This window comes from Peromyscus californicus, unplaced genomic scaffold (assembly GCF_007827085.1).
Source record: "Peromyscus californicus insignis strain IS unplaced genomic scaffold, ASM782708v3 Scaffold_7__1_contigs__length_154581171, whole genome shotgun sequence".
NCBI classification, from domain to species: domain Eukaryota; kingdom Metazoa; phylum Chordata; class Mammalia; order Rodentia; family Cricetidae; genus Peromyscus; species Peromyscus californicus.
The window spans coordinates 130,099,422-130,170,108 of record NW_026294595.1 but is presented as its reverse complement, the minus strand read 5'-3'; the positions used below and the strand labels follow the sequence as shown (position 1 = coordinate 130,170,108).

The following is a 70,687-nucleotide window of genomic DNA, read 5'->3' as shown; positions in this document are numbered from 1 at the left end:
CTTTCCTCTCCAAGTTTCTTAAAGTCATGGTGCTCTATCAGGAATAAAGAGCAAACTCTAACAGCAGTCCAGGATGGATTTGAATACTTTATCCTCCCGCCTCAGCCTCCTGGGTGCAGGCAGTATTGGCCTCAACTGCTGCTTATGGCTCCCGAAGTGTGATACTGAGTGGAGGAAAACCAGAGTGCAGAGTCCGAGGTGTATCACACCGCAGTGCGCGCTAGCAGGAGGATGCAGTGGTGCCTGTGCCTGTTCGCGTGTGAACCGTGGAAAGGCACTCCTGGAACAGATGAGTGGCATGGCTTCCTGCCAGGGAGCCACACAGCTGGAGCGCAGGGTGAGAGGGACAACTTTCACTGTCAGCTTAACAAAAAGACGGGTTTATTTTTATTTTATGTGCCTTCATTTTATGTATGTGCACCACATGTGTGCAGTGCTTGAAGGGGCCGGAAGAGGGCATCAACTCGTCTAGAAGTAGAGTTAAAGGTGGCTATGAGCCACCATGTGGGTACTGGGACTCAAACTCAGGACCTCTGGAAGAGCTGCCAGTGCTCTTAACCACCGAGCCATCTCTCCAGCCCCACTGTCAACTGTTGTGTGTCCTTAGTTTGTGAATTCCTTCCTTCCTTCCTTCCTTCCTTCCTTCCTTCCTTCCTCCTTCCCTCCCTCCCTCCCTCCCTCCCTCCCTCCCTCCCTCCCTCCCTCCCTTCTTCCTTCTTTTTGAAATAAGGTCTCAACTAGCTAGTCTTTGACTATCTCACTAGACATATATTCTCAATTAATTAAAAAAAAATACAAATAGAACATGTTTTGTTTTTTTCGAGACAGGGTTTCTCTGTGTAGCTTTGGAGCCTTTCCTGGAACTCACTCTGTAGACCAGGCTGGCCTCGAACTCACAAAGATCTGCCTGGCTCTGCATTCTGAGTACTGGGATTAAAGGTGCATGCCACCACCACCCAGCTTTGTTTTTGTTTTTATTTCTTGAGACAGAATCTCAAACTTGCAATCCTCCATTACAGACAAGTGCCATCATGCCTGAGTCTCTGCCTGGCATTTGCCTCCTTTCAGGGCCTGGTACATTACAAGGCCCACTGCAAATGAGAACTCAGAGCCCCTTGTTAAAACATACCCCTGGAATGTAATCCCAGCATTTTGGGGCGGGGGAGGCAGGAGGATCAGGAGGGTGGTCATTGTTGGCTACCAAATGAGTTCAAATGCTAAGAATTTCAGGACAGTCAAAGCAGAGCGCTTAACCAGCGCGGGGCCCCATGTGAATGCAGAGCCCACACGCTCCTGGGGCTGGCCCAGGCCCTTAAGCGACACTCCAAAATCATCATCTTTCTCCACACGGCATATTGCATGCCCGTGAAGAAAGAACTGCAGTGTGACTTGCTTTGCTAAGCTGTCCTTAAACTTTGTCACCCAAGTTGTCTCTTCTATACTTTAAAAATTTAATTATTTAATTACGCATGTGAACGTAATAACGTGAGTGTGGAGGTCACAAGACACTTTGTGGAAGTCAGTTCTCTCCTTCTGCCCTGTGGGTTGAACTCGGGTCCTCAGGTTTGGCAGCAAGCACCTTCAGCTGCTGAGCCATCTTGCCTGCCCCACACTGCTTTATTAAGTGGTTTGTCACGTGTTCCTCCTTAGCTCTCTGGACCCTCCCTCTCTCTGGCTCTCCTTCACTGGTTCTGTCTCTTCCATGTAAGTGCAGAGGTTTCTCAGAGTGCTTAGAAGCCCCCTTCCTATTCTGTGTGTCCATCCATCTGCTCTCTCTCTGCACACCCAACAGCTCCCGGGTTCTGCTCCCGCTGGTTCTAGTGTGGATCTCGATCTACAGCATTGATCTAGCTACTCAACCCAGCCGCTCACTCTCCACTGCTATGCTTTCCTTTCTCATGGAATTTCCAAATTGCAACAAAGCCAAGCTCCTGTTCCTGTCGTTCAAAATCTCATCTCCTTCCAAGCACTCTCAACTTAGTGACCATGTTCCATTTTCCTGTTCATCCCTGAGCCCTGTGCAGCATGCTGGACAACTCCTTAGCCTCCCCCCCACCCCACCCCCTCACCCCTGCTTGCCAGCCAATAATTTATTCTGTGGAGTCGACTTCATGCAAGATTCCCTGGACTTCTTTACTAGGCTACACACCCTATTCTATGCCCTACACCTTGTACTTCACAGAGCTCATCTAATAGTACCTAATTAATCATTTGTGTGATCCCATCTTCACCACGGGTGCAGACCGTTTCTGAACTGTTTCTAGCACACAGTAGGTTATCAATGAATATTTGTTACACGAATAAATAAAAGCCCGCTGCAGAACTGTTGTTTGTAATTTGATGTCTATGCAATAATTCCAGTAGGGGACAGCAGAGCATAAGCAATGGAAGGTGTCCAGGCCGGAGTCTTCAATCGGGTGACTTTAGACAAATCATGTAACCATCCTGGGCCTCTTTACTCCTCTGGAGAAGGGGGATAATTCTCATTCACTTGGATCAAACAAGATACACCGCTATAAAGTGGATGCCGGGCTGCATGAGCAGGGGACAGTGCCAGTTAGGAGAGGATGTGGGCTATATGACTGTGAGCCTGGTGTGAGCAGAGACTGGACAGATTAGCAAGAGTGGAAAATTAATGCTCAGAAGGAGACTGGCCTACGCCCAGAGCAGCACCGAAGCCAAGCTGTGAGGTCAATCCAGTGTGTTCTTGTCACAAGTCGCTCCCTGTCGAACATCGCCCACTTCTGCCACAGCCTCCAGCCCCCTTTCCTGTCCTGTGCTACTCTGTAGGTGGCCTTTTCCGTTTCTCCCATCACACTTCTCCTGTGCTGGGTCCTGGTCCCTCAGAGGCTGGCTCACCACCACCCTGTGATTCCCAGTTCGCCTGACATCCTGAGTGAAGGGCTATTGGCAAAGTATGTTTTCTTATCATCCGCAATGGAGCAGAAGCTGGACCGTCCCCAGAGGGAAGGGGTAGCCAGAGCAGACGGAAAGAATGCCAACAGATGAGAGTTCAGGTCCTGTGGGAGGTGAGGAAAGATCTAGCTAACACTGATGAGGGCAGTCCTAAAATTACACTAAAAAATAATTCTCCGCCCGCAGCCCCGGAGAGGTTGCTTCCTTGTGACACAGGGGGACAGCTTGTTAATTTATATCAAGTGGAAGTCTCTGGGGAATACACTGGAATACTGACAAAAAGCGTTAGGACCATGTAACCACCACAGGAAAAATGTAGAAAAGATCACTCTCTACAAACATCCCCTAGCCTTTAAGTCCACATTCCCTTTCCCTTATGCCCTGGGCCACACCCTGGCCTTCCCAGCTCTACCTTCCCCAGCGTGTCATGGAATGACTCAGTGTGGCACTTGGGGACTTGGCTTCTTTCACTTGACATAATGGAGGCTTTGGCCCTTTTTAAAAAAACAACTTTTAGCCGGGCGGTGGTGGCGCACGCCTTTAATCCCAGCACTCGGGAGGCAGAGGCAGGCGGATCTCTGTGAGTTCGAGGCCAGCCTGGACTACCAAGTGAGTTCCAGGAAAGGCGCAAAGCTACACAGCGAAACCCTGCCTCGAAAAAACCAAAAAAAAAAAGAAAAAAAAAAAAAAACTTTTGAAGTTGGTACACCAAGTATGGCGTTTCCCATACTCTGTGTGTCATTATACTTTGTTCTGGTTTGTTGCTCTTCCCTGCTGCCTTTCCTCTTCACTCTAGCTGGTCTCCTTCCTCCCTCCAATTGTCCCCTCCTTCCACTTCCAAGCCACATGCATCATCACCCTCTCATTCCGCCTCCCTTCTTTTAAAACATTTATTTATCTTTATTTTATGTGCACGGGTGTTTTGTGTGTACTGTGTGTGCAGTGCCAGTGGAGGCCAGAAGAGGGCATCTGGTCCTCTGGAACTGGAGTTCTAGCCAGTTGTCAGCCACGGTGTGTGTGCTGGGAACCAACCCAGGCTCTCAGTGAGGACAAATGCTCTTAACCACTGAGCCATCTCTCCAGTCTCCTCATTCTCTCATGGTCCCCTTTTTAGTCTCTCTCTCTGTCTCTCTCTCTCTGTCTCTGTCTCTCTGTCTCTCTCCCTCTCTCTGTCTGTCTGTCTGTCTGTCTCTCTTTGTCTGTCTCTCTGTCTCTGTCTCTGTCTCTGTCTCTGTCTCTCTCTCTCTCTCTCTCACACACACACACACACACACACACACACACACACACACACACTTAAATCTAGGTTCTGTGTATAGGAGAACCATGAAGTGTTTGTATCTTTGAATCTGGTTTATTTCACTTAACATAATGATTTACATTTTTATTTTCTTGCAAATGTCCTGATTTCATTTTCTTTGCTCGATTAATTCTAAGATTGTTCTTTTATTCTCATATTTAATAAATTTCTCCCTAATCCTTACTATTTCTTGCTATCTATTGCTCTTGGGTTTGACTTGTTCTTATTATTTGGAGACCTTCAGGATCATCGTATAATTTACTTGCGATTTCTTCAGGTGTCGGATGTGAACACCCGCTCAGTGTTAGGTGTTCCTCTTCGGACCGTCTCAGCTGCTCCCCAAAGGTTCTGCTAAGTTGTTCTTTCCTTTTCACTTGACTCTAGGAATTTTTAAATTTCCTCCTTGATTCTTTTCATTTTTGTTCTTTAAAAAAAAAGTATTGAATGGGCGGTGGAGGCGCACGCCTTTAATCCCAGCACCCGAGAGGCAGAGGCAGGTGGATCTCTGTGAGTTCGAGGCCAGCGTGGCCTACAGATCAAGTTCCAGGACAGCCAGAGCTACACAGAGAAACCCTGTCTCAAAAAAGTATTGATTATTAATAGAAAAAAAACATACCTTTTTTTTTTTTTGGTTTTTCGAGACAGGGTTTCTCTGTGTAGCTTTGCGCCTTTTCCTGGATCTCACTCTGTAGCCCAGGCTGGCCTCGAACTCACAGAGATCCACCTGGCTCTGCCTCCCGAGTACTGGGATTAAAGGCGTGCGCCACCACCGCCCGACTAAAACATACCTTTTTTAAAAGACATGCTTATCTTTTTTTTCAGAATCAAAAGATACCAAGTAAAATATGACATGCTTGAAGTGAAAAGGATATTTCTCTTTCTTTCTCTTTTGAGACAGGGTCTCATTGTATAGCCCTGCTGGCCTGGAACTTGCTAGGTAGACCAAGCTGTCCTTGAACTCACAGAGATCTTCGAGCCTTTGCCTTCTGAGTGAGTGCCGGGATTAAAGGTGCGTACCACCACAGCCGGCCTCCATAAATAGTTTTTAAATGATAAGGTGATGAATTTTGAAGGTTACTGAAGCGCTACAGCAGTAAAGAGCCCTTGAAAGCGCCGAAGGATGTTAGTCTGCAGCAGATTTGGAAACCGGATGACTGTCTCTAGAAATACGCGAGATGCGTTTCCAGAGGTCAGAACTTGAAGTATTTGCCTCCGTTTAAGCACATGAAGCAGTCAGTTCCATTAAATTAACAGAAAGTGACATTAAATTAACTTTGAATTCTTTTTGCCCCACCCCCACCCCCCCCCCCCCGTTCTCTGGTGTGCTACCGGCCGTGCGAAATCCCCAAACTGACTCACTTGAAGTGCACAACGTAAGACCCCAAGAGGCAGATTTAAGGAAATTAAGAAACAAAAAAATGTAGAGCTTTTGCTTTGCAGAGAGGAACATCCATATTGAAAAATGAGAGATGAGGAAATAAAGGGTTTTGTGTTTCTGGGAAAGAGTTGCAAAGTTGTGAAAGGAAAAATAAAAGCCGGCAGCTGTGGAGAAGAGAACTGTAGAGAAGAGCAGAAGTGTCCCAGCACTCAGGAGGCAGAAGCAGGTGGATTTCTGTGAGTTCAAGTTTGAGTCCAGCCTGGTCTACACACCAAGTTCTAGGCTAGCCAACGTTACAAAGTGAGACCTTGTCAAACAAAACAACAGCAACAAAACCAGAAGCTTTATACAAATTTGATAAGAATCTGTGCTACGTGGAATGTGAGGACCCTCTTCTCGGGTTTCCCAGGAGGTAAAATGCTCCCACATCTGCAAATTTCATCTGTTTGGAGACCTGTAGAAATCCTGGGTACAGTGAAAGCAGAGAAAAGTGAAGCTGCTCCTGGGAGGCCTGGTGTCAGTGCGTAGACTCAACAGTGGGTCAGTCACGCTAGGGGAGCCTAAAGGAAGTGGAGTTTTGATTACTTGACACTGAATATAAGGACAATAACACCTGCTGGGAGCCAAGAGTAACAGTAACTTCAGGAAATAAGGATAAGACTGGTCCTTCAGTGCTCACAAACTTGTGGGCTATATCAATAAAATGTTAAGTGAGATACTGAAAGAAAAGTATTTCTGTGACTGTAAAATTATATATACAAGTGAGGATTTAACCAGGTATGGTGGCACATGCCTTTAATCTCAGTGCTCAGGAGGCAAAGGCAGGTGTATCTCTATGAGTTCAGGCCAGCTTGAGCTACATAGCGATTTTCAAGACAGCCAGGGATACATAGTAAGATGCTGTCTCAAATGAAATAAAATAGTGAAGAATAGTATTGATTGTGAGGAATAATTCTTTCTCAAAAGTTTTCAGTTCATTTGCTCCTCCAGGGTTTATTGTTTAACTTCTAAATCTCTGGCACTATCCCAGGTATGACGGCTGCAAAGATGAATGAAGATATTCTTGCCTAGAGGAGGAAGTCATTAACTGTCACCTGTGGAATTCAGTGTAACCCCTTAGTGTTCTTAATCTCATTTACTTCCCACTCCACTCTGTACCACAATCTGTACTCATTGCAGCCTACTAGACATTGCCACTGCAGGGGGAACTGTCCTCCCCCTCCTCCTCCCCTTCTCCCCTCCTCCTCCCCTCCCTCCTCCTATGTGTATGATGTGTGTATGTCTGTGAATACTGGTGTGCATGTGCCATGGTGCTAGAGTGGAGGTCAGAGACTATCCCTGGTGTTGGTTCTTGTCTTTCATCATGTGTGAGACATTGCCTGTTTGTTTTGTTTTGTTTTGTTTTTGCTATTATTGTTGTTATTTTTGCTGCTGTGTACACCAGTGCTGTGGGATGTCTTTCTGTACTCTGTGAATATGCGTTGCTCTGATTGGTTGATAAATAAAGCTGTATTGGCCTATGGCAAGGCAGCTTAGAGGCAGGCAGGAAATCTAAGCAGAAATACTGAGAGAAGAAAGGAGAAGAGGGCGAGACACCAGCCGCCACCTAAGGAGAAGCAAGATGCCAGCAGACCGGTAATGCCATGGCCACATGGCAACTTATAGATTAATAGAAATGAGTTAAGTTATAAGAGCTAGCTAGTGAGAAGCCTGCCATAGGCCATGTAATTGATATTTAATATAAGCCTGTGAGTGATTATTTTATAAATGCCTGCAGGACTGTGGGTGAGAGAGATTTGTCTGGACCATGCAGGCTGGGCGGGGCCAGAGAAACCTTCTGGCTACACACCAGGCTAGCTGGCCCACAAGTTTCTGAAGACTCTCCTTTCTCCACACCCCCATCTCCCTGTAGGGGCACTGGAATTCCAGGTGCATGCTGTTGTGCCTAGCATTACATGGATCCTGAGGATTCGAACTCAGGCCCTTACTCTTGCACAGCAGGTACGTTACTCACTGAGCCATCTCCCTAGCCCTCCTGTTCTCTCTACCTTGGTGCTGCCACATCAGTTCAGAATCTACTCATTGTCCATACATCCAACAAGCCTGTACTGAACTCTTTTCTTGTACTAGATGGAGATGAACAAAGATCTTAGCCCAAGAGCAGAGTGATGGCTTCCCCTTCTTTCCTTGGGAAATTGTTTTTCTTCGAGCCCAGATGAGGTCTATGGCCTGTGTGGCTTCCTGGGATTCTTCTCCTGGGAAGGCAGCTAAAACCACTCCGCACCTTTGTTGTTGTTTTGTGGACTTCTCCCTCTAGAGCCCTTCTGAGAGTGCCTCCATGGGGATCCTGTTTCCCCCATTTCTATCTGCACCACTAGCAGTTAGCAGCATTCTTAGCATAAAATAGACCCAGCCAATAGCGCAATAAACTGGAAACATGGGCTGTATGCTGGGTGTGGTGCACACCTTTAATCCCAGCACCCAGGAGGCAGAGGCAGGTGGATCTCTGAGTTTGAGGCCAGCCTGGTCTACAGGGCAAGTGACAGGCCAGTCAGAGCTACATAGTGAAACCCTGTTGTGGCAGTTTGAATGTAGTTGGCCCCCATAAGTTCATAGGGAGTGGCACCATTGGGAGGTGTGGCTTTGTTGGAGGAAGTACGTCACTGTGGAGGCAGGCTTTGAGGTCTCATATATGTTCAAGCCACACTCAGTGTCTCAAACTACTTCCTTTTGCCTGTGATTCAAGACACGGGCTCTCAGCTCCTTCTCCAGCACCATGTCTACCTGCACACCACCATGCCACACCATGATGATAATGGACTGAACTTCTGAAAATGTAAGCCACCCCAACTAAATGTTTTTCCTGTATAAGAGTTGGGGTGGTCATAGTGTCTCTTCACAGTAATAGAAACCCTAACTAAGACACCTGTCTTTAAAAAAAATGATAAAGAAATAAAAGAATGGGATACAGATGCCTAGACCGTAGGCTAGCGGCAGGATGTATAACGAAGACACTTGTTTCATGTGAAGTGGGGACTATGGACCAGGCCACCCGGAAGAAGGCCTTTAGAGGGTTCTTGGGAGTCACTTGTTTAAAGATGTTCCAGATTTGTTTACTTCTCATGTAAACTCCAACTGGGCCTCCAGTAGTTTGGCTGCCAGGGCTCAGACCTAAGGCAAACATCCTGAGGTCATTCTCTGAAGATGGAGGAACATCAAGGACACTTACATTTTTGCCCAAAGGTCAGCTGTCTGGAGTGAGGAGCTAGAATCCTCTCAGAGCTGGCCTATGTCTTAGAAACCACAGGCTCCTTCCCACAGAGCAGTAGTGACTGTGCCACGGCCACACAGCCACGAGAGCTGCTCGGGAGAGTCAGCTGAGTTTCCAGTCACCCTTGTCAAGGAAGTGAGGGACCAAGCCTTCTTCCTGAGCCGCCGAAGTGACTCATCCAGGTTTCTGATCCTTTACCTCCTGCTTCTGGATATGGACACAAAAGCTCTGAGAGCCCTTTTGCAATTATTTGCTGATATTCATGTTAAAACTTAGTTTCTACCTCCATGGTATTCAAAGATAACGGAACCTTTAAAAGGTGGGGCCGTGGTGAGAGGGAGGTGACCTGGCTATGACGTCAATGGGAAGGGATTCATGCCAGTATCATGGAGTGAATTAGGCTGTACAGGCCTGGGTTAGTTCCTGTGAGAGCAGCAGTTATGAAAGAGAGTCCTTTCCAATCTCTCTCTCTCTCTCTCTCTCTCTCTCTCTCTCTCTCTCTCTCTCTCTCTCTCTCTCTCTCTCTCTGTGAGATCTCTTTGGTACACACTCCTGCCAAGTAATGGCATCTACCATGTCATGACACAGTCAGAAGGACCTTCCTTACCTGAGAATGCATACATAGATGAGGCTACTGGATTTGGGACTTCCAACCCCCAAAACTGTGAGCTAAGTAAACCTCTTTTTCTTGTAAATTACCCAGCCTCAGAGATTTTGTTATAGCATCAGAAAATGAATCAAGACACACTCAAAATAATCTTATTACATCTCCAACCTATGACTCTTGGCACATCTCATAGCAAGATAAAGCAGCAATAGTCTATATTGTTTTTATCTTATAGCAAATATGAACAATGGTACTATGACATTTATTTATAACTATTCATGCAATCATATTTTTTCAATTCTTTGGGGTAGATATGAAGAGTGAAGTTGCTGAGTCATATAATAAGTATATATTTAACTTTTTTTTTCTGAGACAGGGTCATACTATACAGCCCGGTCATATATGTTTTTGAAGAACTGTCTATGTAATCCTGACTGTCCCGGATCTCGCTGTGTTGATCAGACTGGCCTCAAACTCACAGGGATCCTCCTGCCTCTGCTGGGATCAAAAGTGTGCACACCCTTGTCTGGCCCCCAAACAAAATTTTAAAGTTGGTTGTAATATTTTCTGTTATTACCAGGAAGGTTCATGGTCTCCAATCTTTCCACATTCTTACCAACACATCTACTTTAAAACTGTAGCAAGTTACATTACATAGATTTGATTACCCTTTCCTTAAAAACTCACGATGCCAAGTGTTTTTTCATGAGCTTATTAGCCACTAGGGTGTGGGTGTGTGCACATTTTTTTGAGAAGTGACTGCTCACATCCTTTGCTCCACTTTTTCCTCCTGGAGACAGGGTGTCACTATGCAGCTGTGGCTGGCCTGGGACTTGCTATGTAGAGCAGGTTGGACTTGAACTAAGAGAGAGCCTGCTAGTGCCTCCTGAATGCTGGGGTTAAAGGTGTGAGTGTCCACTCCGAGCAAAGTCCTTTGGCCATTCTTCTTTTTAAGGGTTTATTTTAAATTCTCTGTGTATATCCTGTGGATATGAATGCACTCACAAGTCCTTCCCTCCCCTAGAAATTGCCCTGGTTCCCTCGGTTTTAGGAGATGAAAGAAAGCATAAACGTCAGAACTCAAGGGCATGGCTTTAAACCCTGTCTGGCACTCTGTTTATTGTTGGTAGTATGTTTCTGAAGGAGAGTAATATGTATCTTTTTGAATTTTTAAAAAAGTTATTATTATTGTGTATGGACAATGTATGTGTGAGAGTGTGTGGGCCACGGCACACACGTGGAGGCCACGGGTCAACTTGGTGGAGCCTTAGGTCGGGCTTATTCGTATGTCTTTTCTTCAGTGAGAAGGACCATGCCTTAATCATTTCGTATCTTCCAACGCACAGAGCATCAAATCTGTGTATGGGCATTTATTGGGTGAGTAAATAAATTGATAATGATGATAGTGAATCAAGCTCAGAAAATAGAACCAGCAACGACTGGCACAGTCACAGAGAGTGGTCTAGTTAAGGGTGCCACAGATGGAGGAGTCAGGACCATCCTCACCAATGCCTGCTAGACAGTAGTGAGCACTTGGGCAGCGTCTGTGTGTGTGTGTGTGTGTGTGTGTGTGTGTGTGTGTGTGCGCGTGTGCGTGTGCGTGTGTGTGTGTGTGTGTGCGTGTGTCTGTGTGTGTCCTATTCAAGAAGAATAGGAAATAAAAAACAAAAACAGAAATGACACAGACTTTTCAAATCTATGCTTTTTCTTATTGCCGTGTATAAGATGAATTAGAACAAAGAAAAAATTACAGACCAAGGAGCACTTAGGAGGAAGCTATTGCATGGTCTAGTCAAAGAAGACTGTGGACATTTCTCAATTTGGGAAGAGCAGGGGGGGTAGGGTGGCAGGGTGGTGGGGTGGCGGGGGCGGGACATACGATGGGGGAGGGGCACACATGCCTGCGTGTTGAGTTTTGAGTTTTCTGGAAGCAGATGCTGAGAGAGAGTTGGAGATGCAGGATGTTTACTGGGGGAGTGAGGAGGACCGAGTTGAGGAACAAGTGAAACTGCTTTGTAGATCCCACACAGGCCCAGCCAACCTGGAAGGAACTCTGGAGTAATTGGGCACAGCTGGCTGTTGATGTCTCTGCTGTGACCAGTCATTGGAGGAGGGCAGTCACAGGACAGGCATGCTCTTGTGCTGGACTGTTCTCTGCAGCTGAGGTGGGCACCTGGGAACTGAGGTAGCTGAGGACCCCTGCTGGCTGTACTCCCTGAAGATGAGCAGCAAGCCCCTCCCTGAGGTTGAACTCAGTGGCACACCTCTGCGCTTCCCACAGAGAAAGAGGAAGGATGGGAAGGAGAGAATGGATCCTACAGATTTTGTATTTTATAGGTGGGAATAAAGAAAAGTTAAGTAAATAAAGCTTGCCACTGAGGTCTCTACACTGATACTATGTATTTCTTTTACCTATTAACACATATTAAGTAACAGGAGAGAGAATGGAGGGAAAAAAAGGTAATAAAAATGATTTCTCATATGTTGACTTTGAATATCCTTAAGATATTAAGGTAGAGATCACGTTCAAAGGAAACTGGGTGCAGTAGGCATGCTTGTAATCTACAACTTGGGGGGCTGAGGGAGGAAGATCACAGGTTCAAGGCCAGCCTGGCCTACATAGTGTGACCCTGTCTAAAAGAGAACATAAAAGAAGCCACTGCAGGGGTGGGATTGCTGCTCAGTGTCAGGAGCCTGCCCAGCCTTTGTAAAGCCTTGGAGCTGGTCCTCTGGGGAAAAATTAGTGCAAATACGGGGTTTGGAGCAGCAGCCATTGCTGTACTCATGAGCCATACATGTGTTAGCTGACTTGTGTTAGTTTACCTGATGCCCAGAATGTCTGCTTGAGGTAGATGTTTTGTTACATCCTTTTTGTGTGTTTTATTATCCCGTTAAGGAAGGAAGATCTGGAGAAGTTAAATGCCTGACTCCAAGATGTAAAACTGAAATCTGGTTTTAAAATGTTCTTAAAGTCGAGTGGTGGTGGCCACACGCCTTTAATCCCAGCACTCGGGAGGCAGAGGCAAATGGATCTCTGTGAGTTTGAGGCTAGCCTGGTCTACAGAGTAAGTTCCAGGACAGCCAGGGCTACACAGAGAAACCCTGTCTCAGAAAAACAACAACAACAAAAATAATTATCTTTAATATGTATATGGCTATGTCTCTGTCTGGGTATGTGTGAGTTATATTACAGAAGGCTGTGAGCCACCATGTGGGTGCTGGGAACCGAACACAAGTCCTCTCTCTACAAGAGAGTCAGTGCTCTTAGCCACAGAGCCAGATGAAGCACACATTATGGAGGTGATGATGACAGGTTATGGTGACTTTTGACTGCTTTATAGAGAGGCCACACCACTGGTTACTGAGTGATTGACAGATGAGGAAATAGAACAAGGGGTAGAGGTCATTTTTTTTTCAGAAGTTTTAATAAAATAGAGGAAATAATTACACCTTTTACATAAATAAGAAATTTAATATTTAATTATTAACTTACTCTCCCATATTGTTTGATCTTATAATTCTCCAGGTTTGTCAAACCAGTATCCCTTCCCAAGTTGGACACACCCGGGCACATTAAATGTTGTTTATTTTGGTTACAGACAACTCATTTTATTTAGTTAGATGTTTGGGATGCCTCCAGTGAATCGGCCTTTCCAGGGAGGTCACAGATACCCCAAGTCTATCTACCAACTGTTTTCCACAGATAAGCAAGTACCACCTCTCAGACCAGTTAAACAAAGCATGCACGTCCTCAAGTCCCTCACAAACCAGTTACTTTGTCTACATACCCTCCTCACATCCCTTCCTCAGACTCCTGGTTGGCAGATGCAGGAGCAAAGGGGAATGTTGCTCTAAATCTCCTGACATACTGTGGCCTGCTGGGGGAGTCTGTCTGGCTTCATATGAGCTGTGACCTCCCCTTACCAGCCCCGATCAGTCCAGTCCTTTCTCCAAGGGGACTGGAGGGTAATTAGCAACGCCGTCCACCTGTGCACAGGAAGATGCCCACGGCCACACCAGCAATTATGAAACTGCCAACCAGGATGCCCAGGACAAGCGAAGTGTAAGAGCGGCCTGTTTGGCTCCCTGTAGAACAGGCAGAGAGTGAGTTTAAGAGCATACTCCCAAGGAGTCCAAAGTTTGGGTGGAATCCCAAGGCATCTATACTTCAAAAGGAAGTCGCCCAGTGACTTAAGCTATGTGTGTGTACCCTCTCCCAGTCTCCAGCCCCCTCCTTTTGTTGCACAAGGGACCCCTCAAGTCCATCCACTTGCCTGGAAGGTGCTCCCTCCCCCAACACACAGGCAGGGCCACAACCTCCTCATACCTTTCGTGTTTTGTGTGGTGATATGGTTCTCCAAGTACTGCACACAGGTACCCTGAAGAAATTCCTGCACTTCATATCGAGTCCGATTGTAGGCATTAAGCTGCTTCAGGGTGAAGCTGATTGCTTCGGAGGGCTCCTGGGAGCCGGTCACCCACAGGGCAGTCTTTGGCTGAAAACTTACAAAGGAGCTCCCATTCACGGCCACGTCGAAGTAGACACGGGCTTCAGAGCTCTCATCAGGCAGCTGGCAGCCCAGGGAGCAACTGACTGTGAGAGGAACTATGGAGAGGGGGAGGGTCAGTTCTGTGCTCGCTTGAGGAGAGGCCGGGCATGGGGGATGTTCATCGGGGCAAAGGGAACATGGAAGGAAGAGAGGATTGTGGGCTTGAGGACACAAGAGAAGAGTCTGACTGACAAGTGCTGGGGTTGACTGTTGGAGCCTGTCTAAAGAGGAGCCAGGAACCGTGAGGAAAAAGTGAGACCATGAGAGAAAGGGACAGAGAAGGGATGTGAAAGGGAGTGGTGGCTTCCCAGACAAGAAATTGAGTCTTTGAGAGGAGTTGGGGCTGTGAGGAAGCTGTGGGTGGGACCATCAAACGCAGATGAGAAGAGGTGGCTGGAGGCTGAGGGCAAAGCACTTCAGACTGTATGAAGGGAAGTGTAGCAGACTATGAGGGAAAGGAGTTGGCCAAGTCTTCATTGAAACTTTGGGGGTCAGAGAGGATCAGGGACAGGGTCTCCCAAGAAGGTCTGCTCTGAGAGGTCACACCGGCCTGAGGAGAACCTGATAGTCAGTCATTCTCTCTCTCTCTCTCTCTCTCTCTCTCTCTCTCTCTCTCTCTCTCTCTCTCTCTCGTCTGTCTATCATCTATCTGTCTATCTATCTATCTATCTATCTATCTATCTATCTATCTATCTATCTATCTGATAGAAGTTTCTTACAGTTAGGACCTCTGCTCTTCTCTAAGCCCCACAAAACAATATCCAAGGGTCAGGGCTCTTCAGAGAAGCCTCACCCCAAAGACCACGCTCACCCTCCCCTCCCACTCGCAAAGATCCTGCTGTCTAGAGCCTTAGCCTTAGCACCCAAGCTCCGCCACAAGCCCCCTCAGACCCTCTCATCCTCCAGGGCTCCCACCAGCCCTGATCCAGAACCTGTACTCACAGACTACGCTGTTCTTTCGCTCGCGATAGATCAGCTGCACCAGGCTGCTGAATTGGGACAGGTAGAGCTTCAGGCCACTCTCTGTGCGCTCCCAGCTCTCGGGATCCTGCCAGGGTTGCAGCTGGAGGATGGTGACGTTGTTGTTCCGGCCTTCCAGTGTGTGCGTCAGGAGTTTCCCCAGCGAGGCGTTGCCGTGATGTCTCACCTGATAGGGGTCTTGGAAGTAGGAGATCTGGAGCATATGCAGGCTTTGGGAGCCTGGGGGAAGAATCAGCACAGTGTCAGGACAGTCCAGAGAGGGAAGGGGTGGCTGACAGCCAGAGATAATAACCCCTTACCCAGAGGCCGGCCGCCAATTTCTCAATCCTATAAAGCGCTCTCCCACCTGCCCTCCTATTTGATGCTCACAATAACCCTGCCAGGAGAGGACGGGGATTATTATCTTCGCTTTACAGATGAGGAACTGAAGCCTACAGTTGGAAAAGGCATCCCTCTGTTCCTTTGCCTCCTCCTTCACATGTCCAGCCTGTCACACTTCCGCCTACGATAAAATCCCAATTCCAGCCCAGTTCCCTCTCTTCTGGTCTACTGTCATCTAGGCTGGGGTACCTCGGAGACTCATTTCTCAGTTTCATCCTTTTGTTTTGTTTTTCTGAGACAGGATTTCTCTGAGTAGCCCGGGGCTGTCCTGGGGCTTGTTTTGTAGACCAGGCTGGCCTCCAACACAGGGATCCACCAGTCTCTGCCTCCCTGTACTGGGATTAAAGGCTTGCATGTGCCACCACACTGGGCTCAGTTTCATCACTCCTTACTGGCTCTCCACCTGATCCAAAGCCCTTAAAGCTCTCCAGTGTCACACCCTACCTCTCCCAAATATTAATAATAGCTAATATCCATTAAGTGCTTGTTATGCCCTGGGTGCTGTTTTACACACATTATTAACTTATGTATGCTTTCCTCCTCATGCCTTAACATGGTAGCTACTATTATTAACCTCATGTGTATGGGAATCTGAGGCTAATGGTGAAGCAAGCCAGGATTGGAATACTGGTAGCTGAAGCCTACCCGCCTCAGTCTATAGTCATTGCTTCCCCCAGAGAACACATGGCCACAGGACAGATCTCAGAGTCTGACCCCAGGTTAGGCTCCACAGCAAAGGATCTGGCCCCAGCTGCATCTTCTGGCCAATCTCAATGTTCAGTTTTATCAAATGGCGTGAAGTTCTTCATGCTGACTTCTCCACTGTGTGCAGGCTCGTCAGGGTTGCTCTGCTACCCTTGTTCTGCCTGGCAAATTTCTGTCTATTTCAAGCCCCAGCTCCAACACGGTATTGGAGCACTTTCCTGATGCTGCCTGTCCTCCCCTCCTTTTCACTTGGGTCTGGGCAGAGCGTGTTGCATCAGCACAGATTTCATGGGATTCCTAGTGTTAGTGCCCAAATACACTGGACTCCTCCCGGCTGTTAAACTGGGTTTGGTTCATCTCTACCTTCAAAAGCCGGAAAGGGGCCTTGGCAGTATTGGTGCCCGGAGAATGGCTGAATAAGTATGGCATTGTAGATCACACCCGGCCCCCCATCCCCGTGTTGCATTTCAGAAGTTGCTTTCTGTGTTTGCAAGAGTGGATGTGCTGGTGTGAGTAACCTTAGCAGCGATCCTGAACTGTTCTGTTTCCCCGACCGTCTGTTGGACCAGTGTGATAACATTGCCCACCACGGTGGATAAACGAGTCAATGTGTGTATTAAATACAGTAAGCATTCTGAATACTGCTAGTTAGTAGCTCCTGCGAGGGGGAGACTGAAGCTATAGGACTAGGGGAGGGGGCCGGCGATGGTACTGTCTGGCCCTACCTCCCCTTTTCTGTTGAAGAGCTTCCAGCAGCCAGATCCTTCTGGCTCTGGGCTCTTCTCCCTCCCCTGTCCCACCTCACCAGCTACACCCCGAGTTTTTCTCCTCCTTCCTTACCTCCCCATATAACCCCCCCCCCCAACTTGTCTCGGTTCTAGTGTTTTCCCATTCTCTCCAGCTCAGCTGTAGCTAACTCTCTCCTGGTCCTCCCTCTCCGCATCCTCACTCTCTCTACTCTTCCACCAGCCTCCCAAAGTCCTTTCCAGAGAGTTAACTGGACTTCCTCGCCTTGTCTTTGGAACGTAAACCAATGCCCAGGACCCAGCGTGCACGGTAGAGAGATCCTAGCAGCCGTAGACATCCATGCGGCGGCGGGCTTAGCTGTCCTACAATCTTGTCAAAGTTCCCAAATACACCAAGGAGACCAAATAGACCAGGAGCCCCCGTCCCTAACTCACCATCTTCCTGGTCACAAAAGGCGCAGCCAGGCAGCAGCAGCAGTAGCAGCGACAGCAACTTCGTCAACATCCTGGAGCAGAAGTTCTGGGTCCCACCTGGGCCGGGGCAGGCTCGGGCTCGGCTGGCTGCAGATTAGGAAAGAGAAGGAGGCTGTCCGGGAGGGGCAGGAGCTGAGCCACCGATCGAAAGAGACCAGGGAATGCATGGAGGAAGAGCGAGTCAAGCTTTTAAAGCGTTACTTCTATCTACCTCATTTCCTACTAGGGGGCCGGCTCGCCACGGCCCCTCCCAGCCTCAGGCCCTCCTGCCTGGACCTGCTTGTTCCCTTCTCCTCCCGCTGCTCGCTTCCGAGGCTAGAGGAGGAGCGGAAAAGGGGGAGAAGGGCTTGCTGAGAAGTCCGTCGGTCGCTGAGTCAGGGGGTGGGGCGTCTGCTTTCGATGTTGCCCGACTCCAAGAATGTAGAGATCATTAGGCTACAGATGGGGAAACTGAGGTCCGAAGAGATGTTGGGACTTGTCCAAAGTTTGTACGTCGTGATGACGGCAGATTCAAGATTGGAATTTAGCTTTCCAGGATAACTGCCTATATTTATCAGAAGTTTAAGTATAGGAATTACACAATCGGGGGCTTGGCTCTCAGAAATAGTCACAGAAACGAGTGAGTATACGGGAGCTCATAGTTTGTGACAGTGATTTACGAACGATCCAGATAAATCTCAGCATCAAACAGGTCATAGTCACTTAGTGGACAATGACATCACAGTTGGCATTTTTTTTTTTAAAAAAATGACAGAACAGAATAAGAAATTTGGTGCATCATTCTTAGTAAGCAATATTTCCTGAAATATGTGTTCACTTGTATAAGGGTGTTTTCGTTTGTGGATTTTCTTCTTATTTTCTTTTTAAACAGAGTCTCAGTATCAGGCTGGCTTTGAACTCACAGAGATCCAGCTGCCCCTACCTCCTGGGTACTGGGATTGAAGACACGAGCCACTCTGCCTGCTCTTATGCATTTTTTAAGTTAGCATGCACAGCAATGGGTTTCATCATGGCATTTTCATACATATGTGCCGTTACCCTTTCTCCTTAGCCGCCCCCCTCCTCGTCTGTGCTCCCTCATCTCCTTTCCCATCTCTCTCTGGTCCCCATCCATTGCTTGTCTCTTTCATCCCCTTTATAACACACACGTACACACACACACACACACGTACACACACACACACACACACACGTACACACACACACACACAGAGTCCACACATGAGAGAAAACGTGCAGTATTTGTCTTTCCAAATCTAGTTATTCCACTTAACAGGATGACCTGCAGTTCTGTCTGTTTTCTTATAAATATTACAATTTAATTTCCTTCTTTGGCTAAATAGAATTCCATCTTGCTTATAAGCCACATTCATGTGTCGATGGTGTGCAGGTGTATTTCTATAATGGGTTTTGGACAGCAGTATGAAATGCAGACCTTATTTTGTGAAGCAAGTCGACTGGTTTAAAGTCAGTGCCCCCAAATTAGGAAAGTCCCTATGGTGAAATATGACTCAGAAGTAAAAACAAAAATAAAAGACTTCCCTTTAACATCCTCACTTAATTTTCATATTGCTTAAAATCACTTGAAGTTGTGTTACTTATTTATATATTTGTTATCTGAATTTCCCACCCAAATGCAAGCTCCATGGGAATAGAGGCTGCCCATCTTGCCCCATGCTGGTCCAGTGATGCGTATCACACACTAACATCCGCTAAATGAATGACAGAATGAGGTTGTCATGATTTGTACACATCTCTAGGAGTGTACACAGACCTCTATATGCTTATCTGTCAGCCACACAACAACCAAGCACACCTGTTTCTGTACAGGAGCAAATGAATCTGGAGAGAGATGTATTAGGTAGAGCAACAGTGTATTTCCAGGGAGGGGAGGGGAGGAGAGGAGAGGTGAGGGAAGAAGAGGGAGGGAGGGAGGGAGGGGGAGAGAGAGAGAGAGAGAGAGAGAGAGTCCCAGACTGCAATAGGAGTGGGAAATCTTATGGAAAAAAAAATACCACTATTTTGCAAAGAGTTTTTCCCATAATAAATATAATTGTTTTAAATGGTTAATTTTACATCTAGAATATGGTCATGTATTTCCCGTTTAATTAAGAACAAGAATTTTAAGTAACAGGTTATGGTACTTCCCTATACTAGACTAATCCATAGTGTGAGAAAGTGTGGCAGAACAGGGTGGCATGGAGCAATCGGTGAGCACTGATGGTGCAGTAGGAATGGTGGACCAAATATAGATAGCGGATAGTGTATCCCATGTCGTATTTATTTTAAAATGCACTGCTGTCCAAGTGATGCATTTATAATCCCACCCTCATCTCTCCTAACGATGCATCTGTCTATATGTTCGAATGCAAAGGAGAATGTCTGGAGACTGACTGTGGCTCAGAGCTGCCTCTGGGGAACAGGATTGGGTCAAGTGCCAATTTGGAATTTTAACTTTTTATTTTATATCCTTCTTGGTGTCACAGTGGAATCTGGGACAAACCCTGGTTATGTGCAGGCTCCCGTTTTCTGAACTCAGTATTTGTAGGCACTTCCATGCTTACCTCTCTGTTGTTGCAGATTTTACAGCTCATTGTCTTGCTCTGGATGGAAGAATGGGGGCTTCGAAGTGGAATGATTTAAATCGTGACCAATTACATTGTCTTGAATTTTAAAAAATGATCATGAACTGTCTTGTAGTTGAAGAATTATTACTTCATGTTCGTAGAATTATATTCTAAGCACAGCTATCCCTATCCCTAGAAGAGCTATAGCATCACAAACGTCCCTGAAATGACATCCACCCACCCTCACTTGTAGCCTCTCTTCCCTGCGTTGGTCCCTGAGTTAATAACCTCAAATAAAAATGAAAACTGAGTGGGACCAGATCTTGTGCTCATTGCATGAGTTGGCTGTTTGAAACCTGGGGCCTATGCAGGATTGTTTGGCTTGGCCTGGGAGGAGGGGACTAGACCTACCTGGACTGAGTCTACCAGGTTGACCTCAGTCTGTGATGAAGGCTTTGCCCTGGAGGAGATGGGAATGGGGGGGGGGGGCGTTGGGGGGAAGGTGAGGGGGACGGGAGGGGGGAGAACAAGGGAATCCGTGACCGATATGTAGAACTGAATTGTATTGCAAAATAAATTAAAATAAATTAAAAAAAAAATGAAAACTGACTCTTTTTCCATTTCTTTGCATTTCTGTACACTTACGCCATATACGCAGGCATCTTAAATGATACAGTGGTATCTTCTACTTTGTGGAAATGACACTAACATGCATTAATCCTCTGTCTGCTCTTCCATATGACCCAGGCCTGATTCCCAGCACCCCACATAGCAGCTCACAGATGTAATTGTGCTCACAGTCTGTAACCCCAGTCCCAGGGTATCCAACACCCTCTTCTGACCTCCGGGGGCACCAGACCTGCACATGGTGCAAAGACACACAAGCAGGCAAATATTCATACACGTAAAGTCAAACGAATAAACATAAAAAGAATGTATCACTATTTATTCATATCTGGTATTAGACATTACATTTTCTTGTTTGTGTGTGTATGTTTCTGTGTGCACACATGCACATATGTGCGGAGGCCAGAGGTAGAAGGTTGGGTGTCTTCCTCAATTGCTCTCTATCTCATTCTTTTTCCTTCTTCTTATGATGTGTGTGTGTATGTGTGCATATGTGCATTCGTGTTCACATGTATGTAGGCACATATGAGTGTGAAAGGGAGCATGTGTGTACCCATGTATGCAGAAGCCCAAGGCTCATGTCACGGATCTTCTTTGGTCACTCTTCCACCTTATTCTTCGAGTCAGGGTCACTCAGTCACTGAGAACTTTAGGCCAGTGAGCTGGTTCAGCAGGTTAACACACTTGAGCCTGCCCACCTGAGTTTGTGCCCCAGGACCCACGTGGTGGAAGGAGAGACCTGACCCTGGTATGCACAAGCCTTCTCTCCACTAAATGTAATTATTCTTTCAGACCTAGAGCGTGAAGAAAGCTAGTCTCACTAGCCAGCTTCTCTGGGGATCTCTGTCTACACCTTCAGAGGCTAGAATTACAGGTGGGCCACTATGCCACCTTCGTTTAGCTGGGTCCTGGAGTTCTGCATTTTAGCTGCTGAGCTGTTTCCCCAGGCTTTCGTCTTATTTTTTTGAGACAGGGTCTCTCACTGAACCTGGAGCTTACTGACTGGCTGGCCAGCAAGCCCATGCCCTGTCCTGTGTCTTCATCTCCAGTGGTGAGATTACAGGCACGCCATGCCAGGATGGGCTTTTTATACGGGTGCTGGAGACCCGAACTCAGGTCCCCACGCTTGAAAGGCAAGCAGGTTTTTGACTGAGCCATCTCCCCCATCCTGACATTTATGTTTATTTGTTTATTGCATGTAATGAGCAGTGCTGGCATGTGCATTCATGTTCAGGATCCTTTGTGTCTAGATGGGAGAGTTTGTGTAACTGCACACCCGGGCGTGGACTTGCTGAGTCACAGGGTATATGGCTTTCAGTTTGGGTAGATACTGCCAAAATCTGTTACAAAGAGGTGTGCTAATTTGCATTCCCAGCAGTGTGTAGTTCCCTGCTCCACGTCCTTGCCAGCCCTTGGCAGCACCAAGTGGGTGGTGGAAAATGGCATTTCAGTTTGGTTTGACTTTACATTTCTCTGATTCCTAATGAGCTTGTGTGTCTCTTTGCTTTGGCTTTTCGTCCTTTGAGGACCGGAAAAGTGTTTGGGGATGGAAGGAAATGAATGTCTCACCTCAGCCATTAGTCACATGCAGGAGCCAATGAAGCTCTGGCATCAGTGGTGAGGGGATGGAGGCCCAGTTCCACACTGTCACCCTCAGCAGCCTGGGTTTCCCTAGGTTTTTAGAGATCTTGACTTGGGCTAAACCAGGCTTCATGCCTTTGGCACTGAAAAGAATTTCAGGCCAGGCAGGTATGTGATGAAGTGGAGATTTTTATGTAAGAGTTCTTAATGTAGGCTTAAGTGCAAGGATTAGAAAAAAGAGGGACACTCAGAAGGAAGTAAGACACAGCCCAGAGCACAGACATGGGCTTCCCCAAGAGAGAGAAGCAGAAAGTAACATATAAGAGAGTGGTTCTGGCCTCCTCAAAGGAGACTCACAATTCAACCGTTTGGCGGCTCTCAAGTTCCGTCTCAAAAGGTTGACAAGTGAGATGCTCAGCTCGTAGAGATCCTTTCACACAGGCCTGCTGGCCTGAGTTAGAACACACAGCCACAGCCACAGCCACACACACACACACACACACACACACACACACACACACACACACACAATAAAGTTGCTGAAGGCTCTTCCTTCCTTTTCTCTCTCTCTCGCGTTTAAACATTGTATTTGTTATTTTAGGTGTGTGCATGTTTTGCCTGCATGTGTATATACACAGGGTGCTTGCCCAGTGCCCATGGAGGCCAGAAGAGGGTACTGGGTCCCCTGGGACTGAAGTTAAGAAAGGTTGTAAGCCACCATGTAGGCTCTGGGAATCAAACCAAAGGTCCTTTTTAAGGACAGTAACTAACCACAGAGCATCTCTCCTTCCCACCCCCTCCTTCTTCCATAAGTGAGATTATAGACTGGCTTTGGAGGTACTTCTGACAGCATTAGAATCTGATAAGGTAAAGCCAGGAGCCGCTAGTGTTGCACAAAGTGTTTAGTGTATGTCTCTTCCCTGTGACTAGAGTTTCTGGTGAGATTCCTAGAAAACTGCAGGTTTGTTGCTGGGAAGGGAGAAAGGCCCTGAGCAGCTATGGACTGCACTGCCACTCTTGCTCTGCTGTGGCTAAGACGCTTCAACCATGACTGATTGAGGGGTTCCTCTCCCCTCTCATGTCCCCAAGATTTCTCCTGGCGTTGATGTAAGCAACTGGGGTTCAGCTGGAGGCATGTCTTCCACAGTACTAATTACACAGAGGACTGTCCCACCAAGCTAAGACCTGTCAGAGACACAGGTGGTTAACAGCAACAGCTATTTTCCAAGCACCAGCCTTACACACCAGAGCCCTGGAAACAGAACAGTGAGGCTACGCTAATAATTTTGATTGCTAACATTCATTTATTGTTAGCCAGATGCAGTGCCCAGTCTTTACGTAAATAATCCTATCTAAATGCCAGTTCTTCTATGAGGTAGGTTTCATCAACACTAGCATTTTCCTAAAAGAATCAGATTCAGAGAAGTTAAAGACTTACCTCAGTTACACGGCAAAAATTATCATCGGAACTACTTTCTTTATGATGCCAAAGTTTATTAATTTAATCTCCATAGCATAATCTGAAAGGTTTTTTTTAATGCATGTATATGTGTTTGCATGTGTGTGTGTGTGTGTGGGGGGTGTGCTTGTGTATGTGTGTGCATACACACATGTGTATATGTGCATGAATGTCAAAGGACACCCTCAGGAGTCATCCTCAGGAATACTGTCTACCTCTGTGGTAGAAAGAAAATGGCCCCCATAGGGAGTGGCACTATGAGGAGGTGTGGCTTTCCTGGAGGAAGTGTGTCACTGTGGGGGCGGGCTTTGAGGACTCTTATGCACAGGCTATGTCCAGTGTAGAACACAGTTGCTTCTGCTGCCTGTGGACCAAGATGTAGAACTCTCAGCTCCTTCTCCAGCACCATGTCTGTCTGCATGCCACCTGCCATGACAATAATGGACTAAACAACTTCTGAAACTGTAAGCCAGCCCCAATTAAATGTTTTTCTTTATGAGAGCTGCAGTGGTCATGGTGTCTCTTCACAGCAACAGAAACCCTAACTAAGACGACCTCCTTTATTTTTTACTTTTTTTGGAGATTATTTATTTTTAATGTGTGTGTGTGAGTGTGTGAGTGTGTGTGTGTGTGTGTGTGTGTGTGTGAGTGTGTGTGTGTGAGTGTGTGTGTGTGTGTGAGTGTGTGTGTGTGCGTGTGCGTGTGCGTGTGCGTGTGTGTGTGTGTGTGTGTGTGTGTGTGTGTGTGTGTGTGTGTGCAGGCACATGCACACTGCAACATGTGTGTGGAAGTCAGGGGACAACTTTCAAAGTTGGTTCTCTATTTCCACTATGGCATTTGGTGATCAAATGCAGACCATCAGGTTTCCCTGGCAAACATGGGTCTGTTGAGCCGTCTCTCCTCGCTCATGGGCCTCTGCCTACTCCTTTGAGACAGGGCCGCTCAGTGGCTTGGAGGAATCCTCCTGTTTCTGGCCCCAGTGCCATGACATTTTTACATGCCTGCTGGAGACTGAACTCAGCTCCTCATGTTTGAAAGACAAATGCTTTCCCAGTACACACACACACACACACACACACACACACACACACACACACACACACCCCGCTCAAAAAGATTTTGATCCTACATTTCTGAGCACATGCCTCTGACATCCTTGAGTGTTTAATGTAAGCTTCTGATTTCTAGTGTAGCCTGGGCTCACTTCCTCTGGGAAAGCCAAGATCATTATCCTCACTTTGCAGACAGGACTACTGAAGCCCAGGAAGTGAGGGGACGCGCATAAGGTCACACTACCTGGGAACTAAAAGCAGAATTTGAACTCAAAGAGGATGAGGACATGGGGCTGAGGAGAGAGAAGGTGAAGAGTAAGATAGATAAACTGGTGAGCGGAGAGGAGTTTTGAGAAGTTTTCCATCTAAATCCAGGAATGCTGCCATTGGAGCTGAGGGGCTGAAAAATCGCATCCCACAGTGGGCTCCGGGCCAGCAGCCAGATTTGAATGGAATCTGAAAAATAAGGGTCTTAATGAGAGAAGGGAAGTGAAGGAAGCAAGTGGTAGTGCTTCTCACCCCGGAGAGCACATGTTAGGGAAAGATAAGGGAAACAGGAAACGGGCTGGGGCCAGCGCTGGTGCAGCCCCAGTGGGTGAGGAGAGCCCCTGCCAAGCCTGGGCTGTGTGCCCAGCCGCACTTCAGAGGATCCACTCCTCCTTCCCTGTGACCTGAAGACAGACCTGACCCAACCTGGCTCAACTCCACAACCAGAGTGTGACCTCTACAGAGACAATGCCCAGCCCACCTCCCCAGGACTGGGGACCACCACCAACACGAAGTTTATGACACCCAGATGCTGTGTTGAATGAGGAGAACACTTGTGCTTTGTTCTCACTAGACACACTCCCTCCCACCTTACCCTGCCCACCAAAAAAGCTGGAGAAGCAACCAGGGAACTCCCATTTTACAGATGAGGACACAGATGTGAACTGTAGAGCAGATGAGCCAGCCTCCCAAACATGCATTCTTTATCCTTAGCACATCATATGGATCCTGTGTGCCCACACACTGGGAGTTAAGTAGGTAGGGAGATGAGAAAGGAGCCAGGGGAACTGCAGGCAGCCAAGGGAACTGCGGCTTGGGAAGTTAGATGTGAATGAAGTGCGGTTTCCTGAAGGGAAGGCAGAGAAGTAGATGGAAGTCTTAGTCAGCACGTTCTGTGTCGGCACCGTTCCCAACACACCTCAGCATAGGCCATGTGGGACATGTGAATGGCGGCCTGAGGTCAGGGTAACTGCCAGCCCCAGTGATTGACAGGTACCCCATGGTGTCGCTGTGACTCCCACTGCCCTCTCCAGCCTTCTCTTTCCCTGGATTCCTGTCAGCCAGACTCACTCACCCCTGGTTTCCTGAACACAGAATGCTTGCATATTGTCCTTAACTCTCTTTGATAATATTTTCAGATGGCCGCAAGTCCCTAACTTTATATTCCTGACTAGCTCATTTCACATAAGCTCATGCAGGCACCCACACACACCTCTTTTAAAATAAGTACAAATTTAATAAATAAATACAATAAAGATATGAACTACCTAAGGGGGAAAAACCTAACAAATTATAGATAAGTGTTTAGAAATAAAATTATAGATCTCTCAAGATGTCAAAGAAATTGTAGGGGGAAAAAAAGAGACATACACTATCCTGTGATTGGATGGTTTAATACCATGAAGATATCTATTCTCCCCAAAGCCATTTGACGTGCTGCATGCAATGCTCCCCCCTCCAAAAAAAAAATCAACAAACTAAGTGTTACGTCATCACAAGCCCACCAGCCTGATAAAATTACTCCAAACTTGTTGTACCAACCTGGAAAGCTCTTGAAATACAAAGTGACCCCTAAGCAATGAAGACTAATTCTAAAACTATAGTAATTGAGATAGACAGCAGGTCACTGGTGTTGGGAGAGAGGAGTCCCGTAATAGGATGGATATGTTTGCTCAAAGTCAGCCGGAGACGTTGCAGACGGTGAGGAGCCATAGACTTGGCCTGGGTGCTCCCGGACAGTGAATAAAGTAAGAGAAGTCAGTCTTTGTGGTGTTGCTGTGTTGCTATGTAACCCAGGCTGGACCCCAGCTCAGGATCCAAATGTCTTTGTGGAGTGCTGGCACCACTGTGACCAGATAAGAGACTAATCTTGAGCTCTGCTTCACAACATCCATCTAAAGGTGCAAGACAAAACTATATAATTTGGGGGATAGGTAGGAGACTTAAGGCTAGGAAAGAGTCCCCTCACCCCCCTTTTTTTAAAGAGTTATTTTTATGCTGGATGTGGTGGCCCAGGCCTTTAATCTTAGCACTTGGGAGGCAGAGGCAAGAGGGTCTCTGTGAGTTCAAGGGCAGCCTGGTCTACAGAGCAAGTTCCAGGACAGCCAGAGCTGTTACACAGAGAAACCCTGTCTCAGAAAAACAACAAAAAGAATTATTTTTAATTATGTATATGGCTATGTCTCTGTCTGGGTATGTGTGAATAACTAACTAAAATTACAGAAGGCACGCCGGGCGGTGGTGGCGCACGCCTTTAATCCCAGCACTCGGGAGGCAGAGCCAGGCGGATCTCTGTGAGTTCGAGGCCAGCCCGGTCTCCAAAGCGAGTTCCAGGAAAGGCGCAAAGCTACACAGAGAAACCCTGTCTCGAAAAACCAAAAAAAAAAAAAAAAAAAAAAAAAAAAATTACAGAAGGCTGTGAGCCACCATGTGGGTGCTGGGAGTTGAACACAAGTCCTCTACAAGAGAGTAAGTGCTCTTAGCCGCACAGCCAACTCTCCAGCTCATGTTATTTGCTTATTGTAGCTAGAGTTTTCCTGTCTTGCCCACAGTCAGGACAAATCTCTCTCACCCGCCAGTCCCACAGCCGCTTAGACCCAACCAAGTAAACACAGAGACTTAAATTGTTTACAAACTGTATGGCCATGGCAGGCTTCTTGCTAACTGTTCTTATAGCTTAAATTAATCCATTTCCATAAATCTATACCTTGCCACATGGCTCGTGGTTTACCAGCATCTTCACATGTTGCTTGTCATGGCGCGGCTGGCAGTGACTCTCTCTGACTCAGCCTTCCACTTCCCAGCTTTATTTTCCTCCTTGTCCCGCCTATACTTCCTGCCTAGCCAATGGCCAATCAGTGTTTTATTTATTGACCAATCAGCAACACATTTACCATACAGAACATCCCACAGCAGCTTATTTTTGAGATAGGGTCTTGCTATAATTGCCCAGGCTGGTCTCGAACTCCTGGACTCAAGAGACCCTCTTGCCTCAACCCCATGAGAAGTAAATGTTATTAAAAGTAGTATTTGAGAAAATCTTATATTCTGACTGCTTATTTCTCATGGAAATACAATTTTGCTGTATTAATTTCGCATCTAGTAACCTTACCGAACTTGTTTTTGGTCTAATATTTGTGTGTAGATTCTTTTGGGCTTTATGGATAGTCACAGCACTAAGGGATGATAATAGTGTATTTCTTCCTTTTTAAGTTTTACACTGCTGATGAACATGTGCTACTCAGATGTACTTGCCTGCTGCGGTGTGTCAGGGGGACAGAGGTCAACACTGGGCATTTTCTTCCCCTCTATCACTTTCTACCCTAGTTTTTGAGACAGGGTCTCTTCCTGAACCTGGAGGGCAGCAATCTGCTGGCCTGACTAAGCAGCTCACTCTTGGACCTGCTTGTCTCTGCTCTCCCACCCCAGGGCTGAGATTCCAGACACCACACCTGGCTTTTCCCTGGGTGTTGGGGACTGAACTCAGGCCCCCATGCTCGTGTGGCAAGCACATTGCCCCCCGAGCTCCCTCTCAGGCACTTCTTTCTTCTTTATTTAGAGACTGGGTTCCAAACTGGCCTCTAACTCTTGGGAGCCTCTTTCCCCGTGCAGGAATTACAGGCATGTGCCACCCTGCCTGGCTTAATTTTTTTTTTAATTGAAACAGGGTTTCTCTGTGTAGCTTTGGAGCCTGTCCTGAAACTCACTCTGTTGAACAGATGGCCTCAAACTCACAGAGATCTGCCTTCCTCTGCCTCCTGTGTGCTGGGATTAAAGGAGTGCGCCACCAAGGCCAGGCTTCTGACTTAATTTTTATTTGTTTTTCGTGTTCTTTTTGTTGTTGTTGTTGCTGTTTTTCGAGACACGGTTTCTCTGTGTAGTTTTGGTTCCTGTCCTGGATCTCACTCTGTAGACCAGGCTGGCCTCGAACTCAGAGAGATCCGCCTGGCTCTGCCTCCTGAGTGCTGGGATTACAGGCGTGTGCCACCGCTGCCCGGCTTCCTGTTCTTATTTTTTAAAGATGTATTTATGTATACGTCTTTCTCTCTGTGTTTACGCCCCATGGGTGCAGATGCCCTCAGAGGGTTTCAGATACCCTGGACCTAGAATTATATGAGGCTGTGAGCTGCCTGATGTGGGTGCTGGAAACTGAACTCTCATCCTCTGGAAGAACCTCGGACACTTTTAACTTCTGAAGTCGCCTTTTCAGTTCTCACTTACTTTTTTTAAGACAGTGTCTCACTGTGTACCTTAAGCGGGCTTTGAACATTAACTTCTCCTGCCTCTGCTTCCTGGAGTGCTGGGATTTCCTGAGTATGCCAGTTATTTCCCACCTCGCCCCCTTTCTAAAAGACAGACTTTCCTGTAGACCAGCCTGGTGAGCTATGTAGATGGAGTTTTCCTGCCTGGCCCACAGTCAGGACAAACTCTCTCACCTGCCAGACCCACAGCCACTCAGACCCGACCAAGTAAACACAGAAACTTATATTGGTTACAAACTGTATGGCCGTGGCAGGCTTCTTGCTAACTGTTCCTACAGCTTAAATTAATCCATTTCCATTAATCTATACCTTGTCACATGGCTCGTGGCTTACCGGCATCTTCACATGCTGTTTCTCATCATGGCGGCTGGCAGTGTCTTCCTGTTCTCTCCATTCTCCTCTCTGTTAGTCCCACCTATACTTCCTGCCTGGCCACTGACCAATCAGTGATTTATTCATTGACCAATCAGCAACACATTTGACATACAGACCATCCCACAGCAGAGTTATCTCGGCCCTTCTCTGTGTCTCCCCTGTTTCTGTCTCTCTCATGGTTGTGTGTGTGCATTCACACCAGCACCATGGATGGAGACCAGAAGACAACCTTGGGCATTGTTCTGCAGGAATGCCATTTACATTTTTCTGGAGATGGTTTCTTCTTGGCCTGGAGCTTGGCAAAGGCAATTGGCCAGAGAGGCCCAGGAATTCCCCAGCCTCTGTCTCCCCACACCCGTCACCTCTGAGCTGGAATCACAGGCGCTTGCCACTACACCCAGAATTTTAAAAAGAAATTTGATTATAACATTTATTTATCTACTGTGTGCGCGCACATGCACACAACATACGTGTGGAGGTCAGAGGACAACTTTTGGGAACCAGTCCTCTCCTTCCCCCGTGTGAGGCCGGGAACAGCACCCAGGGTGTGTCGGGCTTGGCAGCAGGCATTTGTATCTGCTGAACCTGCTCCCCAGCCCTCCCTCACACCTAGCATATTTTTATGTGGATTCTGGGAATGGAATTCAGGTTTCCATGCTTGCAAGACCAGCACTTTACTGAGTGAGCATCTCCCTGGCCCCGTTGAACCAGACCTCCCAAGCCTCTTGCCGGATTACAGGCATGGACTACCTTGGCGGCTTCCTAGCCTCCTACTCCCCCCTCTTTTTTTTTTTGTTTTTTTCTGTTTTCTTCTCTACCCCTTAAAAACCCATTGATAACACTTAGGACAAAGTCCAGGTCCCCTGCCTGTCTTTACAAAGGTTTGTATCATCTAGTCCCACCCACCCTGGCCACCATTGTTTCTCCTTGCTTACAGCATAACCACCGTCCTCCAGCTATTTGGCCACAGCATTCCTTGCAAGTGGATTACAGTCACTGCTGCACTGGGGCCATGCACCAGTTCTTCCTTTAGCTCGAAGAGCCCTTCCTGGGCATGCGTCATTTCCGTTAACTAGTTGCTTCCTTCTTAGAACCCAGCCCTCTTCTTTTAACCCTCTCACGTGACTTTTTTTTTTTTTTTTGGTTTTTCGAGACAGGGTTTCTCTGTGTAGCTTTGCGCCTTTCCTGGAACTCACTTGGTAGTCCAGGCTGGCCTCGAACTCACAGAGATCCGCCTGGCTCTGCCTCCCGAGTGCTGGGATTAAAGGCGTGCGCCACCACCGCCCGGCGACTTTTTTTTTTTAATGCATCTATCTTCCATATCAAAAGCTGCAGGAGGGGGAGCGGCTGAGTCTGGACATGTCTGTATCACCAGGGTGGCAGAGTACCATCTTCATAGTAAGTGCTCAAGAGATGTTTCCTAAGTCAACGAGCAAATAAGATTTCTAGGGAGAATTAGAAAAAGGTGATTAGTCAACCTCTTGGCATTAAAAGCACTATTTTATCTTTCTGAGATTCTGATTTCTTATCTGGAAATTGAGGATTAAATAGAAACCATCTCAGGGCTGGAGAGATGGCTCAGTGGTTAAGAGCACTGACTGTTCTCCAGAGAACCTGGGCTCTACTTCCAGCACTCACATGGCAGCTCACAACCATTCACAACTCAGTCCCAGGGATCCAATGCTCTCTTCTGGCTGCCAAAGGCACTGCACATAGTCGATGCCCAGACAAACATGCAGACAAAACACCCAAGCACTTAACAATAAAATAAAATAGAAACTGTCTCAAAGGGGTATCATGGGTCTGCACATTTTTCAACATAGGGTCTGGTACTTTGTGCCAAGGATAGTCCTTGTTAACAACCACAGACATTTTTTTATAAAAATAGAAAGTAAGCATGAGTCACAAGTTCATTTAACTCATCAATGAAGGGAACAGGAAGATGACAAATCCAACTTAAAACAGAACTTTAAAACCAGAGTTTTCATAATCAATAGAAGAGAAAAATATTGATGTAAGAGTGCTAAATAAATGCAAGATGGTTAAATAACCCCCAGCACAATAAAACCACAACCTTTGGGGTTCTCTTCTGTACTAGACAAGAGAGGACATTATCAGTTTGTGGAATTGTACACCATCTGGGCTCTTGTTGATACAAAAGTAAATTCTTTTCAGAGATAGACTGACTGTTTTGCTAATCTTTTTTTTTAAAGATTTATTTATTTATTATGTATTAAGTGTTCTGTCTCCATGTTTTGCCTGCACACCAAAAGAAGGTATTAGATCTCATTATAGATGGTTGTGAGCCTCTATGTGGTTGTTGGGAATTGAACTCAGGTCCTCTGGAAGAGCAGTCAGTGCTCTTAACCCCTGAGTCATTTCTCCAGGCCCTTGTTAGTTTTGTTGCTGTTGTTTTTGAACAGGGTCTCAGTAGGTATCCCAGGCAGACCTTATGTTCTCAGTTCTCTTGCCTCAGCCTCCTGAGTGCTGGGATTTCGAGCATCTGTTACCACACCCAGCTTCAGTAAGTATCCCAGGCTGACTAGGTTCTCTCAGTGCTGAAATTTCCAACATCTGATACCACACCTGGCTTTAGAGACTCTTAAATAGACTTGCTGGTCAATGATTTATCATGACATCAAAATGTCACACAGGGCTGGAGAGATGGCCCAGCGGTTAAGAGCACTGGCTGCTCTTTCAGACGACCCAGGTTAGATTCCCAGCACCCACATGACAGCTCAGAACCATCTATAACTCTAATCCCAGGGGATCTGATGCCCTTTTCTGGCCTCCATGGACACTGCACACATGTGGCGCACAGACATATATACAGGCAAAATACCCACACATATAAGATTAAAATAAAGAAAAACAAAACAAAACAAACAAACAAACAAAAAGTGTGTGCCATTATGTCCAGGTCTACTCACACACACGCCAAAATGTCTCACAATCGTGTTCTTCCCTTATAACATGCTTTGTATCATTGTTCTTAACACTACTTATTTTAACTCACAAGACACTTGGAAGTTGTGATTACAGTCCTCAAGCTTTTGTTGAAAGAATCAGAATTTTATTAGACTTTTTTTCTCTACAAAAATTTCTTCTGTTCTTGCACAAATGAGTAGTGGTAGAATTTAGAGCCACAAACCAGGAAAGCTAAAGGGGAAAACCATTATCTCCCCTCCTCAGCTTGGTGGGGTGTGGGGCTTGGTGCATTTCGTCAAACTGGCAGAGAAAGCACCTTTGGACATCACCAAAACACCTTCTCTGCATCCCTACTTTCTGCTCAATAAGAATAGATTTTCTTTTAAAGAATCGGATGTTCCTACAGTGGCAGTAGATGCCATGGGGAGTCCTGTAATTTTACTCAGTCCTTTTACATTTCCTTACCCCCTTTTAAATGTTTTTTTTTTCTTTTCTTCAACATTGTAGGGCTGAGGATATAGGTCAGAGCAGAGTGCTTACCTAGCATACTCAAGACTCTAGGTTCAATGCCCAATACCAAAAAGCTGGCAAAATGTGTGTAACAGATCATATCATTTTAGCTGTTTTTAAGACTGCAGCACCGCTGTAGATCCAGTAATAAGTCTGAGGTCACGTGAAATGGGAGCGTGTTAGGAAAACATGTCTAGGACTCTGGCCAGAGAGTCACCGTTCCAGAATTTGGACATGCTGGGCACAGGGGAAATGCAAGCATTTCTACAAGGCAGCAGATGGAGAGCTTCCTGGGAACAAACGAGTTATTTCTTGGCAGTCAGAAAGTATGTAGTGGACAAACTGCACTGGGAGTTGGGAGAAACCACTTGAACCTCCTGACCTTCAGATCCCGGAAAAGGGATTCCCAGCTAGTCCTCGGCACATGGGCCAAAGGGCATCTAACTTCCAACCTCAGGGACTGAACTTACATGTCTGGCTTTCCAACAGAAGCGAAGGACCCCGGAATGACAGCAAATGCTATAGAGGTTGACCAGACTGCCACTTTTAAATTCTGAACTGGCCTTTCATTATCCTCATCAATATGGCAGAATGTTCACTGCCTGGCTCCAAACCAAACATGGCTGTTTACTTACATCTCTCTTTGACTTTTAAAACTTGTGCTTTGAGGAGCTGGAGACGTGACTCAGTGGTTAAGGGACATTTTGCACTTGCCGAGGACCTGAGTTTGGTTTGTGATTGCCTGTAATTCCATCTGTAGGGCCTATGATATCCTCTTCTGGCTTCTGTGGGCACATGCACTCACATGTGTTCACACACATACACACATGTAAACATAAAATAAATCTTTTAAAAGTTGTGCTTCTTTAAAAAAACAATCTCTAAATCAGTGATACTGCTACTGTTGGGAGGTGGTGGTTAGGATTCGTGGCATTGATGCGTCGAAAGTGCTAAGAGCGGTACACCTGCAAAACAGAAACACTACATAAAGGCTTCTGCCAACACACTTAGCCATTTCTTCCTCCTCCTTTACCTCTCCCCACTCCTTCTGCCCGGCCTCATCTCACTTCTCTTCCGCCATTTGGCAAACAGTTCACCCCACTGGATGTTGTCCCCGTGATGGTGTGCGTCATGAGTGTCTCTGAGGGGATTTCTGTAGTCGATGACTGTTGATTTCTGTTTTCTGATTGTTTCTCTTGCAATAACTATGAGTGCTTTGCTAATTTTTTTTAGACTGAGAGGTAGTCTCATACACTTACTTTCCAGATATGGAAACTTAGTCCCTAAAAGGGAGAGTGACTCACTCAGGATCACACAAAGACAATGGCTAAACCAGTAATAGAACCAAGACCTACTAGTTATCAATATCACACCCAGTCCAAGGTCATTGCTCTTGGGTACTGGTATGATTCAAGTGCCTTCCAAACTCTATTTACCCACAGGAAGACATGACTGTAGCAGGTTTTCTTGGACTGTCAGCCCCTAAATCATGACACAGAGACTTATTGTTAATTATAAATGCTCAGCCTTAGCTTAGGTTTATTTCTAGCTAGCCTCTTTTTTTTTTTTTAACTAAATTAACCCATTTCTATTAATCTATGTGCTATGCTGAGGCTCATTTACCTCATCTATGTACTATCCATCCTGCTTTCCTGCTTCCTCCATGTCTGGTTGGCTGGCTCCCCTTTTCTCTCTGCCTGCCAGCCCCGCCTATTCCTCCTCTGCCTAGCTATTGGCCATTCAACTTTTTATTAGACCAATCAGGTGCCTTAGGCAGGCAAGGTAAAACAGCAACACATCCTTACATAGTTAAACAAATGCAGCATAAACAAATGCAACACATCTTTACATAGTTAAACAAATATTCTATTCCACAACATGTGACTCTTCTCTATTCCAAGTACCCACCAAACATATTTCCTTTCCAACAAAATTATAAGGTCTACAAGGGAACAGGCCATGGCTTGATTGTCTTGTAATATTAGTTTTGTGCTCAGCACTAAGCCTCAAACTCTTGAGGATAGGAGTTATTGCCTATGACCCCAGCACTATTAGGAGTGAATGCAAAATCAATAGCTATGCCACAGGAAGACAGGGAAAAAAATGAATATCTATAAAGAACAATATATATGACAATATATATGCCAGGCAATGGTGGCACATACCTTTAAATCCCCTTCTCCCCACACTCATGGAGGCAGAGGCAGGTGAATCTCTGAGTTCGAGGCCAGCCTGGTATACAGAGTGAGTTCTAGGACAGTCAGGGCTACACAGAAAAAGAAAAGTATTGGATAGCCTCCCATATCAAGATCCTCAATGACACCTTCAAGGACTCTTTCCAAATAAGGTAACACAGGTTCCAGGACTGATGACATAGACGTTAGAAGGCTATTTTTTAGCTTAGCACAGGCACAGAGTATTTTTCAGGTGTAGGCCTTTCTTTGTTATGAAATTCATCTTAGCCTAAGCACCTTTTCCCATGACACAAGCCATAGCTTAGCTTTCTGTCTCCTATTCAGAACTCTAGAGGACATGAAATAGTTGCAGGAAGGGTGGGACAAGGCTGCCTGTGTTTGGAAATATGTGTCTCTATGAACAAAACAGAAATGGTTAAGGTTCTCACTTTCCTTTCCTATTTTGATAAAACAAAGCTTTTCAACACTCACAGAATGAATAAAACCTAGATTTACACTTTCATGATTCTTTTGTGACTGATTTCACAGTTCTCTGATGAGACAAAAAATCCTTTTTTACTCCCTGAAAAGGATTAGAATTCTTCTATCCTGGATTCACCCCTCATTCTGTTTATGATATTATGATCTAGCTTGGGAGACTGTGATCCAGTGAAATGACAAACTACAATATTTACATGTAAAGAGACTCAGAGTAAATCACCTAACTGCCTTAAGCCTCAATTTCTAGATTTTAAATGTAGAAATTGACAAGGCAAGAAAAGATGTCTACAGATTAAATAGAGTAGAGGAGGTGAAAAGTCCCAGCATAATGACTTGTAAATATATTGGTTTTTGTTGTTGTTCTTTATTTTTCAAGGCAAGGTTTCTCTGTGTAGCCCTGGCAAGCCTTTAAGACATTCTCTTAATCAGTGAGTGATGGGGGAGGGCCCAGCCCATTGTGGATAGTGCCATCCCTGGGGTGGTGGTCCTGTGCTCTCTAAGAAAGGAGGTGAAGCACACCACAAGGAGCAAGCCAGTACGCAGCATCCCTCCGTGGCCTCTGTGTCAGCTCCAGTTTGAGTTCCTCCCCTGGCTTCCCTCAGTGAACTGTGATTTAGGAGATGTAAGCTAAATAAGCCTTTTCCTCCCCAAGTTGCTTTGTTTTTTTCACAGTAGTAGAAACCCTAACTAAGATAAGCAGGCTCTCCCTTTAAGCATTCGGAGGGAGGGTAATTCTTTTAAAAAGTTAGTTTAGGCTCAGTGAAACTGACTTCAGGCTTCTGGTCTTAGTTAGAGTTTCTGTTGCTGTGAAAAGATGCATGACCACAACAACTCATGAAGGAAAACTTTTCACTGGGGCTGGCTTCGAGTTCAGAGGTTTAGTCCATTGTCATCATGGCAGGAAGCATGGTGGCATGCAGGCAGACATGGTGCTGAAGAGGTAGCTGAGAGTTCTAGATTTGGATCTGCAGGCAGCAGGAAAAAGGGTCAGCAAGCCACTAGCCCTGGCTCCAGCTTCTGAAACCTCAAAGCCCACCTCCAGTGACACACTTCCTCCAACAACACCACACCTATGTAGCAAGCTTTCTTATTGGACTATCTTTGGACTGCCAGCCTGAAAACAATACCCAGAGACTTATTACTTATGAAAACTTGGCCTTAGCTTAGGCTTTTCCCCAACTAGCTTGTAGATGTAACAGTCTTATTATTAAATAAGAAACACAGGGCCAAATGCAGAGTTAAAAGCCCAAGTGGTCAAAGCAGTAATAAGAGCTGAGACTTAAAACCACCTTCTTACCCTTCCTGCTGCTGCTGTCCTTCCCCTCAGCAAGAGACCTACTTCCTGTGTGTCTTTTTATTGACTTTCTGTTCTGCCTTCTCATTGGTTGTAAACCCAACCACATGACCTCCTCCTCATCACTGCCTGTCTATACAGACCTCCAGGTCTTCTATGGTTGGTATTGAGATTAAAGGCATGTGTCTCCATGCTGGCTGTATCCTTGAACACACAGAGATCTGCCTGTCATGTGATCGGGATTAAAGGTGTGTGTCACCACCACCCGGCTTCTGCTATGGCTTGCTATTAGCTCTGACCCCCAGGCAACTTTATTTATTAACATATAAATAAATCACATTTCAGTACAAATAAAATATCACCATACTAGCTCTTATAATTTAGTTAACCCATATTTTTTTTTAACCTACATTCTGCCTCGTGGCTTGGTTACCTCTTCTTAGTACAGCACTTGCTCTGAGTCTGCTGGAGAAATCCACAGGTCTAGATTCCTTCTCCTTTCCTCTCTTTCCCTGGAAGTCTCACCTATTTCTTCTGCCTAGCTATTGGCCACTTAGCTCTTTATTTTAATCCAATTAGAAGGCCCTTAGGCAGAGATACATCTTTACAGTGTAAACAAATATTCTGAAACACACCTACTCCAACAAGGCCACACCTATCTAGTGCCAGTCCCTCTGAACCAAGGAGGCCATTTTCATTCAAACTACCACACTTCTCTATTCCAGAAATGTGTGGTGGTTTGAAAGAAAATGGCCCCCAAAGGGAGTGGCACTATTAGGAAGTGTGGCCATGTTGGAGAAAGTATATTACTGTAGGGCTGGGCTGTGATGTCTCTTTTGCTCAAGCTTCCCTTAGTGTGACGGTCAGTCAACTTCCTGTTGCCTGCCTATCAAGATGTAAGGACTCTCAGCTCTCGCACCACATCTGCCTGCCTGCCACCACACTCCCTGTCCAAATTGAGGATAATTTGTTACAAGTATCTTGGGAAACTCATGCAGTGTTCCTGTGTTGTTATCCAGGTCTCAGTTTCCTGTGGTCTCCCTTCTATCTGGCCCCTCTATGACATTTTCAAAAAAATATTCTCTTAGTTAACTCAGTGTTTGCTCTGGCAGTATTATAGGCAATTTACATGGTTCACTGAATCCTCCAATCCTATTAAGCAGGTATTAATATTCTTCCTAATTTACAGAGGAGAGAGAGAAAAAAAAAGGTGAGGTCATACTTCTAATAGTAATGCCCCAATTTAACACCCACACATTCACCCTTGACCCTGTACCACTTCAGTTTCTCTGGGTTAGATACGGAGTCTAATTTGCTTATCAACTGATGGCACTTTGGGACACTTACTCAGGGATATTTTCAAGAATGCTGGATTGGGGCTGGAAAGATGGAGCAGCTCTTCTAGAGGTCCTGGGTTCAATTCCCAGCATCCACATAGAGGCTCCCAATGTCTATGATTCCAGTCCCAGAGGTCCCCACACTCTTTTCTGGCCTCAGAGGGGACCAGGTATGCATGTGATACATAGACATGCATGAGGACAGAACCCTTATATATATATAAGTAAATAAAATTACAAAATTATGCTGAACCTCAAACTTGCCCATAACTCCTCGCCTAGGCTCATGAGTGGCCCTAATTAAAATGAGTGTGTCGCAAACAACAATCACAAAAGGTATGGAAGTACAAGGGGCTTGCTGGGGAGAAGGGATGCAGCCAGAGCAGAGGAGCGGAATGGAGGGGAATGGGGAGGGCAGTGACCAGAACACATCGTATATGTACATGAAATTGTCAAAGAACAATAATCTTAAAAAGAATGCTGGGCCAAAGGAGGCCAGGCCTGCCTGCCCCGTACTCAATAAACAAAGCAGCCTTTGACTTTTTCAGCAAAGAAGAGGTGGGCAACCCTAGAATTGAAGAAAAATCTAAGTTAAAAGGATCTCTGCCGGGCGGTGGTGGCGCACGCCTTTAATCCCAGCACTCGGGAGGCAGAGCCAGGCGGATCTCTGTGAGTTCGAGGCCAGCCTGGGCTACCAAGTGAGTCCCAGGAAAGGCGCAAAGCTACACAGAGAAACCCTGTCTCGAAAAACCAAAAAAAAAAAAAAAAAAAAAAAAAAAAAAAAAAGGATCTCAAAGATCAGTTTAATCAAATCCTTCCTGTTATAAACATGGATGCTGGGCCCAGAGGAGGGGAGAGGCTCCTTTGGGGCTACATAGATAGGTTGTGTGTGAATGGTAGAGTTGTAATGAAGGCCAGATCTAACTTCAAATACAGGATTGTTTCTACAGCTCACCACACTGACTAAGATGGGTGTTGCTGTGCCTAAGGTGCTGACAAAGTCTAGGACCCAGCAAGAAAGGAAGTGGAAAAACTGGCTCAGATGTTCTCCAAGCAATAGTGCCAGGGTCTTCATTCTCACTTGGGACACCAAAGGGCTGCAGCCACTGAGATGGTCCAGGGCAAAGTTCTAGGTTGATTTAGTGACTGAAGGGACCATGGTGTCACGGCATTCTAAAGTGAAAGAATGTCATCAATTTATGAATTCCTAGAATAAAAGGGACTTCTGCAAACCTTAAGAGTGACAGCTTTGGGAAAATAATTCTAGAGTTTACTTACACAATCGGGGAAGTGGTTTGGGAAACCCTGTGTCTAAGAATGGTCAAAGCTGAACATTTTTCATCCATCTTTATATAGACATTTTCTCAAATCCTGAGTCCCTGCTGGCCCCTTCTTAAAAAGGTGCTTGGAAAAAAAAATAAAACTAAACTACATAGCACCTGTAAAGTGCTCCTTCGCGCTTTACTACGCAGTAAGGGCTCAACGAACGGAAAGTGGGATTGTGAAAACACTACTCACAGCCGCCACAGCAGCCACTGTCCTTAAGACACGTTGAACTCCTTTCGGTAGAGTAGATATCCCGAGATGCTCTTTTGCCTGGGTCCCATTGCCCATTGCATCCTGGGTCTTGTAGTCAGGAAGTGAGTGGCTTATTGCCCTACGCGCAGGCGTCGTGGTGCGTATCCCCGGAAGAACCAGCCGCGGCTCGGAGGATGAGCTGGTGGCGGTGGCTGCAGCTGCTGCGGCGGCACTGACAGGACACGAGCTCTATGCCTTTCCGGCTGCTCATCCCGCTCGGCCTCGTGTGCGTGCTCCTGCCCCTGCACCATGGTGCGCCAGGCCCCGACGGCACCGCGCCCGACCCCGCCCACTACAGGTGAAGGGGGCCAGGCTCCTGCTCTCCACGGCTGGGGAATGGCAAGCGCCCACCGGGCCCCTTCCCTTCCCTCCGCCCCAGGACCCCCACCCTGACGTGCTCGGGTCCCGCTGCTGGGCCCTCGGCAGAAATCACATGGTGGTTCCCTCTCTCCGTCCTGTGTCTGGTCCTTTCTCCCGCCCGGTTTTGGGTTCTGGCCCCCTACCTTATTTCTCATCCCTCGCACCAGGGAGCGAGTCAAGGCCATGTTCTACCACGCCTACGACAGTTACCTGGAAAATGCCTTTCCCTACGATGAGCTGAGACCTCTCACCTGTGACGGGCACGACACCTGGGGCAGGTAGAACGAGTTTGAGGGCCAAGGGGGTTGGCCGGGGTCCTAGAAGGGCTGGTGGCTTCAAGGTCTTACTGATAGTGGAAAGTTTCCCGCCTGGGCTGATTCAACCTCTTTCCCTCAACTCAAGCCAGCACTGTCAGAGTCTACACAGCTTTCCCAGTACAAAAAAGTCTTGGATTAATCTGACAGGCTAGACCTCTAGGCTCACCCTCAGCAGGAACAGGCGCCACATAGGAAAACTTGGGAACATTTCTGGAGTCACAGAATATTTTGAAAGAACTCCCAAGAGTCAGAAAACTCAGCTCCTTCATTTTATAGGTGGGCATCCAGGTCCGGGAGGGGATGTTACTTTCCCCAAACGTAAGGTCCTTTGTGGTTGCTCTCTGTGTGACTGAAACGCATTTGCCCTCTCTCCTCACGCCACAGTTTCATGTCACTGCCATATTCATCCCCTCCCCAGATTCAGCTCCTCTCACCACCGTGCATACAAGTCACCTGATTCATTTTCTTTTAGTAATGCTTGTATTATCACGTTTTTCATTTTCACTAGAATACAAACCCAGCTGAGTGAAAAATCATTGCATTAGCAGAAACTGACAGGGATTGAACACGAAGCCACGTGCTTTTCAGTGTGCTCCCATTTAATTCTCTTAACACTCTTGGGAATGAGGGCTGTAATGCTGAGGTGTGTGTGTGTGTGTGTGTGTGTGTGTGTGTGTGTGTGTGTGTGTGTGTGTGTGTGTTTAGATGGGTCCCACGTGGTCCTGGCTGGCCTCGAACTCCCGGTGCTTCTGCCTCCACCTCCCAAGTGCTGAGATTGCAGGCGTGTGCCGCCACTCCTGGCTTACTATCCTTGTTTTACAAATATTTTTAAAGGATGGCATGCTCTCTGATGCCAAGGACTAGACAAGTAAGCTAAGAACTTGTACCATTTTTTTACTTCTTACTTGGAACAAAAAGTAAATACAGGGGGCTGGAGAGATGGCTCAGTGATTAAGAGCACTGGCCGTTCTTCCAAAGGACCTGGGTTCAATTCCCAGCACCCACATGGCAGTTCACAACTGTCTATAACTCCAGTTCCAGGGGATCTGGCAGCCTCATGTGGGCAAAACCCCAATGTACATAAAAAAATTAAAAAAATCTTAAAAAAAAGTAAATGCAAACAAATGGCTAATTGAAGCAGGACAGAATCATGCTTGATGACTGTCTCATTCCTTAGGACTCCAGTACTACAACTTGTCCTATATATCGTTCTAGAATATTCTCAGTTTATACTATTATACAGGTGTGCATATATATGTATTATTTGTTTATTGAGACAGGATCCTGCTATGTAGCCCAGCCTAGTTTTAAGTTCTCCGTCCTTCTGTACCAGCCTTTCCAGTGATGGAACTGCAGACATATGCCACACCTGGCTACTGTGTATCTTTGTTGAAAATTAACTTATTAAAATTTAACTTTATAAAAAAGGAACTTCTTACAATTTCCATATAACAAAATACCCCATTTTAAACGTATAGTAGCCACGATCACAACTAACATATCGAATACTTTTTAAAATTTTATGTGCACTGGTGATTTGCCTGCATGTGTCTGTGTGAGGGTGCCAGATCCTCGGAGTTAAGTTACAGTTGTGAGCTGCCCTGTAGATGCTGGGAGTTGAACCCGGGTCCTCTGGAAGAGCAGCCAGTGCTTTTAACCTCTGAGCTTTCCCTCTAGCCCTAGAATACTTCTTTACCCTAGAAAATTCCCAAATGTGCCTTATAAATTATCCCTCTACTATTATTGGCCCCAACAGCAGCACACCTGCTTTTCTGTCCGTGTGGCTTTTTAAGTTCTATTAATGGTATGTGTGTTTGTTTTGCATGAATTTTGGTGCACCATATGTGTGCAGGAGCCTATGAGGCTCCTGGCTAGAGTCCCTGGAACCGCAGTTGCCAGCAGTTGTGAGCCCCCATGTTGCTGTGGGAATCAAACTTAGGTCCTCTGCAAGAGCAATACATGCTCCTAACCACGAGCCATCTGTCCAGCCCCTAGTATGGTTTTTTTTTTAAGTGCAGATGAAAACATGCTATGAGGCTCACTTCATACGTGGTGTTTTTCATTTAACAGCATGATCTCATTAGTACATTAGAGTCTCATTAGAACTCCGATAACCATGTCTTAATAATGTCATAGATTTGTATTTGTTTGTATCATAGTTTGTTCATCACTCTTCAACTTATGAGCAACTAGTAATTTCTAGCTTTTTGATGTTATAAGTAACACAGCCTTGAGCATTCTCCAATCATTAATATGTTACAATCTTGTGCTGCTCTCCATGGTAAAGAAGAGTGCCAGGAAACAGAGGTGAATGTTAATTACAGTTGAGCTTCACCTGGTAGTCAAAGGGCTCCAATTTTCCCTCTGGTTCCTCTGTTGTAATTATACATGGGACAGATAGGGACATCACTGTGCCTCATTTGAGTTTTGGACAAGTCTGATCTGGGTAGTTATGAATCTGGTGTTTGATGTTCTTATAAAGCAGTTGGGACTTTGTCTTTTTACAGTTTTTCTCTGACGCTAATTGATGCCCTGGACACCTTGCTGGTAAGTATCCTCTTTCTTTCCCTCTCTATCATTGCCTAACCAACATCCTTCCTCTTTTGATAGCTTGTCTGTGGGTAAAAAGTAAATTCCTCCCCTAGGTCTTTTTATCTCATGATTCTGAGCCACCAGGCTCTGGTTACCCAACTGTATGGGAGAGAATGCCAAGTTCCAAGAGAAAACGAACGTATGCAGGTTCAGTCATTGAGCAAGTGTTTATAGAGGACCTGTGATAGACTTGTACAGCCCAGCGAGGGACACAGAGACTTGAGCAAGTATTTATAGAGGACCTGTGATAGACTTGTACAGCCCAGTGAGGGACACAGAGAACTTGAGCAAGTATTTATAGAGGACCTGTGATAGACGTGTACAGCCCAGTGAGGGACACAGAGAACTTGAGCAAGTATTTATAGAGGACCTGTGATAGACTTGTACAGCCCAGTGAGGGACACAGAGAACTTGAGCAAGTATTTATAGAAGACCTGTGATAGACTTGTACAGGCCAGTGAGGGACACAGAGACTTCGACATCATCCTTTTCAAAAGCTTCTATTCTAGTAGCCACGTGCAGAGACAGTACAATAACACAATACTTGTTAGTGTGTCGTGTGTGGCCTGTGCTAAGGCCTTTACAGGTTGTGTTAGTCAGTGTTTATCATTGCTATGGCCACACAAGAGAACAGTTCAGAAGGAGGAAGGATTTATTTAGGCCCACGGTTTCAGAGACCTCAGTACATGGTTGCCTAGCCTCATGTGCTTGGGCAGTAATGTGGCAGAGACGTTTCTTTGTCTCATGGTGGATAGGAAACAGATTTCAGGAGACAGGAGGGGCCAGGGACATGGTACCCCCCCCATGACCCTCCCCCCAAGTTACTTACTTCCTCCAGCTAGGCCCACTTGATAAGGTTTCCATAACCTCTCAAAATAGTGCTACCTGCTGGGAACCTGGACTTCCACACAGTTTGTCCTGATTACTTCTTATTCAGATTACAGCACATGCATTATTCTATTTGGTCCTTCCAGTAATCTCATGGTTTATTATTTCCTGATTTTATTCCTTCCTATGACTGAGAAATGTGATGCTTAGAAAGGTAAAAACAGGACTCAGATTTAAACTTAATTTTATGTGACTCCAATCCTCGATTGTCTTCTGTTCTGCGCATTCCCACCCAGGGTTTTAGGGTTTTGTTCTTTAGCGAGGCAGACCTCAAACTTGGCGATCCTCTTGCCTCAGCCTCTCATGTGCTGAGATGATAAAGATTTACCACCATGCCTGGCCACTACTCATTTTTATACATTTATAATATCTATGTGAGTATGAACACTACATAGATACGGTTTGGCTTGTAATTTTGTTTACTATTAATTTGTATGTTCTTGTCTATTCATCAAATAGTTATTGAGGACAACTATGTACCAAGCATGGTGCTAAAGTTGGGGGTCAAAATGGCGAGTTTAAGCCTGGCAGCGGTGGCACACGCCTTTAGTCCCAGCACTTGGGAGGCAGAGGCAGGCGAATCTCTGTGAGTTCGAGGCCAGCCTGGTGTACAGAGTGAGTTCCAGGAAAGGCACAAAGCTACACAGAGAAATCCTGTCTCGGAAAAAAAAAATGGCGAGTTTAAACAGAAATAATCTCTGTTTGCCCAGAGTTTGAGATGTTAACACTGGAAGGACACACAGAATCAAAGAATAGCCATAAAAGATGATAATCACACATTCAGGCTGGAGCTTTGTATTGGAAAGGCTCTTACCAAAACTGATCTGGCCCTGAGGGTGGTGGTGCATGCCTTTAGTCCCAGCACTCGGGAGGAAGAGGCAGAGGCAGAGGCAGGCCAATCTCTGAGTTCAGGGCTAGCCTTGTCTATGGAGTGAGTTCCAGGACAGCCAGGGCTATACAAAAGAAACCCTGTCTTGAAAATAAAAACAAAACAAAACAAAAAACCCCAAAAAGGAAAAAGAAGAGGAGGCTGGGAGAGGTTCTCTGAGGCGGTGATGTGAACCTGGAGTTGGAATTTGAAGGAGAAGTGGGTGGGAACTGGGGAAGTGATGGAGGAAGGACGTTCCAGGCCAGCCAGTGCAGTGGCTCTGGGGCAGGAGAGACTGAAGCAGGTGCATTTGCGGGGGAGACCAGTGTCACAGAGTGGGGAGACGAGGGAAGCAGTGACACAGGGGGACATGTGGAGGCTGGAGGCTGCAGGCTCTCCTTCGGTGTGTTAGGATCTTTCGTTTGAGAGTACGGAAGAGCCACTGGCTTTTTTTCCCTTTCTTAATTTATTATGTACAGTGTTCTGTCTGCATGTCTGCCTGCACGCTAGAAGAGGGCACCAGATCTCATCACAGATGGTTGTGAACCACCATGTGGTTGCTGGGAATTGAACTCAGGACCTCTGGAAGAGCAGCCAGTGCTCTTAACCTCTGAGCCATCTCTCTGGCTCTTCCTCCCTTTTTTTTAACCACTGGCATTTCTTAAGTATAAGACAGGAAGTGATGAAATTTCTGCTTTGAGATCACTGACTGCCATGTGAAGAAAGATTTATTTCTTCATTCAACAAACATTTGTCAAGTAATTGCTTCCTGAGCTGCGTCTGCCACTCCGGGGGCATACAAGGATGAATGAGGCCTCCGCCACTGCAAAGGTCTTTTTGTTTTGTTTTGTTTTAATGTAGAAAGAAACAGAGACCCTGACAGTGTGGATGGAGTTCTTAGGGGTTCTTAAGGGAAGAAGAAAGACTCAGAGGCATTGTGGAGCAGGTGACATTGGCCAGTGATTAGTTGGATTTATAAATGGAAGACTAGGAGTCCGTGACTTCTGATGGAGGAAATAGTCAGGAAACTGGAGAAGCATGGGCACAGTTTCACTGCAGACGAAGGTAGGCTAGAGGAAGCGAAACAGTGAGAGAGACGGTCCTGGAGAAGCTGGAGTGTGGGCATAGTCAGGGATTGTTTGGATTGCATAGAGAGGCTCAATTCAGCTGACTTGGGCAGGAAGATAAACTTACTGAATCAGATAACTGAAAAGTCTAGATCAAAGCTGGCCTCAGACCTGATCCAGACAGACAGTGACGTCATTAGGAGTCACCTTCCACCTCTGCCTTCTTGGTGCTGTGTTCTCAGTCTTCAGAAGCCGTGGGTCAGCCTGTTCCCTTTCCGATTACTCTCCCCTTTAAGAAACAGTGTGTTCAAAGAATCAACCTTTCCTGTTAATCCAAGGAGTAAGTCTTCACCGATCAGCGTGGATCACATATGTATTTCCAAACAGTCTCACTTGGGGAAGGGATATGGTACCTTGGCTGGTCCTAGTGAAGTACCCACTCCACAGCTGGGGACATGGGACCACCCCCTCCTGAATTATATATCAAGCTAGGCATGGTGGCACGATCCCAGGAATATCAGAAGTCCAAGGCCATTCCTGCCTTATATAGTGAGTTTGAGGCCAGCCTGGGCTGTATGAGAACATCTCAAACAAACCAACAAGTTTGTCCCCCCCACCCCTTTCCTTTCCACCCTCTCTCTCGTCCCTACACCCTCTCTCCTTCCTCATATGTATATCCATATACAACACATATGTGTATGTACACATATGTATGTAGATACACTTATATATAGCATTTGGCTGGTGATTTAAACAGATATTTATTTTCCCAAGTAAAAGAAAGGAGTGGATATGGCTTAGTTGACAGAATACTTGCCTTATGCATAAGGGCATGGGTTCAGTCTCTACTAACCTGAAATGGCTAAGAACTACAAAGCTGAATGAAAAAACAACCCACCCTTTAAACATACAGCTCGGGGGCTGGAAAGATGGCTCAGTGGTTAAGAGCACTGCTGGTCCTGCAGAGGACCTGGGTTTGGGTCCCAGCACCTACATCATGGCTCACAACCATTGTAACTCCAGTGCTGGCAGATCCAACTTCCCACTTGTGACCTCCAAGGGCACCAAGCATGAATGTGGCACACTTATGTAGAGGCAAAACACTCAAACCCACAAAATAAATAAAAATTTCAAAAAGGAAAAGAAAAGGAAATGAAGCCAGGAGGTAATTTTTTCCTAGTAATGAGCCAACTACTCAACTACGCTATCAGAGATGTCGGCTCTTTGTAGCTTCCTCCTCATCCATCATTAGGCTTTTCTTCTCATGCTTTGTGTTCCATGGCAAGACAGCTGCCACCGCTCCAGAAATCATGTCTGCTTCCAAGGCAGAAAAGCAGGGCCAGAGTAGACGGGTCTGTTCTTAGGAAAAGATTTGTTCCCAAAGGTGCCTCTGGTATACGTCACAAGGATCGGAGCATCATAACACAGTGACCTCTCAAAGCAAAGGAAGCTGAGGGAGATACCTTCAGGGTTCTTGGCCTCTGTGGCAGGAGGCTTTGATGTAAAGAAGACTGGGAAGCAACTGGTATTGTTTTCCACAAGGTAGAAAGGACAAGTGAGCTAAACAGCTGATGTCCACTGCTCATCCCTGCTTTGTTTATACGGGAGCCATTGAAATGGACCAGGAAATTGCTCAGACTGGGTTTCTGCATGGTTGCTGGCTAGTGTAACTGAACTCAGCACGGTTCTGACTAAAAGGTGAGGGCCACACGGCATCTGAACTGCTTTCATGCCTGTGGGAGCTGTGTGTTCAGGGTTCTCTTTCATTCCAGATTTTGGGAAATACCTCTGAATTCCAAAGAGTGGTGGAGGTTCTTCAGGACAACGTGGACTTTGATATCGACGTGAATGCCTCTGTGTTCGAAACCAACATCCGAGGTGAGGGCCGCCTTCCAGGGCCGGTGAGAGAGGAGACTAGAATTGTCTCTGACAACCAAAATGGTAAATTAGCTCTTTAGGAGTCACCTTTGCAGGACTCTGGTCCAGACTAGTGACAGACAGTAAATAACATTCATTTAGTGTTGGAGCAAGGAAGGTACAACTCTGCTTTCTTGGAGATTATTGTTATCTGGTAGAACTTTGTGGATGATGTTTGTTGTTGTTGATTTTTTAATTTGGTTTATTTTCTTTTATTATTTTTTACTTTTTGAGACTTAGCCTCACTATGTAACTCTTGGCTGGCCAGAAACTGGCTGACCATAAACTCCAGTATCTGCCCACCTCTGCCTCCCTAGTGCTGGGTTTAAAGGCATGCACCACCATACCACATGATAGCTTGGGTGTTTCCTTGTGGTGGGGGGTTGTTTCTTTTTTGGTTTTTGATTTTTTTTTTTTTTTTTGAGACGTGATCCTCACACTGTTGCCAAGGCCGGATTACAGCTCACTACGTAGTACAAGCTGGCCTCTAAGTCAAAGCCATCCTTGCTGAGATCACAGACGTGAGCCACCACACCCAGCTCCCATTTCCCTCTTACTAATGTTGAAGTTGTGCGTGGTATCTTCTAAAGTAGTTTTCTTAGCAAATAGAACAAATAACTCATCAAAGTCTAGAAGTATTGAAAAATCTCTATTCTCCTCCTAAATGATAGACACACTCGGAGACCATCTTGACACATGTGCTGTAGTTCCAGATTTTAGTTCTTTATAGTTGAAGTGTAGGTTTCCTAATGTATTTAGCACATACACACACACACACACACACACTGTGTGAGTGTGTGTGTGTGTGTGTGTGTGTGTGTGTGTGTGTGTGTGTTCGTTCCTGTAACTGTGTATGCATGTGTATAGGCAGAAGTCAGATCCTGGTATTCATCAGACAGGCTCTCACTGGACCTGGGGCTAGCAAGCCTAGGCAAGGCTGGTGGGCTGTGAGCGCTGGCGATCCTCATGTCTTCTTCCTCGGCACTGGGATCCCAAGTGTGTCCATCACACCCACTTTTTCAACTTGGGTGTCAAGGATGAAATTCAGGTCCTCATACTTACAGGGCAAGCACTGTACAAACTGAGCCATGCCTCAGCCCCGTTACCACCTTCCTGGCTGGCTTTGCTTTAGTGCCTCAGGCTGTATTATGTGCGAGCGTCTTTTTCTCTAAAGAACTTTAGAATTTTCCTTTGTGTGGATATGTTCTTGGCAAACTTTCTCAGGTTTTGTTTACACGAAAATGTCTTTGTCTTACTTCCTTTGGTCTTTGGGAGATATTTTTTCTGCATGTATGGCTGCTGTTAATGATTATTTTCTCTTATTTAGTCTATCAAAGAAATTTCTCACTGTTTCCTACTTTCATTTTGTTAAATAATCCATCAATGTCATGGTCATGTCTTTGTAGATAAATCTGTTTTTGTTTTTTATTTTCATTATACCTGTCCTTTTGTTTTGTTTTGTTTTTTGTTTTTCTTTTCTTTTTATACCTGTCCTTTTAAAATGCTCTTTATCCTGGAAGATCTTAAGTACCACGACCCGTGAGAAGATAGTACAAGGAATGAATGCAACTGTTGCCCGTTGTAGCCGCTTGGAAAACAGCTTTTAAAAAAAAAATTTATCTGGGAAACAAAGTAGGGGAAAAGAATTTTTTCTCTTTTTGATGTTTTATAATGTATACATTTGCAATGTATACATTAATGTATATTAATGTGGGTTGTTTTTTTTTTAAATCTTGCTCAGGATTCTTGGGTCTATACAACTGCTGTTTTTCCTCGGTTGACAAAGTTCAAATAGTGCCTCTTCCCCGTTTTCCCCGTTTATTTATTTGTTTGTTTATTTATTTATTTGTTTATTTATTTATTTACTTTGGTTTCAGCTAGAATTCTCACCTTGTCCCCTAAGTTGCTCTTGTATCTAAGGCTTTCATCAGGTATGCTTTATGTACTAGTAAATCGTGCAATTTTCATTTATAATTATTGTATTTTTATCTCTGCAAGTTCCGTTTGGTATTTTTGTAAATATGCCTGGTCAATTTTTTTCACTGTTTTTTGCTACGTCTTTCTATATCCAATCTCTTTCATTTCTTTAAGTATATTTCTCATAATTATTTTTCATTTTCTGTGAAAATTCCAGGATCTGAGGTAGTGTACCTTATTTCTGTTGTTATTTCATCTTCCTATTTTTTTTTAAATCCTGGAGTGATCAGACACAGCCGGCCTGGGAATTGAACCCAGGTCCTCTGGAACATCAGTCAGGGCTTTTAACCGCTGAGCCATCTCTCCGTTTCTGTTGTTATCATAAGCTTTGTTTCCACAGTGGGTTTGTGTGTGTGTGTGTGTGTGTGTGTGTGTGTGTGTGTGTGTGTGTGTGTGATTTAAAAATGTTATTTGTATTGTTTACTATAGACTCACTTCCTAGACGTCGCCAATTGGATTCTTAGAGGCCTTGGATGGGATGTGGCTTTTTCTTTCTTTCTTTTTTTTTTTTTTTTTTTTGTTTTTCAAGACAGGGTTTCTCTGTGTGACTTTGCGCCTTTCCTGGATCTCACTCTGTAGACCAGGCTGGCCTCAAACTCACAAAGATTCAACTGCCTCTGCCTCCTGAGTGCTGAGATTAAAGGCGTGCCGGCCGCCGCCGCCGCCGCCGCCGCCGCCGCCGCCACCACCACCACCATCACCACCACCACCACCCAGCGGCTTTTTCTTTCCAGATACATTTTTATTGATTTCTGCCATGTGACTTGAGGTACTCCCTACAAAGCCCCTCTTTATGCTGGGGGTGTAGCTTGGTGTGGAGCACTTGTCAAGCATGACAAGGGCCCTGGTTTGATCTCTACTAGTGTCAAACTCCCAACCACTCAGGCTCCTACAGTGCCCACTTTTATGTTAACATTAGAGGTTTTCTAGAACATTCAGTTCATGTGAATTCAGACTGTAAAATTTGTGAGTTCCTGGTTGTAGTCACTATGTCTTTGGGGATTTTGTTCCTTAACCGTTAAACCTGAGAATCTAGAGAGAAAAACCAGTTCTACAATTTTTGAGCCAAATTTGAAGCTAGTTTTAATTAAATAGTGGCTGGGATGATGGACTTTGGCCAGGACCATTCCAGGGTTCCCAGAAAATGGCAACTTGAGTCATAGTTTGCAGAGGCTTATAAAGACAAATCCGTAAGGCTACCCATACTTCTCACAGGTTCAACCAGGAGCAAGCATACATCCTGATGTATTTCCTGCCTGAGTACCTCCCACTTATATCCAATCAGGGGCAAGCATACATCCTGATGTACTTCCTGCCTGAGTACCTCCCACTTATATCCAACCAGGGGCAAGCATACATCCTGATGTACTTCCTATCTGAGTACCTCCCACCTCTATCCAATCAGGGACAAGCATACATCCTGATGTACTTTCTGCCTGTGTGCCTCCCACCTACATGTGATCAATCACATCAGTGCAGTTGAGTCAAATGAACTTGTTGAGGGAGCAAAAGCACGTGGCTTGTTGTTTCCATAAACAATAGCCTGCAGCATTTCAGGAAGTAATGCTGCCTTGGGCAAGGGACTTACAGTTAGAGGTATTTTGTTTCCTGGATCTCTTAGGCACAGTAATGAAAACTTAAAACATAACTTTGACTCTCACATAACCCCCTTACTTTTACTTGGTTCAGCGTTTGAGGCCTGTAATTTACGTAATGTTTGCTCACGGATGTATGCAGGGTCCATTCTTAATTCATTCTTTGAGGACCCACTTCATGCAAAGACCTTTTATCAGAGGACTTGTTTGCCCCAGTTCTGTCTTTGTCTCAGTTCCTCTTAGCCAGGAGGAAGGGAAAACCAGAGCTCAAGGTCACAGGTTATTTTTTGTCAAAGGGCACTTCCTGGTCTCCGGTCAGCCTTATTTCCAGTCACAGAATCTCTGTCTTTTTCATACATCCTGAATATTGTGTGATGAATCAAAATGAAAAGTAAGATGGAGGTCATGACAGCGGTCTTCTCACCCCTGATGTGCAAAAGGTGAAGAAGAGTGACAGACTGAAGCGGGCCTGGCTGTAGAATTAGTCACACTGCCCCACCACATGTGAGACAGGTGACCCAGGACAAGTCACTTTGCTCTCTGAACCTTAAAATGTGTGTCTGCAGAGGGGAAGCAGTACCGAGATCTTGTCTGTACTGGGGAATTCAAAGAGTGCCCGTTGTGTTTGTGACCCACCAAGGGAAAAACCTGTTAATATTGTTCAATAGGTGGGTGAAGGAATGACCTTTTGTTTGTTTGTTTTAAACAGTGGTTCTCAACCTGTGGGTTGCAACCCTCTGGTATTTATGTTGTGATTTATAACAGTAGCAAAATTACAGTTATGAAGTAGCAATGAAAATACTTTATGGTTGGGGTCACCACAGCATGAAGAACTGTATAAAGGATTGTAGCATTAGGAAGGTTGAGAACCATTGTTTTAGGATATTTTATTTTTTTAAGTTGTATTACATTAGTTTATTGTATGGGTGTGGGTGAACACACAGTGACATAGCATGTGTTTGGAGGTCAGAGAACAACTTGGGGGCATTAATTTTCTCCTTCTCCTACTTGGGTCCTGGAGATGGACCTCATGTCATCAGACTTGGCAGCATGTACCTTAACTCACTGAACTATCTCAATGGCCCTTTTAAAATTTATTCTCTGATAATTTCATAGATGTATATAATGTACCTTGGTCATATTCAACTCAAATCTCTTTTCTCACTCACTCCAGAACTCCCCCCCACACACACACACCCATACTTCTTCTTCCAACCTTCATATCTAGTAAATGATGCCTGCGCATGAGTGTGTGGTCCTCCATTGGAGCATGGGTAACCTACAGTGACCACACCCTTAGCAGCTGTCGGTTACCAATGGTTCCTCAGCTGGGGATGGCCTCATGAGCACCTGTCCTATTCATGCTGAATTGCTTACCAGCCTGGTCTTGTACAGGTGACCACAGCTGCTGTGAGTTCATGAGAGTGGTGATCACGTCCTCTTCACAGCATCCTCTCCAACCTCTGCCTTTTCGTGCATTCCACCCCCTCTTCTGAGACATTTCCTGAGCCTTGAGGAGCGAGTTTAACATAGATACTCTGTTGAGGGCTGAGCACTCAGTAGTCACTTATTCTCAGCACTTTGACCAGTTCTGAGTCTCTGCATTTGGAATAAATGGAAGACCACAGTTTTGGCTGCTTTCAGAGAGGCTCCTTTTTGCAGCACTAATCTATGGGGATACAAATAAATATTTAGCAGGCAGTTTGACATGTCTGTTCATCAACCCAACACTAGTAGATTCCTCCCTAGGAGCTTTTGCCCTCCCCCACCATGGGCTTTTGATCAGGTTTACATCACCAGACTAAACTCCCTCCTTTGGAGCAGGCCTCAGATCTACTTAGAAAGTGGTGGTTACCCCACAACAGCCATGCTGCTGTTGCACCTGTGGACTTACCTTGGTGGACAGGTCAGTACTGTAGCATTACCTCTGCTGCATAAGTCCATTTTCTCTGGCTTGCGTAGCATGGTTTGGCTATGAAGGCCAATAGAATTGTTTAGCTTTCTAGGCAGGATCTCACTATGTAGTCCAAGATAGCTTCAAACTCTGCCTCTACTTCCCTGGCACCGGGATTAGAGGTGTGTGTCACTTTGCCTGGGTAGGGATGCCTCTTACCTGCTCCTTCCTAATGAGCACTCCAACAGAGTGGTTAGTTCTAGTTTGAGTGAGAGAAAAACTGCTGGGACCCTGACACTTGCGTTTTGCGCCATCTTTAGTGGTAGGCGGACTTCTTTCTGCTCATCTGCTGTCAAAGAAGGCTGGTGTGGAAGTAGAAGCTGGATGGCCTTGTTCTGGACCTCTCCTCAGGATGGCCGAGGAAGCAGCCCGAAAACTCCTCCCAGGTAAGAGCCAGGCAGAGATGGGACAGAGGTGAAGGGTGGGGAGTGAGGATGGGATGGGGGCACTGGAAGGTGACAGTGACTCACAGTCCAGTTGGCTCTCTTTTTCCCCCTCCTCTTTTCCTCTCTTCCTGAGATGGGGTCTCACTAGGTAGCTCTGGCCGGCCCGTAACTTACTATATGGTCAAGGCTCACCTTGAGCTTTTGACAGACCTGCCTCTGCCTCCCAAGTGCTGCGTTAACAGGTGTGCACCGCCACATCTGGCTCAAATCCTCCTTCACTTGCTGGTGGTAAGAATGGCAGTGCTGAGATTTTTCCCTGATTTTTGTTTTTAAACCTTAAATCTATATTTTTGCCCCTATGGAAACCATCCACTATAGAAATCAGGAGAGTTCTCACTACTGAAGTCAGGAGAATCCTGAGCATTTTAAGGGCTTGCTAGAGTGTTGGCCCAGGATGGCTAAGCTGATGTTAGTACTGTTTGCAGGTGTAGCCAAAAGTGAGTCTCGCAGGTTCAGTGGTCCTTGCATTTATTTTGAGTGAACCCTCTTGTGCCTTCCAAAGGCCACATGCTGCCAGAACAAGAGGGCCCCAGGGAGTAGCTTTGGTCTGAGCATTAGGGCTGCGGGTTCTAGGCTTTCCTCTGCCACTCAGCATCTTGACCATGTCATTCTCCTGCTCTGTGGCTCAGTTTCTCTGTCAACCATAATTCATACCGGCTAGATGTGTCTTTGGAAGGCTGAGCTGAGGTTAGACAGGAGAAGACGCTTGACAGACGTCAGATGACAGTGATTGGTTTTGATGGTTAAGCCATGTTCAGCACTACGAGCCAAGACTCTGTGTTTTTATGGGGGGGCCGTCAACACTGAGCTCGGCAGCATCAGCTGGACACTGTGTTCCCTCCTGGGTGTGGTAGAAGTCTAGGGCTGTTCACACCCAAACACGTGACTGCCATTGCGTGCATTCTGCTAGCTCCTTGGCCATCTCTCTTATTTGTCTCTCAGCCCTGGGGAGGGCCAAGGCAAGAGGGTGAGCTGGTTTCATTCAGGTCTCATAGCCCATGGCTCACAGCCACGCGTCTCCTCACAAACATCATGTCCTGTGTGATTCATCACTGGAGAAAACTGCCTTATTGCGCCTTCTATTTTTTTTCTCATTTAAAAAGTATTTGCACTGAGTAATATACATATTCTAAAGTTCACATTGAGTAATTATAAAGCCGGCACCGGTGTATCTCGTCTGTGGGTCAAGAAAGAGGATTCTCACACCTTTCCTTTAATACTTCCTGCCTGTCCCTAAAGTACTACTTTGAGTCCTTCGTCCTTGTGACCCTTTCTCCTGTGCCAGAAAGCAGGTTTCATTCCCCCTGCAGACAAAGGGTCTGGACCTCGTAGTGCTTCTAAGTTTTGACAGATTAGTTCACAATTTGGTGACGTGCAGACTGCTCTGCGGTTGTTTGTCTTGGGGCTGGAGAGGAAATCTCTATCTTGGGGTAGAATGGGCAGAGCTCGGGGCTGGATTTGAAGGGGTGGGGTCAGGGCAGGCATTTCCAACTCCCTCTCTGTGTGACTCTCCTATGTGACCTTTAGCTGAGTCACTTGTTACAGGCATGATTTTTCCCTACCTGTAAGTAGGCGGTTGTATTGTATCAGTGGTTTGGTTTGCATCCTATTTTTAGATTCTATTTTAAAAATAATTTTGTCCCCGAACTTTCTATTTGAATCAAGAATTAAAATTGACCCTTCTACCAATCTCTTTGATTTGGTGAGAGTCTGTGAGTAACTTCCAGTGGGGCCTCACTACTGCCTAAAGCATAAGCCTTGCCGGCTTCACACTCAGTTACCTCCCTGGCTCTGAAGGCATAATGTGAAAATAAAAAGTTGTGCTGGCTAACATGAGGTGTGGCGTGCAGCAGCGGGGCTCAGCTCCCTCCAGGTCACTTCATCACCGTGGGAGCCCCAGGTTACACAGTACAGTGTTTGGCAGCATCTGGGTTAGGCGGTTAAGGGTCCTGCAGTGAGACATACATCTTTCTCTGGCTCAGACACAATTACCCAGGAAAAAAGAAAGAAGTGCTGATTGAGGCCTGAAGCTTGGGGTCTATTATCAAACCACACATCTCACTCTCTTTCTACCTGGAATCATAAGTTTCTGATGGTTTAGCCTTTCAGACCCCCACGGGCATGCCCTATGGAACTGTGAACCTGCTTCATGGTGTGAACCCGGGAGAGACCCCTGTTACCTGTACAGCAGGAATCGGGACCTTCATTGTGGAATTCGCAACCCTGAGCAGCCTTACCGGTGACCCTGTGTTTGAAGATGTGGCCAGAGTGGCCCTGATGCGGCTCTGGGAGAGCCGGTCAGATATTGGGCTGGTAAGTCAGCTGTCGCCTTTCTTGTGTAAGCTAAGGCTTCTGTGTTGTGTCCCCCCACCCCCGACCCCCGCCATGAGACCCAGAGGTCTAAGGAATGAGGCAGAGTTCAGCCAAGGGAATCTTACAGTGATTGTAGGAGTGGCCTAGGATACCGAAAGTAGACTGAGCCATTTCTGTTTTGCCACAGAGGTGTCTTAGTTAGGGTTTCTGTTGCAGTGATAAAACACCATGACCAAAAACAGCTGGAGAGGAGAGGGTTTATTACATCTTGTAGTCCATCATCCAAGGAAGTCAGGGCAGGAATTCAAGGCAGGAACTGATGCAGGGGTCATGGAGGAGTGCCGCTGACTGGTTTGCTCCCTGTGGCTTGCTCAGCTGGCTTTCTTAGAGCACCCAGGACCACCAGCCTTGGCGTTCCGCCAGCCATGGTAAGCTGGGCCCTTCTCCATCAATCTTCAATCAAGAAGATGTGCCCCAGGCTTGCTCACAGGCCAGTTTAGTGGGGCATTTTCTCAGTTGAGGTTTTCTCTTCCAAAATGACTCTAGCTGTGTTAAATTGACATAAAACCGGCTAGCACAGGAGGGAAGATCAGATTGCTCATCCTTGGAGGGAGCAGGGCTATGTCATGCTTTGAGCCTTTCTTACTTCTAGGCAGGAGTCATACACTTCACACCCCTGACTCACTGGCCATAGATTACCTGACCCTCTAGTGACTATCGGCTTTCAAAACTTGTTTTCTAGAACACCAGTACTGAGAGATGTTGAGTGGCCTTTGTATGAAAAAAAAAAAAAACGATTACAGAACAGTTCAGTTAGGGAATTCTTGCATATAGTATCAGGTTTTTGTTGTTGTTTTTTACTTTTACTTTTTTTTTAAGAGTCACAAAGAACTTAAACAGAATAAAAGTTATTAAATGCAATGGTAAAGGAACCTCTTTAGCTTTGCTTAACATTTCCCAAGCATATTTGACCCTAGGGCTTCATTTTCCCTCCAGTCCTATTAATAAGTGGATATTTAACATATTCTGGAGCAGCTAATCCTCAAAGATAATTTCAAATCCCAAAAGGGATATGCCAGTGACACTAACAGTCATTGATTCAGAGCAGTCAGGACACTAACACTGGGTTCAGTTCAGGGCTAGATTCACGTCCTGGCCCTGCTTCAAGGTTATTCAACCTCTTTGGTTCTCCAGATATTCTGGCAGGGATGCTAACGCATTAAAAACTATGCTGGCCGGGCGGTGGTGGTGCATGCCCTTAATCCCAGCACTCGGAAGGCAGAGGCAGGCAGATCTCTATGGGTTCAAGGCCAGCCTGGACTACAAAGCGAGTTCCAGGGCAGGCACCAAAACAACACAGAGAAATCCTGTCTCGAAAAACCACAAAACAAAACAAACTATGCTGAGACACTATAGCTCCTTGTGTTTAAAAGTGATTTTATGTGAAGTTTGGGGTGAAGTCACCTCAGAGAGTGGAGCTTGTCTGAGGATTCAGAAAATCCCTTCAGATGCCATTCTGGAGGCTCATGGTAACATCTTTAGTCCAATGCAGGCAGGTTTTGCTCCAACCTTTGAACTGTGATGGACTTGGTTGGTGCCCTGTCTGTACCCCTCCTTTACCATTCCTGTGTACCCTGGATGGATGGATGGATGGATGGATGGGTGGATGGAAGGAAGGAAGGAAAGGAAGGAAGGAAGGAAGAAAGAAAGAAGAGAAAAATAGTAATATTAATTTAAAAAATAATAAAAATCTGTTAGCTATAGTGAGATGTGGACTGTTCTGGGAACTCAGCACATACATGTAAATGTGTTTGTATGAGCTATTTTGCTTTTGGCTTTTTGATCCCGGAGATTGAACTCAGGGCCTTGCAAATGCTCAGCAGGTACCCTCCTGCTGAGCTTCCTGCTCAGCTGACACTGGAGTCACAGACTCGTGCCTTGAGTCTGAGACAGATTCCAGAAACAGGTTCTCAGTCTCTCATCTACACTCACCCTAAGCAAGGAGTGAGTACTTGAGATCATTCTCTTTTCCTTGACATTTTTGGTTAGTGTGCTAAGTCAGTCCCTTCAAATGTACATGAGCTGTGTCTCCACAGTAGAGATGTGCAGGAAGGATGCTGTGGCCCAGCCTCATGGCCTTCTCCATAGCCTGCATGGCTTCAGGAAACACTGAGGTGCCGGCCTGGCATCTGACTGGGCAGTCAGAGCACTAAGTAGATTGTTCTTTGGCCTTGGTCCTTCCTAGGATTGTGTTTCTCTTTTAGGTTGGCAATCACATCGATGTGCTCACTGGCAAATGGGTGGCCCAGGATGCAGGCATTGGGGCTGGCGTGGACTCCTATTTTGAGTACCTGGTGAAAGGAGCCATCCTTCTTCAGGATAAGAAGCTCATGGCTATGTTTCTAGGTAAAGGGGGCAGGGTAAGGGGGCTTTTTCTATGACTCTCCTGTTGACTGTGCTTTACTGTGTTCGTCAAGTCCAATGGAATCCGTGCATTCTGCATTCAGAGCCCCTGGAGGCTCCCGATGCCCCTGCACCTCTTCAGATTTTCTTTTTCTCTTTTATGGTTTTGTTTGGATTAGGTTTTGTTCTTTTGGTTTTTGTTACTTTTTTATTCTGGTTTTGAATCAGGGTCTCATGTAGCCTAGGCTTGTCTGAAATTCTCTGTAGCCGAGGATAACCTTAAATTCTCTATCTTTCCCCTTTATCTGTTGTGGGACACTATTCCTGGGGAGACATGAACAAACAGCTACTCACCCCAGATGGGGAACCATGACAGACTAAAGTATGGATACCACCAAGATCCAATTCGGTGAACCAGAGTTTTATTGGGGTTACTTAGAGAAATAAGTGAGAGGTGCTTACGGAGAAGTGACTGAAAGACAGCTGCGCCACATGAATCAGCGGGGGTGACATGGGAGCCTGGAGCATACTACGTAACGTGCAAGCAGCTCAGCAGGCTGGAGAGTCTCTTCCAGGCAGCTGGAGTGGTCTGAGCCTCGCCAGGCAGCCTGGCTGATCTCTGCTTCTGTTAGCAGCTCTCTACTTCTTCCAGGCAACTTAGCTTACCAGAGAAAATCTTGTAGCAGCCCTTTCAGCTTATATATTCTTGGTGAGGGCAGGGCCCAGTGTATCTGGTTGATTTTAGGAACTTCCTGAAGCCTCAGCGTTGTTTACTTCCTGAGCTTTCTGAGTTTGCCCATTGTTTCACCTCCCCTTAGAACATCCTGTTGCCTCACCTGTTTCTAACATTCTGTGTCTTACTGAGCTTCCCTCCAATATGGAAGGTTTTAATCTTGGAGGAAACTGCTGCACAACATCCCCTAGGAGCCGCCTGCACACTAGGAGCCGCCTGCACACTAGGAGCCGCCTGCACACATCCCTAGGAGCCGCCTGCACACAACATCCCCTAGGAGCCGCCTGCACACTAGGAGCCGCCTGCACACTAGGAGCCGCCTGCACACAACATCCCCTAGGAGCCACCTGCACACAACATCCCCTAGGAGCCGCCTGCACACTAGGAGCCGCCTGCACACAACATCCCCTAGGAGCTGCCTGCACACATCCCTAGGAGCCGCCTGCACACAACATCCCCTAGGAGCCGCCTGCACACAACATCCCCTAGGAGCCGCCTGCACACAACATCCCCTAGGAGCCGCCTGCACACAACATCCCTAGGAGCTGCCTGCACACATCCCTAGGAGCCGCCTGTACACAACATCCCCTAGGAGCCGCCTGCACACAACATCCCCTAGGAGCCGCCTGCACACAACATCCCCTAGGAGCCGCCTGTACACATCCCTAGGAGCCGCCTGTACACATCCCTAGGAGCTGCCTGAAACACTGCTTTCTCCAACTGTGGTCTGGGTTCTTTACCTCTTGACCACTTCATAAGATGTTTGCTTCTCCTGGTGTGTCTTTATTTCCTGTTATCATGTGTCCACCTCCTCTCCTCCCTTCAGAACCTAGTGTCACATCTACCTAGGAAGCAGGGTGCTCCTCCTCAGTATAGAGCCTTCAGTATGTGCCCTGTGCCTTATTCATTTTCTGGTTTCTCCCAGTCCTTTATACTCAGTAGGACACATTTATCTGGTTAGTAAAAATTGACCTAGTAATAATTATCATGCAGGCTTGTCAAGCTCATAGTAATAGTTATTACAGCCACCGTTAATTTATTCGGCACATGTTTATTGGATAACATTGACATACCAACCGCTGGGCCAAGCTCTGAGCCTGGGTTGTTTCATTCTTACTATATTTTTTTGACATAGCTCATGAATTTGTGTCCGCATTTGGTTCCTTGTCCATCCAGATAATATTTATCATGTATATTTATTATGCACTGTGCTAGTGGTGGGGATTCCACAGTGAACACAAAACCAAAGTCCTCTTGGACGCACATCCTAGGGGAGAAATGTCAGTTCAACTTCCCACTGACGTGTCAGTTCCATGTGGGGGAGGCTTTGTCTTGTTGATAACTGAATACCTGTTAGGTACTTATTTGTTGAATGAGTGAATGACTGGATAATCTCACAAGGTATATAACATTACTTCCCCGATTTAACATACAGTAAACCTGACGCTGAGGATGGGAACGTTTGCCCCAGGCCATAGCTAGCACGTAGGAAAGAATTTGAGCATGGAGTTTCGAACCCATGTTCCTTTCTAGTGTGCTTACCTCGGTGTATTACTCTGCACCTTCTGTTGTCAAGGCCGGTCTGTCTCGTCAGTCACCTGTGTCCGTTATCTCCCATGCTGCAGAGTACAGCAAAGCCATCCGGAATTACACCCACTTCGATGACTGGTACCTCTGGGTGCAGATGTACAAGGGCACCGTGTCCATGCCAGTCTTCCAGTCCTTGGAGGCCTACTGGCCTGGTCTTCAGGTATGCCTTGCCAAAGAGAGTGACCAGTTTTCTGTGGTATGGTGATGTAAGCAAGCTTATTTGAATGTACCAAATAAGGAACTTGAGTTGCTTGAGGACGCCGGGGCAGTGTGTGGAAGGAAGAACTAGAGCGAGTTAGACAGATGCATGATGCTCCCACCCAGGTTTTCCAAAGGAGCGGTAAGGAGCTGAGCTCCCGCTGACTGTGGGTAGAGCCACCTGCAGCAGTGGGCGCTGTTGCTCAGGCCAGGTAGGAGCAGCCCCTGGCAAGAGCTGTTTTTCCACTGGGCGTTTCTTTCAGGTCCCCTCCTTGACACAGGGCCCGCTCTGCCCGCCGTCCTGAGTTTTTCCCCATCCAGTCTGATGGAGCTGTAGTTAGAGGAGGCCTTGGGGGCCATCTCATCTCCCCACCTGTGCCGCAATAGTTCATGGACCAAAATAGTTTGTAATATAAATGATCCCTTCAGTTTGCTTTTGTTTTGTTTTGAGACAGGACCTCATCTATCCCAGGCTGGCCTTGAATTCACTGTGTAATGGGGGATGACCTTGAACTTGTGACCTCCCCCCACCCCCACCCCCGCCTCTACTCCCAAGTGTTGAGAGAAAGACACTTAAGAGGCTGTGAGAATGGACAGCCTACTGCTTTCAGGAAACAGTGGTGTGTAGTTGGCCTTCCTTTTGGCCTGCCAGTTCCCAATTAATGGCACAGAGACTTCTTATTAATTATGGATGCTTGGCCGTGGCTTAGGCTTGTCCCACTAGCTCTTAAAAATTAAATCAATCCATTTCTGTGATCTGCATTCTGCCATGTGGCTTGTTACCTCTCCTTGATGATGTACGTCTGACTCCCTCTGTGTCTCGCTGCGGTCTCCTGCACGCCTACATCCATCCCCCTGAGTTCCTCTCTCTGCCCAGAAGGCCTGCCTATACCTCCTGCCTTGCCATTGGCCGTTCAGCTTTTGATTAAACCAGTCACAGTGACACATCTTCACACAGTGTAATAAAATATCCCACAACACTGTTGAGGAAGTGGAGTTTTGGAAATGTGTTTCTGTTGTTTTGTTTGTTGTTTGAGAGAGCCTCACTATGTTGTCCTGTCTGGCCTGGAAACTTACTAAACTTAACCTACTTTGTAGGAGCTCCAGGCCAGTGAGGTACCTTGTCTCAAAAAAACAAAGGGACATCTTCTAAGGGTCAACACTTGAGGCTATCTGCTGGCTTCCACACGCATGTACACACACACAGGCCCAGGAACACGCATGCACACACACACACACGAAGAGTCAAGGAAACACAAAGAAATAAAGATTGCTGTTGCACTACAGTAAACCAGTAAGAGTAATAATTAAAATTTTCAAATTCTTAAGTAGAATTTTAAAATATAGGTAAGTGACCTGGCCATGGTGGCACATGCCTTTAATTCCAGCACTTGGGAGGCAGAAGTAAGTGGATCTCCATGAGTTCTAGATCAGCCTAGTCTACATAGCAAGTTCCAGGACAGACAGAGTCATGTGGTAAGACCCTGTCTTAAAAAGAAGAGAAATGATTCTTTAAATAGACTTAATAGTAACACATATCCTCTGACTCACAAATCCTGTTTCTGGAGATTTGTCTTACAGATACATTTTCATATGCATGAAGTGATGTATACGCAGCATTCATTGTAGCATTAATTGTTTTAGCAAATGACAAAAGACTGGAACCAAGCCAAATGTCTGGTTATAGAACGGATTAAACTTGGGTCTAGGTGACCGACTACTGTGCAGCTGTATAAACAGGAGGGCACTCTATTACATGGAAGAAAACCAAGATAGATTGTTGAATGAATAAGGAAAGTGCAGAACAGCATGTTCAAAAGGCTACATAAGAAGAAAACACACTCATTTTCTTAGCTCTGCATAAAAAAACTTGGAAAGGTGGACATGGCTGTCTGTTGGAGGTATGGGAGTCTTATGAGTCTTAGCACAGTAGCCTTTCCCCCTGTGCTTAGAAGTTTGGATCTCACCAAAGCTCACCAAAGTAAGACTGGTAGCAGACACTGGTCATGAAGGTCCAGAGACTTAATCTCAGGTCGTCAACAAGGTGTGAATAGGTGTTGAGTTTTATGTCTTACAGATAAGGCCCGGAGAGGTTCGCTCTGTGGCTCAGGGCTGCACAGAGTCAGTGATCAACCTCAGGACTGGTCAGTGGCACTCTCGGCTTCCAAGGCTCGCTTTGTCTCTCCCTTGAGATTGATTGATTGTGACGTTTTACAGGTGGACACGGTTGCCTGAGTCTGCCCACCTGCTGACTGTTTCTTCTCCACAGAGCCTTATTGGGGATATTGATGATGCCATGAGAACCTTCCTCAACTACTACACTGTATGGAAGCAATTCGGGGGGCTGCCGGAATTCTACAACATTCCTCAGGGATACACAGTGGAGAAGCGTGAAGGCTATCCACTCCGACCGGGTGAGCGGTGTGCCTGGTCCGTGGCCATCCTGCAGGTTCTGGTTCTTCACACCCCAACCCTTCACAGGCGCTCCCAAGGCTACTCTTGTTTCTTCTCTAAGGGCTTTTGATGGTTTTCCTACTAGGTATGGGAACCGAGTTCTGGTAGGTTGAAGTGGCTTGGCCAAGGCAGGAGCTGGGACCAGAACCCAAGTTTCCTGTCTAAGTCCTGTGCTCTTTCAAACTTGGAGAAATGAGAAAAAAGAGAGATACCAGCTGGACTGAGTCCTGGGGACTTCCACCACCAGGACATCACAAACTGTAGGCCACTTCTGTGAGTGGTTTGTGTAAAGTACACTTCTACAGGTGGACCTTAGGCCACCGAGTTTCATTCCCCTCGCCTTTGGCAGCTCAGAATCCAGGAGAGGACCACACACTGGACACTATCTTAAGTTCTGGCTCTGATGTCCTCTGATTCATTGCAGGGATGTTAAAAACTAAGGAGGGAAGGACAAGGGAGACAGAGGCCAAGCTTAGTCGGCAGGTAGGCCCACAGCCTAGTGTAAGTCAGGTTGCATTATGGTTGTCTCGGCATGGTAGTCTCTGCCCATCCCCCCTTGCCACCGAATTCCCTTTGAGCTACAGGAATGGCCTTCCTAGTGCCTCCCCCTGCTCTGTGTTCTCTGCCCCACCCCTTCCACTTCTAACCCCAGTGAGTGCGGGACCCTGGGAGGCGAGAGAGGAACACAATGACATTAGTAGAGGGATCAGTGGTCACACGCAGGGACTGCCAGGGCTGCTGCTGTTCTTGGTGTTTCTCAGACATTTGTTCTCATGGCTTTATTTTTTTAAAAGAAGACTCCTGGGAAACATCAGACTTCTGGGAAGTATCAGTCATAGTTATTGTTACCAGGGGATAAAATAAACTCAAGTTTGTGACTGCATGTCAAACGTTTAGATGCAGTTTCAGCATTGGAACTTCAGAGGGGTCTTCTAACTGAAACCCTCCTACAGTTATCGGATCCAGTGGTTTTCTAGTCCTGGCCTAGTCACCACCAGAGACGGCTCTCTGATTATGGAGGCAACCTGCTCTATTTGCAGGGCAGGCTGGCAGGAAGGTTCTAGAGGGAAGTACACATCACTGCCAGGAATTCTAGGAGCTCGTAGTTCAGTCACCCTTCCTTCCCCCCAACAATAGGTAGGAGAGAGAAGATGCTATTCTGTAGCTAAGCTGGCTAGTGCACGGTACTCTATAGTGTGAGCCTTTGATGACAGTTATAGAACCTCGTCTAAAGTCCTCTGTAAGGGCCTTTACTTCCCTGGACTGTTCTTCAGAGTCGACAGGGTGACATACAGCACAGCATTGGCTCCCACACTAGACCCGTGTGTGAGAAAGAGGAAAAAAAAGCTGACCTTAACCCAGCTAGCTGCTGGCAGCAGAGGGAGGCCTCCCACGAGAGCACTGTCTTTTCTGCTGGCGCGTGCAGCGTGCGTGCATGCGTTGTCTGCCCTGGAATGCACCCTAGAATGTGAACAGTTGGGTTAGCACTTGTTTAGAGGCCTGTGGGATGAGGGGACAGTGGGGGGGGGGGGAGATCTGAGGAGACAGGCAGAAGACTCCTCCAAATTAAGAGTAGACGAGACTGTGGACACAGCTCAATGGTAGGGGGTGTGCCTAGCATGTGCATGGCCCCAGCTCTGCTCTCCAGCACTACAGAATTGAGTAGATGAGTAAGTGGGAGCTAGAGTTTCCATCAGAAGGGAGAGAGCCAGGAAAGGAGAACTTGGGGGAGGGAAGAGAGAAATTCTTTGATTTGAGAAGCAATTGGTGCTGAAGTAGAAAACATAAGGAAGCCGGGCGGTGGTGGCGCACGCCTTTAATCCCACCCAGCACTTGGGAGGCACAGACAGGTGGATCTCTGTGAGTTGGAGGCCATCCTGGTCTACAAAGTGAGTTCTAGGACAACCAGAACTGCATAGAGAGACCCTGTCCCCAAATAACTCAAAAAAAAAAAAAAAAAAAAAAACCTATCATGAGCTCTCACTTCTGTCCACCAAGGCCATCACAGCACAAAATCATTTTCCCCATAACAATTCTTCATGTATTTAAAAGAAATAGATTCTTGGCCGGGCGGTGGTGGCGCACGCCTTTAATCCCAGCACTCGGGAGGCAGAGCCAGGCGGATCTCTGTGAGTTCGAGGCCAGCCTGGTCTCCAAAGCGAGTTCCAGGAAAGGCGCAAAGCTACACAGAGAAACCCTGTCTCGAAAAAACCAAAAAAAAAAAAAAGAAATAGATTCTTTCTTTTTTTTTTTTTTTAAATGGTAAATAGTCTCACCTGGGTCCACTCCTCTTGGCTAATATCCAGCTTAGGAAAGGGAACCTTGCTGAGCATCGAGCTGTGGTGTAGAATAGGACCCTTCAGAGCATCTGGAACACCTTCCCATCGTCTCATGTAGCCCAGGCTCTCCTTGGACGTGTGTACTAGTGAGAGTGGCGACTCAGAACCCCTGATTGTCCTACCCTCATTTCCAAGGGTTGGGATTTTAGGTGTGTGCCCCACGCCTAGCTAACTTTTCTCAATCAATATGTTTTCTCTTTCTGTGGTTCTGGGAATCGCACCCAGGGCCTTGCTCATGTTGGGCAAGTGCTCCTTCATGGCACTGTGTTCCGTGGTGTTCTTATCACATCACTGCTGGGAATAGTTGCTGGTCAGCCAGCCATGTGCACTGCTGAAGTCAGGGAGGGAGCGGACACTGTGGAGCAGGTCAGAACCTCTGCTACCTTCTCTGTCCCAGAGCCGCCCGCCTCTTTCTCTGTAGCACGGGAGTCTGCTGGATTCAGCAGAGCTTCAGGATTTGTGCATCTTGGCTCTGAAAACTCACCATGGACACATTCCGTCTTTCTACAATGTCAAGAATTTATTTAATAATAAATTCATAAGCTACAGCGAGTTCATTGGTTGCAGTTTGCCAGGTAGTCTCGAAAGCAATGCCGTGATTCTCTCCAGTGGGGGCTCTGCTGACCAGGTGTGGGAAGGGAGGATCCTTTGCTGCCTTCCCTGAGTGGTCCCATGCCATGCCTGCTCAGCTACTGAGAAGGTTTGCTTGGCTTTACAGAGCTCATCGAGAGCGCAATGTACCTCTACCGTGCCACAGGGGATCCCACTCTCTTAGAACTCGGGAGAGATGCTGTGGAGTCCATTGAGAAAATCAGCAAGGTGGAGTGCGGATTTGCAACGGTGAGTGTTTCGGGGCCTCTTGCCTCTCAAAACAGCGCTGGAGCATTAGCACCAGAAGGGAGTGGTTGTAAACCGTGAACACATGTCTAGTGGAAGTGTGAAAGGTCAGCAAGGCAGAAAGATAGGCAAGGGGCGAGTGACTCACACAGTACAGGCCTTTCTGGGGAGAGAGCTGCAGAGGGGCCTCTGTAAGAGTTGGAACCAGTGTCCTCTTAGAAGCTGGTGTAGTTACAGGACACAGGGACGGAGAATGGAAGGAAGTTGAAAAGTTTCTTTTTGGCCTGCAGTTTGTCATTGCTAGGGGTAAGCAGTGAGTAGACAGTTGAAGAATGTTAGGTGACTGATAAACATCTTCCCTGGTGGCCATTACGTGGGACCCCCCCGGGCAGGGTGGTCAAGCTTATAAAGCGACAAGTTAATTTACTTCTGGAAACCAAATTTTTGTAGTTACTGGAATTGTCAGAGTTAACCGAGTTTCACAGACGGTGTGGACCTGGCTACCAAAGCGGGTTAGACCTTAAGTCTTTGACTTACCTCTGCACCAGCAGTCACTGTCCGTCAGAATTTGTGCTTTACAAAGTGGGGTTTTGATGGCAGTGGTGGCGCAGGCCTTTAATCCCCACACTTCAGAGGCAGAGACAGGAGGATCTCTGTGAGTTTGAGGCCAGGCTGGTATACAGAGTTCCAGGACAGCCAGGGCTGTTATACAGAAAAACCCTGCCTTAAAAAACCAAAAACCAAAAACAAACAAACAAAAAGACCAAAATGGGCTTTGTAGAACGTTTTGTCCCAGGGCTTTTTAAATGAATTTTAAGAGATGAAATCTAGAGTCCCATAGCCCTGCATTCAAACATGGACTCCTTAATAAACAGTTCTGCTGTTCCCACAGGTATTTACTGGATGGCTTTCATGTGCCATACAGTTCTAGTCCATGGGTTAGAGGCAGGCAAACCTGGACCCCTGCTCTCATGAGCTTATATTTTAGTTGGGAAAAATAATAAAAACATGTCCAGGAAACAGAAAGCTAGTATGGCTGGATCAGAGGAGGTAAGCAAGGAGGAAGGTTAGAGAGGCGGTCTCGGTAAGGGGGGCAGAGGTAGATGAGGCAGGGCCTTTGTACGCACAGGAGAGAGAGTGGGATTTGGGGCAGGAGCCACAGCAGAGCAGTGCCAGGATCTGATTTGTACTTTAGAAGGAGCACACTAGGAGCTGACATCCTCATAGGACCCAACAGGAGAGGCTCAGACAGCCGCTGGAGACACATAAAACAGATGTCTAAGGAAATAATCTGGGTGTCTCCTGACAGTCCATAGAGTTTGTGTTGGGATGTGGACTTCAAAACAAAACAACAAAACTTTTGCAAAATTTTGTAATGTGTTGATATCTTATAGGTAAAGTATAGATAGATCATTTTCTCTTTTCTGTGGTGCTAAAGATTGGACCTAGGGCCTGATGTATGCTGGACAAGCACTCTACAACTGAGCTCCATTTCCTGCTAGACTCAGTTTGTGATAGAGAAGACCTGTAGTGAATGGGTTAGTAAAGCCACAGTTTGTTTTGGCTTCCAGTATGTTCTGTTCTCTGAAAAACCAAAGCGATAAGTCCACTGGGAAAGCTAAGCTCATTTCCATGAAAAGGAAGCCTCTGGGAGATTTCCCAAGGTGCATATGAGAACAGCCCTTGAATCTTTGTCAAACAGGGAAGAAAATCTGACTTGGTCTTTGAGTCCATACTTGAGTCACAGTATTGTGTAAGCTAAATGTCCACTGAGAATTAATTTTACTTAAATGTCCTGGTAAATCTCAGAAGCTAAAAGTAAGCCTTCGTGGTAAATTGTCCTACTCATCTCTGCCTGTGAACTTTTGGAATTTTGTATAGCCATCCCCTAGTTAGTTCTTTACAATAGTAAAAGCCTGATGCTCTCATAAGGAAGGGTCAGGTCAGGAATATGTGTCACCATTTGTCATGAGGACTGTGTTGGAAACAGATGGACACATTGATCTCTTTCCACAGTGTCAGAATTTATTTAATAATAAATTCATAAGCTACATTGATTTCATTGTTGCAGTTTGCCAAATAGTCCCAGTTTCCCTTGATAGCTGTCCGGTGGCCAACACAAGTTCCTTTATTCCAATCTTTACTAATAATATTAATTCTTGGATTATATGCTGTATATCATATAGGAGTTACATCTATCCATAGCTGTCATCCATGTGTCTGTATAAATGTGAATAGGTGATAGAATGGCTACAAAGGGTTAAAGAGACCACAGCAGAGTTCAGAGAATTCAGAGAGGCCTTGGGGGCAGAGGCAGAGGGGCAGAGGCAGAGGGGCAGAGGCAGAGGGGCAGAGGCAGAGGGGCAGAGGCCTTGGGGGCAGAGGCAGAGGGGCAGAGGCAGAGGGGCAGAGGCAGAGGGGCAGAGGCCTTGGTGGCAGAGGCAGAGGGGCAGAGGCAGAGGGGCAGAGGCAGAGGGGCAGAGGCAGAGGGGCAGAGGCAGAGGCACTCTTTTGTTCCCCTCTCAACCTCATACCTGGCTCCCTCACTTCCTTAGATCTGTGTTTAAAAATATTCACAGAGACCCTCAGGTGAGATTGTGTTTGGTGGCTGGAGCTGCAAGAAAAGGATCCAGGTAGGAAACAGTGAGGCAGAGAGGGAGCAGGGGCTAGGTCCCGAAGGACCTGACAGACTCAGCAGTCTAAGTGTCCCGTAGGGGAAGGATGGACGCAGGAGCCCAGTTTGTCATTATTCAAGTGAGAGGAGACGGTGGCTTGGAAAAGTGAAGCTCCGAGAAGTGACTCACCCGAAGGCCCTCAGCGGTTTATAAGCAGGGCTGCCTGACCCTTACTCCCAAACCATGGTGCCCTTCTGACTCGTTTCTTCCTCTCATACGCAGATCAAGGACCTCCGGGACCACAAGCTGGACAACCGCATGGAGTCGTTCTTCCTGGCCGAGACTGTGAAATACCTCTATCTTCTGTTTCACCCCAACAACTTCATCCACAACAACGGCTCCACCTTTGACTCTGTGATGACCCCCCATGGGGAGTGCATCCTGGGAGCTGGGGGCTACATCTTCAACACCGAAGCTCACCCCATCGACCCCGCTGCCTTGCACTGTTGCCGGAGGCTGAAGGAAGAGCAGTGGGAGGTGGAGGACTTGATGAGGGAGTTCTACTCTCTCAGACAGAACAGGTCAAGAGCTCAGAGAAAGACAATGAGCTCAGGACCCTGGGCGCCCCCAGCAGGGCCAGGCACACCCTCCTCACCTGAAAACCATGACCAGCCAAGGGAGAAGCAGTCTGCCAAGCAGAGCACCCCACTTCTCAGCTGCCCTAGCCAGCCCTTCACCTCTAAACTGGCATTGCTAGGCCAGGTTTTCCTAGATTCCTCATAACCACTGGATAATTTTTTAATTTTTATTTTTTTGAGACTAAGCTATAAAATAATAAATCTGCTTTTGGCTATCAGGTTTTACATACTGGACTCTTGAGATTTCACTCAAAGAAAGGATTTGTGTTAAACAATCATGAATCTAATTCCACAGCCCCCAGGGCTCAGGGCTAAGAGTTGAATCTCTCTTCCTTTTCTGGCATCTTTGGAGAACATGATTTGCCAGTATTTCCTTGTTGGTTTTTCCAACAGGTGCTTTCAGCTTTTAGCTGCCCCCTCTATCCATGTGCCCTTCTGGGCAATAGAGGTGTATTAAGCACCTTTGGGTGCTAGCCATAACCCCAGGTAGTAGCAGCAAACAAAGAAAGCAAGGTTTTATTCTTGTTGGAACTCAATTCTGGTAGAGAAGTCCACTGATGACTATATGAAGTGACATGGGCATAATTCTGTGAAGAACAGAGTCAGAGTGGGTGCTGGAGATGATTCAGTTGGTAAAGCATTTGTTACACAGTCGTGAGTTCAGATCCCCAGCACCGACGTAGAGTCAGGCCCAGTAGTATCTGTAATCTCAGTGCTGGGGTTGGGGGCCGGTGTGTGGGAGGGAAGAAGCAGGTGGACCCCTGA

General features: G+C 46.4%; 2 protein-coding genes across 4 annotated transcripts; one reads left to right on the top strand and one right to left on the bottom strand.

Annotated features, from left to right (window-relative positions):
• Positions 1-13,041: 13,041 nt before the first annotated feature.
• Procr (protein C receptor) lies at positions 13,042-39,870 on the bottom strand. 2 transcript variants are annotated; one of them, XM_052725391.1, is made up of 5 exons: positions 39,762-39,870; positions 17,271-17,396; positions 14,965-15,222; positions 13,800-14,078; positions 13,042-13,558 (listed from the first exon to the last, which is right to left on the bottom strand). In XM_052725391.1, the coding sequence occupies exons 2-5, from the start codon at positions 17,338-17,340 to the stop codon at positions 13,443-13,445; spliced, it is 723 nt and encodes a 240-aa protein (XP_052581351.1). In that variant the 5' UTR covers positions 17,341-17,396; positions 39,762-39,870; the 3' UTR covers positions 13,042-13,442. The 2 variants fall into 2 exon arrangements, with proteins under 2 accessions (XP_052581351.1, XP_052581350.1); XM_052725390.1 differs by lacking the exon at positions 39,762-39,870 and adding an exon at positions 17,521-17,685.
• A 49-nt stretch (positions 39,871-39,919) lies between these two features.
• Positions 39,920-70,147, top strand: Edem2 (ER degradation enhancing alpha-mannosidase like protein 2). Of its 2 annotated transcripts, XM_052724607.1 has the most exons (11): positions 39,920-40,119; positions 40,349-40,459; positions 43,006-43,045; positions 47,686-47,791; positions 53,617-53,742; positions 55,904-56,115; positions 58,380-58,521; positions 60,877-61,001; positions 63,309-63,453; positions 66,551-66,672; positions 69,567-70,147. In XM_052724607.1, the coding sequence occupies exons 1-11, from the start codon at positions 40,013-40,015 to the stop codon at positions 70,065-70,067; spliced, it is 1,737 nt and encodes a 578-aa protein (XP_052580567.1). In that variant the 5' UTR covers positions 39,920-40,012; the 3' UTR covers positions 70,068-70,147. The 2 variants fall into 2 exon arrangements, with proteins under 2 accessions (XP_052580567.1, XP_052580568.1); XM_052724608.1 differs by lacking the exon at positions 40,349-40,459.
• Positions 70,148-70,687: the final 540 nt, after the last annotated feature.

Coding starts and splice junctions, on each gene's coding strand:
- Procr (XM_052725391.1), bottom strand. CDS start 17,340: ATGTTGACGAAGTTGCTGTCGCTGCTACTGCTGCTGCTGCCTGGCTGC. Junction 14,079..14,964: donor GCGAAAGAACAGCGTAGTCT/GTGAGTACAGGT, acceptor CCCTCTCCATAG/TTCCTCTCACAGTCAGTTGC. Junction 13,559..13,799: donor CACCACACAAAACACGAAAG/GTATGAGGAGGT, acceptor CCTGTTCTACAG/GGAGCCAAACAGGCCGCTCT.
- Edem2 (XM_052724607.1), top strand. CDS start 40,013: ATGCCTTTCCGGCTGCTCATCCCGCTCGGCCTCGTGTGCGTGCTCCTG. Junction 40,120..40,348: donor CCCGACCCCGCCCACTACAG/GTGAAGGGGGCC, acceptor CCCTCGCACCAG/GGAGCGAGTCAAGGCCATGT. Junction 63,454..66,550: donor AGGCTATCCACTCCGACCGG/GTGAGCGGTGTG, acceptor TTGGCTTTACAG/AGCTCATCGAGAGCGCAATG.